Raw genomic sequence first — 71197 nt, forward strand, 5'->3', positions numbered from 1 at the left:
AAAAGAAAAAAGAAAAATTTGAGCTTAAATCGTTAGTCTCATATTTTGTATCAAAGCTCATATTCATTCTTTATTTCTTGTTGATGTAATTTTTTTAATTCAGCAACTGATTTTTTTTTGTTTGGTAACTTATCAACTTGACTCTCGATTGTAACAAACTCTTTTGACCGGTTCCACACCCTTAACCTAAGCCCCATTACAACTTTGTAAAGACCACTTGATTAGTATATCATCTCAATCTATAGTGGTGGAGATTTGATTTTCAAGCAAGCCTATGGTAATAACATTACTTTAACTTTAAACACCTTGATTACTTGAGTGAACCTTAGTGAAAGTGTTCATTCTTGTTGAGTTTGAATTTCAAGTAATGGTTGAGATAAGGGAGACACCTATGTTTTTATGCCTTAAAAGTTTCTGCTTGGATTGTTTGTGTTCTTTAGTGACATTTTAATTGAATTTCCAATGCATGATTATCTGTAGATTATCATGAGGCATTAACAGTGAAAACAATAAATTGAGGGAAGTTAACTTGAATGTGGGTTGAGAATTTTGCTTGAGGACAAGTAAATGCTTAAGTGTGGGGATATTTGATAAGTGTTAAAAGTAACATGTTTTAAGTTCATTCTTAATGCGTTTTTGGGTGATTTTTTTATGTTAATTGTGAATTTTATACTCCTGATATTTTAAATTCATATTTTAATGCTTAATAGAGCACTTGGGAGCAAAATAAGTAAAAATCGGAGCGTCGGAGCAAGCTATAAGAGCCACACAGGCTGAACCATTCCACACGGCCATGTAACCCACATGGGTGTGTGGTAGGTCATGTCGATTTCACGAGATTACATACAGAACAATGGAAAATCATGATTTTTAGGTTTTTCGGGTATTCTAATGTGTATATATAACAAAAATAAGAAGATGTGAGAGAGCCGTCAAAGAATACTCAAGAAAACAACTCAAAAAACACCAATGAAGCTGACTCTGAAACATATTTTCGTCAAGATTAAAGATTCCAAGTTGATTTCTTAGGAAGTTATCATGATTTTCTTTAATTCTTTCGGTTATATTGTATCTTGAATGTTTTTATTTTCAAATATGAACTAATTTTCTAAATACCTAGGGGAGATGAACTTATGATGGATTCTATTGTTTGATTTTTTATTTTACGCAATAAATACTTAGTTTCTTGTTCTCAATTATGTGTGTTTAATTCTTGGTTTAATATTTCTAGATTATTAATCCGTATTCAATGTGCTTAATTGGTGGTTGAATAGATCCTATTTAAGAGTAATTTTGCTTAATTGAGAGGAGTTGCATGAAATCTTATAAATAAGACAACATAAATATATCGAATTAGAGTCAAATCTAATAGGGGAATTTATAGCACGGGTTAATGCGATAATAGGGGTTTTAAGTAGGAAAAAGAAATTTCAATTAATCAACCTAGAGTCGATTGGTCTTATTCTCGAAAGAGATATTAGCATAATTTAGGGATTTCTAGTGATCAAGACACTAAGTAAAGAAATTGCATAATTTAGATTGATCGTGAGATGAAATCTGGACGAATTCTTTCCTGGATATTGTTTCGTTTCTTGGTTGTTACTCGATTATTTTCGTATTTTGTTTTTTGTCGTGTTTGTTAGTTAATTTTAGTTTTTAATCAATCACTCGAATTATTCGATTAAATAATAGAAAGATAGTAATTAATAGTACTTGTAATCCTCGTGGAAACGATATCTTTACTCACCGTAATTATACTATTAATTAATAAGTGTACTTATTTTAATTGAAATTTTAATTAATCGGTGACCCATCGTTAAACAATATTAGTTTAGTGATGCAAATTAGTAGAAGTAGATAGTAGTGAGAAGAGTTGAGAATTACAATTTGAGTATACAAAATGTAAATGAATTAGGATATGGGAAATCTGAGACTGTAGTACCAATAGGTTGGTAACTGAGGTTTTCAAATAATTGGGACCAATCTGACTCAAATTAAGAATTTTATATATATCTTGTGAAATCAAAATGTGGATAATTTTCTTGGAGGTTATAACATATTTAATCAATTAGTTTTTTCAATTACTTTACACATTATTAACAAAATTACCATTTTAGATCAACACCCAACTAGTTTTCCTCACAAAAACAATCTTAAAATTAGGGTAGACTATATTAATAGTCATCCAACTGCTTTTAGTCACCAATTGACTGATATAAAAATGCAAATATCCAAAAATTTAATACAGTCGAGTGTTGAATATTTTATAACTTTTTATAATTAAGTGACTAAAAATAAGTATTAACATTTTGTAAATTTTCATGGTTACCAAAATAATTTTTAATAATTAAGTGATTATTTTCCCAAAAAAATTAAAATAGGGGAGATGGGAGAGGTGTGAAAGCAGGATGTGGTGATAGTGTCATAAAAATCCCCAGAGCAGGCATGGTGCAACCCATCCCTCACGTGCAGTCAACCTGGTATAGCCGGTCACAGTCTCTACCTAAATAGCTACAACATTACTGTCTGTATTTATGAGATTCCTTTCTATTTTTTCCAAACCCCAAACGACCACTTCAGATATTTTTGGTCAAAACAAAACCCTTAATAAATATGTGATTGTGAACTACATTAAAATATTTATAAAAATTTCCTTTAGCCAATCCGTCAACAAAATTATTTAAAATCATTTTTAAAGAAAGTAATCATATTATTGTATTTTTTCATTATTTTTATATAAAATATTTAATTAAAATCCAAAACATAAAAAAACCCAAATGTTTAGGGATTAAATCTAAAATTGATTAAGATTTATTCATAACTAATTTTCCACTCCATTTATAATTTAATTATTAAATAAATCTATTGTAATTATATCTTTTAAAATAAATAACAGCGGTTAATTCAGTAGGGGAGCAACAAAAGCACTTGTATATTCAATTTTAACATGCATATAAAATTTTCTTTAAAAATCATACATATAAAATAGAAATAATATTTGCAACATTGTCAATGAAATTTTAGATTTTACAAGCAGAGTTAAAGGATTGACAAATGTTCTATAGAGATATAGTAAATATTAAAAATATATATGCTATTTACGAAATAAAAAAATACTTATTTTCAGTACCAAATACTAACCCTATAAAATATAGGGTACAAATGTTATTTAACATGAAACTTTAAATATCTATACTATTATTTATGTGATTGAGTTGGTGTCATAAATTAACTTAGCATCAACTCAATCAAGGAAAGTACTTAAAAATAACATTTTAAACCTAATAAATATTATTATAGAGTATTTTTGTATTTTCTTACGTATACATAAAATAGAAAAATATGTAAATAATAGAATTTAAACCCAATACATTAAAAATTTGAATTTAAAATTTTGTCTTTCCGTCCAAATCCTTATCATGATATTATATGAAGTTCTTACATTAAATTTTGTTTTTCATCTACTTTGTGTTCTATGTATCTATATTTTAGTGTTAATATATTTTTTGTCCCTTAACTTATCCATTTGTACTTAGTTAATACCTAATTTTTTTTGGACTTAATTGATAGTTGAACTTGTATTTTGTGGTTCTGTCACACAGTTATGGTACATTTGTACTTATATCATTAGTTTGTGTTAATGTAACATTCACAGCCAATTAAGCAATAAATAAAAAATTCCTTAAAATATATAAATTAGTAAAAATATCAATGGCGCTTGGCATGCTGAGAAGTTGTTAGATGTCATTGCTTGATTGGCTATTAATGCTATGTCAGCACAGACTAACGGTGTTAATGTCGAGGCATCAAATTGTGTGATGGAATACAAATTTAAATATCAAATAGGTTCAAAAAAAATTAGGTACCAATTAGGTACAAATGGACAAATTCAAGGGGGAAAAATATATATTAACTCATATTTTTATTATAAATCCCCTAACTGGACTAATATCACATGTTAACCAATATCAATTCAATTGAGAAAATACTAATATACTCTTTTTAATGATAATTAATATAATTGTGATGATGCTTTTATCTTTTTTCTACTTTTATATGATCTTTAAATTAGAGCTTAATATAACGGAAAACCTCTATTAAATGATTCAATAATCAATTGGGCTTTTGTTAAAAAAAATCAATTAAGCCCTTAATCGAATATAAACAATCAATAAGTCATTGAAAACCCAACTTCCATGTAAGCCTTTGATGGTCATTATGTTTGCCATGTGGCACGTCAAGATTGTGCCACATGGCAAAAGTTGGTAATTTTTTTTTAAAATTGTTCAAAATTTTAAAAATATAACAATTTTAAAAAAGTTGCAAAATTAAAATTTTTTGAAAATTTTAGAATTTTAAATTTTAAATTTTTAAAAATTATAAAAATTGCAAAAAGTTATTTTAAAAATAGGATAATATTAAATATTATATAAAATTATGAAAATATAACAAATTATTAAAAATTAAAAATGTTAAAAAATATTGAAATTACAAATTATTATAGAAATATAAAAATAAATTAAAATTATATGAAGAGAACATAAAACCCGAAATTTGTGCACATGAAAGCGATATTAAGATTTTGATTGAAGTAATGGGTGCAAAGTGATTGCTGGAAATGCAGTTTAGCCTTCTATTATGTTATCATTGCACCAAACGTTGCTAAGTGACAAGATGGAAGCTTCAAACTGGATTCACATTAAGGGTATTATTTGTTTTATAAATTTATACTTAATACTTTTTAAGTTTTAAAATATTCCTTTTATAATATGTTATATTTTTCATAATTTTATCTAACTTTGTCATTTTTAACCATTTTTATTTCTAAATATGTTTTTGTAATTTTATCATTTTTATGTTTTTAAATATTTTATTAAATTTACCACGTAACACAATCCTAACTTATCATATGGTGAACATAACGGTTGTCAGGAGTTAACATGAAAGTTGATTTTTTGATGACTTAATTGATTGCTTATATTCGATTAAGGGTTCAATTAATTATTGAATTATTTTACAAGATTTTTTTTGTTATATTAAGCCTTAAATGGTAACTGGGTAGTTGGTTTTACTAAAAATATTGGATCCTGTACTGTTATTAATGTTGCGTTTTGGAGTACACCCGAGGGTCTCCAAGTATCTTGGAATTTAGGCTTGAAACAGGTGGTTCTTGAGATGGATAATGTTGCAACCATCCAATTGATTCAAGCCATTTCAACTGAGCACCATCATTTAACAGTACTACGAGCTATCAAAATGTTACTTTAGCTATCTTGAACGGTTCAGATTATAAATGTTTTTAGTTGTGATTTTATCCTTCTTGTACCCAAAAAAAGTAAACATATCCAAGAATCAATCATGTGTTTAGTAATATTTATATAACAGGTTTTCTTTATCATTCCACCAATAATCATAATTGTATAAACTTTTTTTATAAAATATTTCTTTCGCCTAGGTGTGACATAATTTATTTTTATTGAATTATCTTTAAAATAAATTTAGAGTTATTTAATTTATTAAAACTAACCATGTAAATGTAATTTTTTTCACTTTTTTTATTTTCTATTTTGTATTTTCTTTATATTCGTTTTACTATTCATGTTCAGGGTTCATGGTTATTCCTCCTAATAATATCGTTTTTAAATTTGAACATACTTTCTCTCGTGTAGTTTTTAACTCTAAAAGTGAAATAAAAAACACCATACTTATTATTTATTGGAACATCAATATATCAAATAAATAATGTACTTAGAACAAGATTTTCATAATCTGACAGTAGCATATGTTTGTAAGAAAATGAAATCTTATCTTAGTGAGATTTTTCCAAAACTATGAAATGAGAAAAGATTAAATTACATCCTTCAATCAACTTAGACATTTAATATACTGTCGGTCTATAAATACAATACACCATAATAAATCACATATATTAAATTAAAATATATATGAGAAATTTAGTAGGGACCACTTAACAGTCAGTAGGCGGTCATAGTCATGCTGGTTTTAGCCGGTGACCATGTTAGTATAAAAAAAAAGGAGTACTTGGCTTTGTTGCTCATGCTTAGCTTATACCTTTCTCTTCTCTTTGGTTTTGTGGCAATGTATAAATATTTTACTTCTAAAAACCAAATTATATTTTTCTTGTTTCTCAGTGATTTCAAAGATTTTAACCTAAGAAACTTGAATAGATTCCCCTCATGTTTCTTTTCTATAAACCATAATATACATATAGATTGTGGAAAGAAAAAGACACTGCAGCTAAGTTCTTGTAGGTAGGTGAGTCACAATATGTACATGATTACAAGTATTAATATGCTAATATAATTATAGACATTGCATTATTTTATTTCTTTTATGAAAAAGGGTGGTTGAAACTCGAAAGTTTAGTTTCCATCAAGTTAGTTGAACTATATGTCTTATTTGCTTTCCTTCTTCATCTAATTTTATACATTTTCACCTTCTCTTGTTGTTTGAGAAGTATGTTTATATATATATATATATAAATATATATATTCAAGGATATGTGATTATGATTAATATAAATAGATCACTAATTTGCATGCATATAAATACAAATATGCACATGCATATTTTTAGGCATGTATATATATATGTGAAGATAACATGAATCTATATAGCTAATATTTGTTTGTTTGTTTTTTAAGAGTCTATATAGATAATGTTAGTAGTAATTATTTTCTTTTTCACTTGTTTTGATTAAGATTCTGATGATAAATATGCATGTGACAGTGTAGCAGATGATGAGGTGAAAGCATGCATGGTGGACATATATATATATATATGTTGACAGAAGAGAGAGAGCACAAGCCAGGATCTGCAAAAAGAGTGTTTGCTTTTGTTGGGAGTGTGCTTTCTCTTCTTCTGTCACCATTTCTCTAAGTACTCTATCATATTCCCTGCTATATCATCCCTTAATTTCACATCCAAATCACATGCTGTAATTTCTTCTTCACCCTTCTCTTTTATGTTGTTCCTTATCTCTGTGCAAACATACATACATACATACTTACGTACGTACATACATACATATGAGAATACATGACAGAAAGCATAATAACAAAAGAAACTGAAAAGTTTTAAGTCTAGAAAGATAGGGGAATGGAACAAGGCTTTTTGAGATGCTTTCTTGCATGATATAAACCGTTGGTTTATTTTGAAATGCCTCTCAAAATTCAATATATATATATATATTAGTTTCACTACCAATTTAGAATTAACATTTACCTTATCTCTGATCATTACATCATTTTCTGTCTGAATATGCATTAAGAACAAGAGTCCGTATATAGCTAATGAGTGCTCCACTAACATGACCCCATATGATATATAGTAAGGCTAAAATATTAATGTGAGAGGGTTTCTTTGTACCCTTGGTGAAGAATCTCAATTAGATTTATCTTTCTACTAAGAAACCCATTTGGCTATATATGGGCTTTAAGCAGCCCCCAAAAGCATGTTAGAACCTTGATAAAGCAATCCATGATTAATGAAAATCACCTTTTAGACTTAAAAAGGTCCTACATTTCTAGCATTACATGCTATGTTTGTTTGAATGCATCAGAAAATATTCATTGCACCACCTTTGATATTGATTCTTTATGCTATCAGTTCCAAGTACACGAAACTCGAAGATATTCTAAACACCCCTTTTTTTTAATCTTTGTTTCTGGTGATGGTTGGATGTGATGAGGGATTGGATGGAGGTGCACCAGCAAGGAAACATCATTCAAACCAGTTAGATGGAACATCAATACCCAAAATACTTTACTGTAACATGGATCCAATGGCCGAGCCTTGTCACATGGGCAGCTGAAATTGCCTTAACTCTACCACATAAACCTCTGCAAGGGAAAGAAGTTTGAAGGTTGACAATGATACTGAGAGTCAAGAGTAGTCCCTTAATTCCCTGTTTGTTTGTATATTGATATCTGCTTCTGCAGAAATTTGCTTTAGTTTGAATAAAGTTTGCTTCCACTTGTTTCATTATCATTTTGCTTTTAAATGAAACATTTAGGTTGCTTTCGTGGGTTTGCATAAACATTATAAATGAAGAGAGATCAGAACTGGAAAGTGACCTATAAATAGAAGTTTTAAGGAAAATGATGGGGTAACTTACTCTTGCCTGTTGATGATTTAATGTGCTACATATGATTGTTGCAGGTTGGATTCTTTATGGTACTAACATTGTATTAAATACTATATGACTATTCACCATTCCCCTTGAAAACTACTATATATAGTAACTTTAAATAGTGTTTTTAGGTTACTTTTATCGTATTTGCCAGCAACATATGAACAAATATGCGAGTCAGTCCTCAATTTGGAGACTTAAATGTAAAGTGAGCCCCATAACAGTGTGAGTGTGAATAGAGTCAAGTTTTATATCAGTAAAGATAGCTAACAATGGCGGATGACAGCAAGAGAACATGTCAGAACTTTGTAAATTTATCTTCAGATTACAGCAGAGACCACATAGTTCAATGCAGTACTTTTGAACTCACACTAATGAACTCCTAGTCTCAGATGAGCACTGAAATGAAGTAATATTATAATGATGGTATAAGCAAAAATGAAAGAATCAAACAATCAATGAATTTTGTATCCAACTCGTATCAGCTTTGAGTTGTTTTGCTTTCTTCATCATCTGAAACAATGTCCTCAACAGTTAAGCTACAAGAGAAAGTGAGACTCGGTTTCATCTTCGGCACGGCTATTGGATCCGCCTCATTGTTAAGGATCTGAAGGATTCTCCTGATTGAAGGCCTCTCAGCACTATCAGGGTGTGCACAGCTCAAACCTACAAGCAACAACTTCCTCATTTCTTCCTCATTGAAATCCCCTTTCAACCTTTTATCAGCTGCTTCAATGATTCTTCCCTCACCAAGCAAGCCCCACACCCAGTCAATCAAATTCACCATTTTCTGGCTGTTTACTTCCCTCTCTATCGGCCTTCTACCACAAGCTACTTCAAGAATAACGACACCGTAGCTGAAAACATCAGTTTTCTCGGTTGCTTTCCCGTACTGAAGATATTCAGGGGCAAGGTAGCCCATGGTGCCAGCAGTAAGTGTTGAAACAGGACTCTTGTCATGATCCATCAGCCTTGCCAATCCGAAATCACCAAGTCTTGGATTAAAGTTACCATCAAGCATTATATTACTTGTCTTTATGTCTCTGTGAATGACTTGTTGTTCACATTCTTGGTGCAGGTAAGCTAAGACAGAGGCCAATCGGACAGCAATATTTTGTCTATGGGACCATGTCAGCAATAAGCCATTCTCTGGGTGTTGATGAAGCAGAGTATCAAGGCTTCCATTAGGCATAAACTCATAAACAAGCAACAATTCACCTTTCTCAGCACACCAACCTTGTAGCTGAACCAGATTCTTGTGCCTCAAACCAGCTATGATAGACAATTCAGCAAGGAACTCGGTTTTACCTTCACGGGAGTGTTTTGATCTTTTCACCGCACTAACACACCCCGAAGAGGCGAAGATGGCCTTGTAAACATTCCCGAACGCACCCCGCCCTATGATTCTACTTGAGTGAAAGCCTCTTGTGGCTGCATACAGTTCTTTGTAACTAAACTCCCTAGGCCCTGCCAAAATCTCTGCTTTCAGATTCTTTTCTATTCTCATATCCTTCCATTTCTTCACTGATACATAACCGAAAACAGCAAGCACGACAAAAAAGAAGGCTGGACCGGCAATCCCAAGTCCTAAACCAAGCCTCTTGTGGTGTTTATTGGTAGAATTTGATGCAGGAACAGCTGATGGTACTGTGACTGAACTACCGGATACGTTGTGAGGATGTGATCTTGGTCTCACGGGAAGGAAACCAAAAGTCTTGAAACTCCAATTCTCAATCGAGTGAATGCCTGTACTCCCTTCTGTTGATGCTGAAAACCCAACAAACACGTACTCTTTAAGGTATCCAGACAAATCAATATCCACAGACAACAATGGTGTTGGAGGCTTTACAGTTGAATAACTCAAGAAAACATTCAAGACCCTCAAATCATTCTTGTAAACAATCCAAGCAGTGATCAAATTCCCACTCTTCAAATCGATATCTTGCAACAATGCATCAGTAGCCTTGATTGAATTGAGGGAGTTAACATCCAAACCGACATGATTGTCATTGGAATCATTGAACCGAGTATCAAGCTTGGTATCAAACTCAATGGCTAAAAACTTGTTCTTGGCCAAATCTGAAGAATTAGCAAGACCAAGATACCCACCTGAACTCCCAAGGGTTTGGTTATCAGGTGAAAGAAAGAAGGTTAAACCATCACCGAAAGAGGTGGGGTCGACACTGTCGATGGTAAAAGAGAATGTGGTGGAGAAAGAAGCAGTGATATTGGAATCTTGATCGAGAAAATGAATTGGGTGGTTGTAGATGAGGGTACCTGAGCTGGAAGAAGGAACAGCAGTCTCCCTGGTTAGGCCTATAACGCCATTTTTAAGATGAGAATCACCAAGGAGAGTGAGGTTCCTAACAGTGAAGAATGGGAAATTAAAGCTGGTACTTTCAGCTAAGATTATAAATGGGGAATCGAAGGTGAAGAGGAGGGGAAAGAGAAACAGCAAGAAAACAAGAAGGTTTCTTGGTGGCATTGTTTTGATATCACAGATTCTTGGTTTGGAAGAAATACAAATACCCAGACTCCCAAAGTGGAATGTAATTGTGAATTTGATGATGCTAAGTTATAAAAAAAGTTAAAGCTTTTGGCAAAGGGAATTTAATGAGAAATGGAGAAAAAGTGGGGAGAAATAGGCGCCTGTGGGCTTTTGAAACAATCATATCTTCTTCTTGTACTTTAATAATGGAAATATAACGGTTAGTTGGATTTGGCCATGGTTTTAGATGATTAAGGGCAATGAGGGACAGAAAGGTCTATTTCTTCTCTCACACCTTTTACTCTTTTAAATTTTGAAACTTAGTCCCTACGCTTTTCTTTAAACCTGCTATGACTACATGCAATACATCCACGTAACAACAATCAGAAGAATCAAGCAGTCTAATAATCGAAATATATCCCACATATTATGAAATTCAAATCTAAAAGGAAAACTCATACATGCATAAATTAAAATTCATCTATTTAAATTTGATAATAATAAAAAAGTACCAACATCACATAAGTAAACTGGACAGAAATGACACTGAGAGTTGGGTGTGTGTGTGTGTGTACTTTTCTTTATGGGGTTTCAAAAGTGACCCTTTTTAAGGTAGGTGATTAGATATTTCATGAAAAACTTTGTTTTAAATTGAACGATATTATCAACTCTTAAATTACTGCAGCATTTCTACTCAAATCTGTATAAATACAAAACATACACAAGAAATAGAGCTTGTCTGTAAAACTATGCTGAGACAGACCACGTGAATGATTCCCTTATTCTGACCCTACCATAAACAATTGATGGGATTTCCAATGCTGAATTTGATGCTTAAATGAACAAGTTTGCTATTGAACCATCATGTAAATTGTGAATGAATTTTAGACATGAATATATAAATATGTAAAGAATGGAGCAAAGTTTTTAGTATAGAAATTAATATCATGATTTAATCAAACAATTAAAAAACTAAATAAGTTTGTAATTGTTTTAAAATTGGATGAAAATTTTAAAATGATGCCTCTACTTACAGAGTCTCATAAAAGTTTTTAGGCGAAACAGTGTTTCCCCCAGTGGCACACTTTGAGGATGCATGGAACCATTTGGCTTGAGACCTGGTGAGGAGCTGCCATGCATGCGAGGTTGACATTTGCCTTACACGTGTTTCTTTCCTTGGCTCAAAATTAATAAAGAGACAAATCAGAATAATGCAACAAAATGTGTATTAGAAGTCTTAGGTTTTTTTACCTAAATAACATTAAATATATATATACTAAAATGTCATGTTCTAAAAATTATGTATTAAAATGGTATATTTAAAGGGGTAGAAAGTGGTGTATAGGCGGCACCACTCTGAATTATGACATAATGGGATATGGTGCCTATCTGATAGGCGACACTGGTGGTGCCTAGCTGATAGGCGGTACACCTAGCATTCCCCCTCCCCACTCTCTCATCCGGCTCAATTTTAAAGTATTGGTGCCACCTCTCTTCTTTTGCTATTTTTTTTTTAAACTGATACTTTAAATTGAACCGAATGGGGGAGTGGGGGGAGGAAATGCTAGGTGTGCTGCCTATCAGATAGGCACCACCAATGCCGCCTATCAGATAGGGGTCACTGGTTCCACCTATCACTTTGACACCACTACTAAAATATTATTTTTTAACTAAATTATGTCAGAATCTAAGGTGGTGCCGCCTATGCACCACCCTCAACCCCTTTGAATGTATGATTTTGATACATAATTTTTGAAACATGTCATTTCAGGAAGAGGATATAAAAACAAGTAATTTTAGTTTTTCACGTTTCGAGAGGGTTTTTTTCTTTTTTAAGATTCAATTACTTAGGGCTCTAGTTTGGCAATGCTTTTAAAAAGTGCTGTGGAAAAGTACTTTTGAGGAGAGCTTTTGAAAAAATTGAGTGTTTGGTATTGCTGTCAAAAAATACTTTTGAGAAATAAAATGTCCATTTTAGACATGATATTATAAAGTAACAAATATGTATTTAAATAATGTTCAAATTAGTTAATATTATGATATTTTAGAAAAAAATATAAAAAATAATTTATTATAACTTATTGTTAATATTTTAATATATAATATTAATTTTAAATAAGTCTAAGTAATTAATATTAATTATTTATTAAATTTAATTAGAATATATAAACTATACTTAAATATTTAAATATAATAATTAAATATTTGTAATTAGATATTAACACAATTGTATTATTTGGAAGAAGAAATAGTAAGATTAAATATTTAAATATTTAAATATAATAATTATTTATTAAAAAATTCTTCTAACGTCTATTTGGAAAAGAAATAGTAAGGTTAAAAAGTAAAATACCAGTCAAAAGCAATTTTGGGCTGAAAAAGCTAAAAATTCTGCTTTTTATATGTTAAAAAGCTTTAAAATAAGTTAAAAATTTTCTACACTGACTTCTTTTTCATTACTTAAAAAACATTTTTAATAAAAAATTCATCTGAGAAGTATTAGAGAACACAACCTAAAATTGATTTTGGAACTATAGTATTCAATCAGTGGCAAATGATTCAAAGGTACCTTGAAATTTGAAACTGATGTATAAGTTTTGTTTTTATTCATTTTTACAAAGGTTTAAGATATTGGTATTTTTGTTGTTGCTTTCTCAAATGTAGTTGAGGAAAGTAACCACTATCGATTTTGAAAGCCATTCCAAGGACTTAACTGCAAGCCTATATTTACTTTTCCAGAAAATAAATATATAGAGCCTAAATGATACTTGTTTTTGAGTCATCTTTTTCTCACACTTGATAAGAAAAGAAGGAAAGGAAGAGGTTAAGGTAATACCTAATTTAACTAAAGATTTAATTGTCCATTAAAGAAAATATCAAATTAGGGATTTGGAATCTAACTCAAACGGGCAGCATAGAAAGTGGGATGCTAACTCTGAAGAAAACAATGTGAATTCGGAGAAGTCAAATCAATAATATTGACAAAAGCAAGCCACCCATTTCATGTCAATGAGTTTCAATCAAATCCAAACCTTCACCCCACTAGCCCTGAATGGCCAAATCCAAATTCAAAGCTGCCCACGTCATATAGCCGTTACACAATTAGAAAAATTCTCCACCAACAATGCCCACTTCTTGGGTTTTTTACAAAAATATTATAAAAAAAATAAAAATTTACCAAAATATTACAACTTTTTTTTTATTTACCAAAATATTACAACTTTTTTTTATTTACCAAAATATTGCTTTTTTTTATTATTTACTAAAATATATCAAAAAAAAAACAAAAACTGACACAGCCTGATCACCCCAATGCCATTGGCGGCACCAAAGGTGCCAATGCCATTGGCGGCACCAATGTGCCAAAGGACTAAAATGTGACCACTTGTAGTTTCAAGGACCTGACATGCAAATTTACCATTTTAAATTTTGAAAGTGAATTGCTGTTGTTGTGCGCACTAAAAGTGAAATGTGGCTAATTGCCTTCTAAGCCCTCCTTATTTATTATTTTCTTTTGGATCCCCTTCAACTCACTTTTTTATTTAATAACTCTATTTTAATTTAATAAAATATTCTCATTTAATAACTCTATTTTAATTTAATAAACTATTCTCATTTAATAACTCTATTTTAATTTAATAAACTATTCTCATTTAATAACTCTATTTTAATTTAATAAACTATTCTCATTTAATAACTCTATTTTAATTTAATAAACTATTCTCATTTAATAACTCTATTTTAATTTAATAAACTATTCTCATTTAATAATTCTATTTTAATTTAATAAATTAAGTAAACTATTTTTCAATAAGGCATGTCGATATTTCTATTAATTTAAAATATAGTTATTAAATGAAAATAGTTTATTAAATTAAAATAGAGTTATTACTAATTAGAATTCTAAGTATCTTAATTATCACTTAACTATAAGTAATAATAAAACTGATCACCTATAAATGTAACCCAAATAGAAAAAATAAAGTATAATTATAAACTATTCTCATCAAATTTAGTAAATTTTTAAATAAACTATTCTCATCAAATTATAAAATAATACATAAAATGCTAATTAGTTTATACTTTTTAAATAGCTTTACTTTAGGTAAAATATATTTACTTTAATAATAAAATAAATGGCTTTTATGAGTAAAAATCATAGATTAAGAGCTTATTTAACTACAAAAATAGGTTGAGGGCTTGTTTATTAAATAAAAAAGTGAGTTGAAGGGAATAAAAAGTAAATAATAAATAAGGAGGGCTTAGAAGGCAATTAGTCACATTTCACTTTTAGTGCGCCCAACAACAACAATTCACTTTCAAAATTCAAAATGGTAAATTTGCATACCAGGTCCTTGAAACTACAAGTGGTCACATTTTAGTCCTTTGGCACATTGGTGCCGCCAATGGCATTGGCACCATTGGTGCCGCCAATGGCATTGGGGTGATCAGGCTGTGTCAGTTTTTGTTTTTTTTTTGTCTTTTGTTGTTTTTTTTATATATTTTGGTAAATAATAAAAAAAAGTAATATTTTCGTAAATAAAAAAAAGTTGTAATATTTTGGTAAATAAAAAAAAGTTGTAATATTTTGGTAAATTTTAATTTTTTTTATAATATTTTTGTAAAACACCCCCACTTCTTCTAGACCCAATTCAATATGAGGTTGAATTGGTCCAACGTGACACACTGTTCAGCTACTAACAACTTAATCAAGTTTTACGTTATTTCAACCCCCCCCCCCCCGCCTTTTTTTGTCTGCAAAACTTTTGACAAATTGTTAGCTTATATTAACAAGGAAATTCTTCTTAAATAAATATTACAAAACATGGGACCCAAAAAATAAATATTAAAAAGCAGGTACATAATAATGATCGGAAAATATCATATTTGAAAAATATTTAACAAGTATATCAAAGATCATCCTATAGTAAAGACAAATGGTTTCCTTATTTGGCGTTCCTTGTGCCACTTGAATGTTCCGACATTAGTATGTAAAGTCAACTTTTATTTATAAACAATTGAATATAAATAATTTTTTTATATTAACGCGTGATAAAAAGTAATTGAAGGTGAATCTCATATGATAACTTAATGGTTAAGGGTGTTCACAATTCTAGGTGTAGTCTGAATTTAAGTCGCGCTAATCGTGTTTGTTGTTCAAAACTTTATCCTGTTATTGTAATTCACTAATTAAAAAAAAACATCAAATGGGATAGAGGAAATCTGTTCGCAAAGCCCCCTAGAATATAAGTATATCAGTTATTACCTAAAATAATTATATTAATCAATCATAATTTAAAGTTATCTAATGATTCATCAAAATATCACATACAGCCCACTTTAGAATAATTGTAATACAATTAACCGATCCTGATTTAAAGTCATGTATGTAGAGTTTATCAAAATATGACGTGAAGCCCACACTTTAGTAGTGGATCCTACATATAACTTTTAAATATGCTTGGATAATTACAATATCATATTTAAAAAATTAATAGAAATTATCCCTTAAATTTTTAAGCGTGTTACCTGAGGATGAGGGAGTGAGAACTGGTACAAAATGTAATTTTGATCTACTTTGTCTGCAGCTTCAATGGCTGTGTTATTGACTTGATATTGATATTATATCATTAAACAATAAACAGTAAGAAAGATTAGACAGCATCCATTAACATTGACATTTTGGAAACTTTCAGTTCTAATCAGTAATCACCTGCTTCTTACTCTTCCGAGGTGTCTCTCGCTATTCACTCTGCCACATAAATAAAAACTAAGAATTCATTAGGTGGGAGAATTTCAGGGAAAAAAACCATATTTCAAGCTTTAAATTCTTAGCCTTATGGATATTAAGGTCCACGAACAAAACTGCGGTCACCAATTGATGAATGAAAAATATCCAGGGAGGATTGGTTTTTATAAATGAAATTTAGGCCTACAGAATTACCAATGCCAGTGAAAAAATGAAGAGATAGTATACCTTTACAATCATGCAAGAAATGTCACTTAGTTGGCAGAAGATGCTATGGTTTTCAAAACTGTACCATCCAATTTAACTTGCACGATGTTGCTGGAGTTTTCTTGGCAAGAGAACTATGTAGGATAATAACTGTTAGTCCGACAGGAAACAACATAGGACAAGGATTTACAGTTGGTATGAATAAGCACCTTGAGAAATGCTACAAAAGCTTTCTGGGGGAAATATTGCTTCTGGATCTACTTTTTGCTGGGAAATGATAGCCCAGGCCACGTGATTTTTACTGCAAAATTCCACAAGAGTCAAATACTAGTTTTCTGGAACAAAGAGCTGAAAACATCTTAAGATGGACTTCAATACTTGTTTCTAGAACGATGAAACTGTGTCACATACCTTGCCCATGGAGGAACAAATTTTCTGTTAGGTTCACTTTCACCGTCATCTTCTTCATCATCAGAACCTTTGTAAGGAGAAATATCATAAGATTGTTCAATGGTTATATCTGCATCATTATTATCACTCGCTTTTGCTCTATCCAAGGTGCTCATTGCCTGACAAAGATTCAATGTACACATGAGGCTCAACTAAAAATTCGACAACCATTCGTAGAAAAACATCCAAGAAATGGTTTCAGTTAAACTGGTAAAATATAGCAAAATACATAAGCCTCATATAAAGAACAGTAATCCTCTTTTAGTCTTTGATCTTTATGGATTTCACAAAGGCAGCAAAAAAGATGTCTAAGTGATACAAAACAATCCATTTTAAGGTCCTATTACAAATCCTGAATTTCCATTCCATCAGTTTGTTGCAGCAAAAGCTGAACTCAAACTTATCATAACAATTCTCCTTAAATTGCACTGACATGTGAAAATCTCATTGCAGTTGTTGCTTTCTTTTTACATATTATACCCTGTCAATGTAAACTGAGAGAACACTTAAGCACGTGATCATAAGCCTTAACATTGCCCCATCAAACAGCCTTTAAAGATGGTTAACAAAAAAGTGACATTGTTTTCAGTTTAATATAGCAGTAGTACTAAGAGGGGCCCTTAAAATTCATTTTATTTAAGCCAAAGAAGTATAATTGCTTAAGGGTAGACAAATTTCCAAAATTAAAGATCTGAACCTGCTAAATGAATTTTACCTTTGCATGAAAATCTTCATTGGCCGTGCTAGTTTTTATAGTATCAGTAGTTGAAGAAACAGTTGTGCTAATTTCCCTGGCTGACATTTTTCCTTCATTTGTGCCTACTCTTTGCATTTTCTCAAGCTTCAATGCTTCACCATTAGGAACCTTTATTGTTTGTGCTCTCTCATCCTACAGCAGAAGTTCGCAATTAATGCCATTTTGCAGAAAGAAAGTCCTTAAAAAAATACCTTCTATACAGCATAAGGAAGTTTACCCGGGCTTGGCACTTCTTTTCTTTGCCATCTTTCTTTGAACATAAATTTTCTTCAGAAGCACATCGCTGCCTCCGTGCTTCTTCAATACGCTTTCTTTTTCTCTCTTTCTCCAATCTTTCTTCTTCTTCCCTCTGTCGTTTCTTAGCAGCCATATCGGCCTCTTTTTTCTTTCGTTCTTCTTTCTTTTTCTTCTCAAGCTCCAACTGCCTCAAGTTTTCTTGCTCCAACCTCACTCGTTCAAGTTTCAGGGCCTCCTTTTTCATCTTGCGATCATTTTCTTTCTTTTCAGCAAGTTTCTTTGCAGCTTCAGCAGCCTCCAGAGCCTTCACTTTAACATCCCTCTTCCCTATAAGGAATTACATATAACTTAAAGCATCAGCATAATATATAGGTAAGATAGTAACATACATTTTCAAGAATGCTGGGGAATAATGACAAAAAAAGAATGGCTGCAGAAGAAATGAGTGAATGATTACCAGTAGCAATGGAAGCTGCTTGTTTTTGCTGAACAAGTGGAATAAATGAAGTTACATTTGAAACTATATTATTTAGCTTCAACTCCTTTTCTGAGAAACTTGGCCCACCTTTTCTTGGATTGGTTTTCTGAGATAATTTTGGTTTACTGAACTTATAACGAAGTGATTCACTTGTCCTTTTGGTAGTAGTCATCCCTGGTCCTATACTGCAGTTCTCTTTCGACTTATTTATATCTCTCCTCTTTGTGGCATTCTGTTTTTCAACTTTTTGCTTGATACAATTCTCAGTCCCAATGAAGCTGTAGGCTGTGTTCACAGAGTCCAGGCTATCTCTAACATTAAATATTTCAGCTCCAGAAACTGATGGAGCATTTGGGCATTCCATAATCTCAGCAAGTGGTACCCTTTTGGCAGAGCAAGTCAATCGTTTCGATGCAGTGGCTTCCTGAAAGTGAATTGCGTCAACCACCTCTTCCGTGTTCTCATTTTCTTCATTAATGCAGGGCAGCTCTAGCTTTAGGCTACCTCGCTTCTCTGAACTGTCAGAGTTTGATATGATTCTATCCCAGAACTTGCCAACTGGAGAAAGATAAGGATTCTTCACATTTCCGATAAGTTGAGAACTAGACAATGGCAAGCAATCAGAAAAGCATCCTCCAAGAAATGCACGGTTTGTTTCCTCACCAAAGCAACTACTGCTAATTTTAAGGTGACTACTATCACCATTTTCAGGAAAAGTACTTCTCAGATCCATGCATTCTAGAAGTCCATTAGGAAAAGATTGGCAAAGACTAGTCGCACAGTTTGTTTCCTCACCAAAGCAACTACTGCTAACTTTAAGGTGACTTTTTCTATCATCATTTTTAGGAAGAGTGCTCCTCAGATCCGTGCATTCTAGAAGTCCTTTAGGAACAGATTGGTAAAGACCAGTTGCTTGGTGCATTCTATATGTGGTTGGAAATTGGGGCAGTGGGGTACGGGTGCAAGCAGATTTACAAAGCTGCTCTATAAGGCTAGCCCGTTCTATTGTAGGATTTGAAAGGTGCAATTTTTCAAAGCCAATGCCTTCTCCACCATTACATATTTGTTTATCATCTGTCTGAATAATGAACCCCTCAAGTTCTGGTCTGCTTTGATCAGCACTGATAAAATCTGTAGGTGGTCGACAAGGAGAACTAATGAGAAAAGTTGAAAACTCACCATCTTCTCCTAGTTGACATTTGCTTTCTTTCTTGCTCCTTTCATCACAAGCCAAATGTTCAATATTCGCAAAGTCAGAGTTATCCCCAACATTCAATATAATTTGGTTCTCATCTGCAGTGCATTTCCTTGTTGAACCAAACATGATGCTGGATGGATATACTGTTCCTGGTGCATCCTCTGATTGATCAAAATTTTCAAGGTTCGCTAGGGGTGAACTTGAGACAGAAGCCACATCAAATTGTTTATGCATAAAATTGGAAGGGGTGTTTTCACTTCTGCCCCTCTCTTTTCGATTATATTTCCCCTGGCAACACAGCAATAAGACACTCACTAAGCTAAAGTGTTCAATTTCCAGTAGGAATGTAACCTGTGCAATTTATAAATACATGTTCCACATATTATGCTAATTATGAAATAAAGTAAAAAAAGGGCAACTGAGCAATATGCTACCTTCTGAATAACTGAATTCAAAATAATGTAAGCAAATTGCAAGACATGAGAAATTGAGATAAATTAGAAGAGAGATTGAGAAGAAAGCTAGAGAAATCAATCGCAGCCATCTATTGGGATTATATATAATTGCTAGTCAAAGCTTAACTACCGTCCTGATGGCTTGGAATTGCAAGTGAAATCCTTTGCCTCCTAAAGTTTTTTACACTCGGAATAACCACTTAAGATGCAGTATTACATTGAAATAAACAATTAAGTTTAGCTTAATCAATTGTTTTCTAGATAAAATTTAGTGAAAGTGTAAGCATTTTTTATGGTATGAAAAGAGGTATAAGACATCACTATCACATGGGAAGTAATAGATATTAATATGGAAATGAATTAAACTAGAGAAGATTTAGATCCACACGTTGTGTAGCATACCCCATTTTGTTCTTCATCAACTAGGAGCTTAGCGTTTAACTGCATAGCATCTTCCTCCTGGGACATAAAAGAAGTTTTGAGATTTAGATATGCTTAGGATTATATCATAGAAAATAAACCCAGTAAATCACCTAAAGTACTTTACCATCAAGTTTAATGACAAAGACAGGGAATTACTTTGTTGACCATCAACCTTCCTCCGTTTATGAGACCATGATCCCTCCACGTGGGATCTAGAGTGTTTACCTGGTCGTATGGACTGAACTGCAACCTTGTCACTTGATTTTGCATGTTTTTGATCTAGAACTGAACCTGTGTCACCAGCAATACATCTTCCCATTGCGACTTCATCTTGATTTTGAGGACTGGACTCCATTTTCTCTTTCAGAGACCGACCCTTTGTTTCTTCAAATAATGCAGCACAAGGATGTCCAAATGCATCAATGGTACTTGCATCTGCTACACTTAGCAGGGGAGGGCTACAAATAGGAGGACCACCACATAAATCAGTATTAAAATTAAGATGACTAATTTCTCGGACCATGATTACAGATTTTGCTTCTTCAACCTTCCCATTATCCTTCTCAAAGAGATAATCCATCCCTGACTCAACATCTATATTAGATCCTGCCCCATCTTGTAGTAAGTTTTTATGCAAAGCTTCATAACAAACTTTAGAGGTAGTTGGAAGATCTTCCATGAAAGTTTTCTGTTCAGAGATTTCAATGCTTTCAGGTACAGTACTTGTTACAACATCAGTACAAACCTCAGGTGTGCCTTTTACTGAGGACAAAACATTTAAATTGGAAATTCTACCACCAGATGTCTTGCTAAAAGCTGTTTCAGACAGTTTCTCTTCTTTGCTAAAATCTTCTTGCTCCTCTGGCAACTGCCTTTCATGGGTTGAGTTGTATGTTTCTTGGTAGTGAACAGAAGTTACTTCATCCAGATTATCTGCACAAGGAAGTGGTGTAAGAGAACTTTTATCCAATGAGTTGATCATGTTTTCACTCTTTAATAAAAGACTAGAAGCTTCCTTCACAGTGCAGTCTCCCAAATCATCAAAATCAAGTTGCTTGGGCAACACCTTAATAGCAGATGAAGACTGTTGACTTTTTCCTATGACTTCCAACTCAACTCTTTCATACCTATTCAATGACTTTATAAGAGAAGAATTGTTACCACCATCCAAGTTAGAGGCAGAACTAGCTGAAGCCTCAACTAACTCACCAGAATTTGCATCAGTTTCAGCAACAAATGCATCACATTGATTCAATTCAGCTAGATCACTACCATCAATACAAGGCAAAGAATCTACTTGAGTACCAGAAACCTCCCTAAGTTCAACCCCTTCAGACCTCTCCGATGACTTTGCATATAGGAACTGGTTGGAAGCTGTTGATTTGGATTGTCTAACTTTATTCTCCAGAGTATTAGAGGAATCGAGTTTAAACAACTTTGCACTATGATTAGATCTTGACCTGGTACTACCATCATTATATTGATCTACAACATCATTCTCCATTGTTTGGTATTGCCTAGAACTTCTGGATCTTGTTAATCTACCTTGATAAACATCGTTGCCCTTTTCCTTGCTTCGGTGGTCTCTTGCTTTCCTAGAACCACATGTTTCATCAGAAATAACAGTAGGCTTTACCAATGCCAACGACTTATCAACAACATCAGGCTGTGCCTTTGATCTGCTGATGCATTCTATAAGCATATTTTCGTCACATGTTGCACCTTCAGAAGTTTTGCCTACACAGGAAAGCCCATCTACAGACTTTGGAGATCGGACAGAACTTCTAGATCTTGTGACCCTACCAGAATAAATACTTCCACCCCTTTCCTTGCTTGGGTATTGATCTCTTTCTTGCTCCGCCACTACAAAAGTAACAACATTCTCAACTGGTTTGACAAATTGCAATAACTCATCAGCAGCTTCAGGCTGTAGTCTTGATTTGTTAATAGATTCTGTAAGCAAAATACCATCCTGCTTTGCAACACAAAAGTTCTTGCCTGCACTTGGAGGACAATTCACAGACATTGGAGGATGAACGGAACTTCTTGACCTTGTGATACCACCGGAGCAAATATCTTCACCCCTTTCCTGGCTCCAGCATGGACCTCTTGCTTCATTTTTTACTAGACGACTTTCAGTGTTATCAACAGGTTCAGCAACTTTTGGTTCCAATAACTCATGAGAAACATGATGTTGTCCTGATTTGCAGATGGATTTCATAGGTGCCACCTCATACTGCTCAGCAACACAAGTGTTACCTGCACCTGAAGGCCCACCCATGGACTTGGAAGGTTGGACAGAACTTGATCTTGTGACTCTGCCGGAGTAAAAATATTCACTTCTTTCCTTGCTCCGGCATTGCCCTCTTTCTTCCTTTTCCACCTCATAACTCACAACATTATCACCAGATCTGATCAATTCCAACTTATCCACAGGACCAGACATTAAAGATGCAATCTTGGACACTTTGTTTTGACTATTGCAAGCATCATCATTCTTGTCAAAGCTCTCAACGTTTTTGCACACTTTTGCACTGTTCCGATGCTCTAAAGCCCGTTGCCTAGACTTAGATCTCTGGATTCTTGCTAGTGATAAACAAGGGTCAGGACAAAGATCTGAGACCATCTCATCTCTACAATCTTGAGGAGATGTAACACTAGGATCCAGCTGATCCGTTTTACCAGAAAGGAACTTATCTAAGCCTTCATTCGAAGCATCAACTCCAACTCCAGAGCATAAAACATGGGGTAATTGTACATTATCGGTTGTAACAACTGGCTGTTGATACAGAGAACAGTAAGGAATGGAATGTTGTGAATGTGGAAGTAGGAGTCCTGAGATAAGATCATCCTTATTCAACTCTGCAATTAAAAAGAAGACACTTTTTTTTCATTTATAAATCCATTAAAAGGAACTGTTAACAGAATACTAAGAAAATTATTCTAAACCGATTGCTATTAAGTTCAAACATCATAATGCAATAAAGAATTCAAATGAAAAGAAGCCTTCGCAAGAAAGGAAATGAAAACAGACAATTTAAAATGGAAAGGACTTTTGTAGCTTTGAAGAAGCAAATTTTGAAAATTAAGATCTTGAAGTCAATGAAACATTCCTTCAACATTTTTAGTTTTAAAAGAACTAAGAATTAAACCAAAAGTATTGAATTAATTAAAAGGTAAAATAAAGACAGTACTGCTAAATCAATGCTTAATCGAATATTACAATTTGAAAAGCAAAAATAGAAAAGGAATAACTAAGAAGAATTCAAGACGCACTTGCTAAAGAACACTCCAAATCGATTGTGTACAATAAATCACTAAATCAAAATTATCGAATTAATTAAAAGGTAAATTCAAGACACAATTGCTAATTTAGTGCTTAATCGAATATTATAAAAAAGTTTAAAAAATCAGAAAAGCAATAAATAAGAAGAATGCAAGACGCCATTGCTAAAGAAGACTTCGAATTGGTTATGTACAAGAATAAGAAACAGAAGGGGAAAAAAACAAAATACAAGAAATTCACGGATTTCAATGAAGTGGAATAAAATAGAAGCATTAACAAAGAAACCAAAACCATATTATCTCTTAGATATAGTTGAAATGAATTCAAAATGAACTTCACAAAGCATCAAAATGATAGGGAAAAAGTGAGAAATGTAAAGCTGAAAGAGAAGATTACCGAAGGAAGAAGAGGAGAGGAGCCAAGGCGGAGGAACGAAGCCATCGATGAGACTCTTGGAAGCCAGTTGGTGATCGAAGAGAAGGATTTGCTGCTTTACGTTATCGATTATTCGATTCTTCCTCTCGAAGATCTGAATCAACACATTCTCTATCGTCGACATTGCTCTTCTTCTTCTTCTTCTTCTTCTTCCTCAATAGCCTAGATTTTCCATTAAAACGTTTTAACGCCAAAAGAAAATGGAATTTTTATTGATTTGACTTTGAGAGAGAGATAGCGGGGCTTTACTAGAATTTGAAATTCATGGGGGTGAATTTGATAAATTCTTGAATGTTCAGCGGCAAAGTAGGTATTTCAAACTGAAAGAAACGACGTCGAGTCAAGTCAATTTCACGTTAAGAATACGGCGTCGTTAGTGTCGCCATAATAATTTATTCTCCTCTCCTGTTTTTAATTTTGTTGAAGGGGAATCTTTCTTTATCTTTTTCTATACTAGTTGTCGAAACCGTTTTTTTTAAAGCAAAAATTTAGTTGTCGACTTTTAAAAACAAAAACTGGAGTCGCCACCAATCCTTTACTAAGGTGTGATCGGCTCACCTTAAAAATAATTGTGGTCTACGAAATTTGAGAAAATGAGTCCGGGAGTCAGTTACGCACGAGGAAGGATTAGCACCCTCGTAACGCCCAAAATTGGTACCAAATTGATTTTTTTAATGCCTTGGTGTCGAAAATTTGAAAGATTTTAAAAGGAAACTTTTTATTTCATGAATGAATCAAAATAATAAGACATTCTTATTTCAAAGAAATAAAACACCACACCCAGTGAGTTAGGGCACAATGTTTTTAAATCTTCAAAATACCCGAATATTGCCTTTTGCTTTTGAAAATTCTTATTTCGAGAAGTCAAAATATCAGGACCAGTAAGTTAGGACCCAACATTTTGAATCCTCGAGAATAAGCTTTATTTGAAATTTGTGAATTTATTGCAAAACAAATACTTGGCTTTCTAAATTCATCGAAAAATGATCACGATCCAGTCAGTTAGGACACGATCTTTCTCGAGAATCATGAATGCCAAATATTTTAGAAATTTGTAAAATATGATGATTTTAATAAACCAAAATATATTTCCCAAAAAGTATATTTTAAAAAAATGTACAATATGAAATAAACACTTTAATTTAAAATATGCATGTATATATGTATTGTCAAAATATAAGTATGAAACATAAATAAAATTTGAAAACATATATATGCATATATTAAAACAGGCATATACAAGTATACATATATGTAAACATGAAATACACCAGATAGAACAACAACAAAACCTTATAATAATTCTAAGAATATATATATATATATATATATATATATATATATATATATATTATAGAAAATGCAAGCATATGTGCGTGGACTGTGAAATATAAAAGATGTATGTATGCTATAAAATGCCAATGCATATATATATATACACATGTATATAAAAAGGTATGAAAAGAAAATGTAAAATATGTACATGAAAATAATGAATAATATTAATAATAATAATAATAGACAATAATAGTAATAATAACAAGTAATAGTACCATAAAATAATAACGTAAAAAAATTAAAATATTTTTAAAAAAATGGATTAAATTGAATAAAAGACGAAAAAGCAGGGGGCGAATTCAAAAATAAATAAAAAGGGACCAACTCGAACGCACGAGCAACAATGGGGGACTAAGAGGGAAATTAATCCCACCCTCCAAAACGCTGCGCATTGAGGGACCAAATCAAAACAAAAATAAAATACGCGGCCAATTTTAAAAACAAAACAGATCTAATTGAAGCGCATTGCAAAAAGGGATGACCGCACGCACAAATTCCCCAATTGGCCAGAACGCGCGGATCCTCCCCTCCGGGTCGGGTCACCGCGCGGGTTAAGGCTTGGGTAAAACGGCGCCGTTTTGTCTTCAATACAAAAACTAAAATTTCTTTCAAAAAAAAAACCCAATTCTATTTCATTTTTTCTTTCTTCAAATCAACAGAGGAAAAAGGGGGGAAAGGTGCTCTGCTAGGTTTTTCTTAACCTAGTTTCACGCACGCGCTACCTACACCACCACGCCCGATTTCACGGAGAAGACACCTACCGACTACTCCGGCGACCATGTAAGTCTCTTCCCCCTTTTCTTTATATTTTAAACGAAAAATAAATACAAATAAAAAGACAAATAAAAATAGACTCGATTCACCTTTAAAAACTTTGTAATCTCAGTATTTTCCTCTCTATTTCTCCTTTTTTACACTGAAATCCCCCCTTTTACACTATCATCATTCGGTTTTATAGCCGAATCTTAGAGAAATAATAATAAAACAAAATAAATCCCTTAATTCTTGCTATATTTTTTTGCTATCTATTGTTTGTGATATGTTGCAGATTCGTAGGAGACGTGTACGGCGTGTGCCACGTTTGCGGAGGTGAGCGAGGGAGAGCCAACGTGCAGAACGTTGCGTCGTTGGGGCGAGGCGGCTGCGACGCTAAGCCTACTGCTACTAGGGTTTCTGAAGGCTTGTTTTGGATTTTAGGCTAGGGTCTGTATTGGGCTAGGGTAATTAGGATTTTGGGTTGTTAATTGGGCCTATTTTGAGTGGGCCGGACAATTTGGGCTTTTTACACTAGTATTGAAGCATTAAGGGTAAGTTTAGTTCACTATGATAGAATAGAATTATAACGAGTTGTTAACTCATATTGTGGTGTTGACCTGTCATCTGGATATAAAAAAAATATTGATGGAAATTTAATTGATTTTTTTAATTGATAAAAATTATTAAAAATATAAAATTTATAAAAGGAGTAGTAATTTTTGGGCAAAACACTAAAAAAAAGCCCTTTTTTTAAATTTACTGAAATGGGCCGGTTTTTTAATTATTTACCGGAATGGGCCATTTTCCCCAAAATCGCTGCCAGCTAAGCGCTTATGTCGAGTCGTGATGATCGGTAGCGTCCACGCCAAGCAGTCGGCGACGTGGACGCTACCGATCTATCACGAAAGCGCTTCAGGACGCGATTTTGACGTTGATTTTACGTTGGGTTTTCTGGGTGTTAGGGTTTAGGGTGCAGGCTTTTTAGGGTTTAGGGGTCCCAAAAAAAATATTCCGAGTTAACGTTTCTGGTCAAATAGTATAAAATCGCTTCTACCAGGATGCTATCAGAGAAGAAATTGTGAAATTGTGAAATCGTGCCCTCGTTGACGCCATTTCGGCACAGTTGGTCATGTAAGAAATAATTTTTTTTGACGTTTTCTGAGCAAATAGTATAAAATCGCTGATATCAGGATGCTATATGAGAAGAAATTGTGAAATCGCGCCCTCGTGGACGCGATTTCGCTACAGTTGGTCATGTAGGAAATAATTATTTTTTGACGTTTCTAAGCAAATAGTGTCAAATCATGCCCTCGTGGACGCGATTTTGCTACAGTAGCAAGTTTGGGCTGAGGCTATAAATTAGGTAGAAAATGTTCTTAGAATGCATAAGTCATAGCAGAAACATTTTAGAGAGGCTAAGAAAGTTAGAGTTTCAAAATGAGTGAACGTATTAGTGCTATTATTTACTACGATGGTGAGGTTTACCATACCGAGAATGGTGTTTTTTTTTGTCAGAGAATACGGTGCGACTGTCATTTAGCCAAAACAGAGATTTGACAGAACTTCGTAAAAGAATTATGCGTAAAATCTTCGGAAGGACGCCAATGAAAGTTCTGTCAATCACGTATCGATTTTGTTCTTCTGTTGATCCGGTGACATATGACTCGCTCGACATAAAAGGTGCTCGTAGCTTGGAGGCAATGGTGCAGACTCATCTTGCTAGCGGAGCAACTTATATTGAGTTATATGTACAATTTACGTCGCCAACTGATGTACTTCCGTCTAGTGTTCGAGATGTATACACGACCCATGGCCGACACTCGGTTAGCGGGTTACAAAATACGGAACAGGCCATGTTCGGTAGCGGTGTCGAATGCACATCCCCACCAAGACACTCTGTCGGTGGATGGGACATGTACGTCGGTGGCTCGACGTTTGACGCTGGAAATACGAAATGGGGAACTGCATCAAGTTCTAGTGGATGGCAATCTACATCCAATTGGGGACGTTATCAAATGCCCAGAAGAAGGGATGACGTACTACCTACGACATCAACCGGTGAGGGGACGTCGTACGCTGCAGATGATTCTGGGTTAGAAGATGAGTCCGATGTGGATCCAACTCGAGAGCCCGAGCCGGATGGTGCAGAGGTGGGATTATTTTCTGAACCGGAGCCTATTCCAACAGAAGGTGAAGATAGTGATAGGAGTGCAGATGATGAAGAAAATCCACGATTCAGAGCATACTCACCTCCAGCCCACATGCATAATGTCGATCTGTCAGCAGATGATGCGTTAGAGTTTCCAGATCTACCACACCGGTTGCGCGATCGTACAAGTCCGGGGGTAGATCTCGGTGAACTTGAAGTTGGTAATCAGTTTACCAATAAGGATAGTTTTATTGGTGTTTTGAAACAGCATAACATCAAAAATGGCGTTAATTACCACGTCGTTAAATCAAAATCTGATAAGTTTGAGGCGAAGTGTGCGGTGCAAGACGGCACATGATCATGGAAAATTGTCGTCTCGTTAAGGAAGAGGATAGGGTTGTGGGAGATCAAAAAGTACAAAGGTCCACATACATATGCTGCAGGTACAGTATTAAATGTGTCTAAATAATATTTTTATTTTCCAATGTTGCATTATTTAATGTACTCCCTCCCTCTGTAGGTGTTTCAGAAGATCATCCGAAAATGGATTCAGCTATGTTGGCTAGCTTGATACTGCCCACGATAAAAGCAGATCCTAGAACTTTAGTGCCGATGATAATTGCCAATATCCGTAGCCAAATGGGGTACACGCCCTCTTACCGTAAAGCTTTGATAGCTAAGCAAAAGGCATTGGAGAAGATGCATAGTGGGTGGGACGCCTCATATAATGAAATATGGCAATGGTGTCAGGTGCTAGAGAGATACGTCCTAGGTGTCATCACAGACCTTGAAACGGAACATGCGTACTACAACGGCCGATTGCTACGTGGATGCCAAGTGTTCAAACGCCTATTTTGGACCTTTAAGCAATGCCAAGACGCATTTCCATACTGCAAGCCGTTGGTACAAATTGGCGGTACCTTCATGTTCGGTAGGTACACTCATCGGCTATTGGTTGCAGTGGCACAGGACGGCGGTGGGAGAATTCTTCCAATTGCATTTGTAATAACACCGGGGGAGTCGTCTGATGACTGGGATTTCTTTCTCTCTAGGTTAAGGAGGCATGTGTGTCCCCAACTTGATATCTGTGTTATTTCAGACCAGGGCACCGGTATACTAGCTGCATTTGATCGAGAGGGAAGCCTGTGGCAGCGTACACACCATAGATATTGCCTGAGACACGTTGCTTCGAACTACTACAAGCAATATCCATCTAAGATCGAACGACGACAAGTGACTAACATGGGTATTTACTATATAACTGTATTATTTCGTTTGTCATTTTGAATTAGTTTTATTGGTAGAAGTGGTATAAAATATTCGCTATGTTCTTATATTGGTTGGGTATGAAATGAATAAAGATCGTTTTCACGAGATGTTGACAATCTTACGATCCCAAAACGGAGAAGGAGCGGACTACCTTTGCAACATACGTTTCGAACAGTGGGCACAAGCATACGACAGAGGCCTACGATATAGCCATATGACGTCGAACCTGGCAGAATGCATAAATTCTGTTCTTAAAGGAACGCGCCATCTACCGATAACAGCGGTTGTGCGAGAGACATATTTTCGTTTGGCGGTGCTATTTCCAAAGCGAGCGTCAACTTATGCAGGCCAGATGCAGGGTGGGCATGTATGGTGAAGTAAGGTAGTTTAAGAAATTAACAAGGTGAACGCGAGGGCAAACACCATACACGCAGTGTGTCACGATCGAGACAATTTATGGTTTCGCGTGACGGAGTTTGACAGACTGCACCAAGGTGTTGTTGGCAGGCAATATCGTGTACACTTGCGAAACAAGACTTGTGACTGTGGGAAGTTCGACACACTTCGTTATCCATGCGCTCATGTTATTGCAGCCTGTCAGAAACTCCGTCTGGATCCGCTGAGTTATGTGGACGAAGTGTACAAATTAGAAAACATGTACCACGTATGGAGACACGTTTTCCCACCGGTCCCAGATGAACGTAAGTGGCCGCCCGTATCTCTTGCTCCTTTTAAGCTGTTACCGGATAGAGAATTGCGTCGCAAGCTGAAGGGTCGACCTTGCTCCACTAGAATACGGAACAATATGGATATCCGAGAAACATCCAGTCAACAGAAGTTGTGCGGATGGTGTAGGAACCCAGGCCATACAAGTCAATCATGCCCTAATTGCAATAGTTGAATGTAATAAGTGATGCAATTACATTTTATTCAATTATTAATTAATAATTGTATTAATTGTTAGTTAAATTATCAAATTACTACTATTTCTTAAATGTTAGTACCAGTCAAAACATTTTACGAAACCCAACATTATGTAAAACTGTGTAAAATTATTATGCCCAAAAACTTTTGTTAATGGTTAGTCAAATTATCAATTTATGTAAAATTATTAAGTCGGAAATAATATGGTACAAATTAGTAAGATTATCAAATTAGGTTAGGTTTTTAATTAAATTAAATTAGGTTATGGTTAGGGTTAGGGTTTTTAATTAAATTAGGTTAGGGTTAGGGTTTTTAATTAAATTAGGTTAGGTTAGGGTTTTTAATTAAATTAAATTAGGTTAGGTTTTTAATTAAATTAGGTTAGGTTAGGGTTTTAATTAAATTAGGTTAGGGTTTTAATTAAATTAGGTTAGGTTAGGGTTTTTAATTAAATTAGGTTAGGATTTTTAATTAAATTAAATTAGGTTAGGTTTTTAATTAAATTAGGTTAAGGTTAGGGTTTTTAATTAAATTAGGTTAGGGTTAGGTTTTTAATTAAATTAGGTTAGGGTTAGGGTTTTTAATTAAATTAAATTAGGTTAGGGTTTTTAATTAAATTAAATTAGGTTAGGGTTTAGGGTTTTTAATTAAATTAGGTTAGGGTTTAGGGTTTTTAATTAAATCAAATAATATCAAAATAACTTGGAAAATTTCTATGTGTATTACATCGTCATAAACTTCTATTTCATTACATCAAATGATAAATTTTAATACGGTAATCAATGTCTATGACCGGGGGATTCGGTTCCACATGGCGGCCGTCGACGGTTACGCGCTGGATTCCTCATTCCTCTAGCTTCCGGCGACAGTTGTTCTTTCTCCGGTGGTGATTGTTGTTCTTCCGGTTCGGCATCTGGTTGTCGGACTTGGGACGATGATCCACCTTCAAAGAATAGTGTATATGGAGGTGTTTGCATCATGAACGGCGACGGAGTTTGAAAGCCATGCATTGCTGGAGATTGGTAAAAATGAGAGCTCCCCGACGGCCCCCCTTGCGACCCCTTCTACACCGCTGGCCTAGTTATCGGTGGTCCGCTCGGCATTACAGGAAATGGAGCTGAACCGGGCATTTGGCTCCAACCTGCCATAGGATTCGGAAAAGGATACATGTACGGGTTAGGGTACATATAAGGGCTAGGAAACATACCTGGCATTATAGGGAAAGGCGAATGCGTGGGTATCATCTGTTGAATTGCTGCGTCAGGTGACTGCGTCGGTGCTCTCGTTAGGGACGGTGATTGCATGGCCGCTGATGATGAACCGGGTGAATGTCTGGGCCTCGTTGAGGGGGCTGCCCTCGTAGTCTTGTCCCCTTGGATTTAGAGGCCCGCGCCTTTCCCTTCTGACACGTATTTGCCGCTGCCTCTCCTCCAGCGTAAGTAAATACGGCTTCCCATGGATCCTAAAACATGACATGTATTTTGGAACGCACGCTAACTCGGGAACGATGATTTGTTCCCGAGTAGGTAGATACTTATGCCGATTTTTCCACATTTCTATGTACTCTGACCAGTATCTAGTCCAATCCGTACCTAATAGCTGAAGATCGATTTTGTGGTGCTCGTCAAACACCTCAGGGTCCGCAGGGATCGGTTGTCTACATCCAAGCTGTCGTAGGACTTTGTCTGTCTGGTGGGGCTCCACGGTTACATAGTTGATCAACACCACTTTCACGTGCCAAGCGTTCGGATTTTGTAAAAACTCTTCCGGGATTACTGCCCGGACTGCCGGATCCTCGTATGGTGTCCATTGAAACTACATGAACATGATAGAAATATTACATATATACATAATACTAAATACTAAATATCAATCCACTAGCGAATGTATGGAAATATCAATTTGCAATAATACTTACTTCTGCTTCCGACCGTTGCTCCAATAGAAGTCGTATATCTTCAAGTTCAGACGGTAATCCACGATAACTTGCCGGATGGTTTCACCTAATTAAATAAATTTTAGCATACTTGTATTCTTACAAAATCTACATAACAATTTCAAAATGTAATATAAAATTTACCTCGTTACGAGTGGAAATGTATATGGTTGGTTCACTCGAGGACGTAGAAATGGAAAGCGAAACCGTGCCCATGATTGCAGTAGTGACAGGCAACCTCCGATTTTTGCTCTCCTCGGTTTGGTCGCCCCGCACATCTCCCGATATAATGTTGCCAAGACGGCAGACCCCCAACTAAATTCACTGGCTGCTCTAAAATCAACGAGTTTTAGCAGCCACCTTAGATGTACACGGCTCCGTGACGTGTCGGCCATCAGATAGCCTCCAATTATTTGAAGAATGTATGATCGGGCATATCGAATTCTTTCAATTTCGGTTGAATTTGCATTCAGATTGGGGAATGTGGCACGTAACCAGCCCATCTCCACCTTACCTCCATCCATTTTATCCGGAACAGCGCCCAAAAGCTCGTAGCACACCGCCTCCCAATTGCTAGATTGGGCAGACTCGGTGACAGGGTGCCCGTCCACCGGCAATCCCAAATGCAGATGGACATCTTCTAGAGTGATAGTGCACTCTCCATATGGAAGATGAAATGTGTGCGTCTCGGGTCTCCACCTCTCGATGAGCGCACTGATCAGTTTCGGCTCCAACTTGCATCCCCGGCCTACCGTCGCCACGTGCCAAAATCCCGCTTCCCGCAGGTAGTTCTCTACTAACGGTGATAGAGGACCATGCATATTCCGAATATTGCATTCCAATACCCGATCTTCAGACTTTTATAACAAAAAATAAATTAATATTTATCTAAAAATACATAAATAAAAATATCTTAAATAAAATTTAAAATTTAAATTTAATACTTACCATTTTCATTTGCTCCACCGATATGTGATTCCTATCAAGACGAATCAATGATTCGCCATTGTTGAAAATATTAAAATTTTAATTATTTTAAAAAATAAAATATTTAAAATTTTCTTTAAAAATGAAATTGAATGGAAAAGAAATTTAATATGGAGTTGAGAGATTTTTGAAGGAAATTGAGAGGATTTTGGAAGGAATTTGAGAGTTTAAGAGAATTTTGGAAGGAAATTGAGAGAATTTTTTAAGGAATTTGAGAGAATCTTTGAATGAAATTGAGATAGGATTTGTTTGTGAAAAAATAAGGGGTAGGGGGTTTTATAGTAAAAAAAATTGTGACCGTTGGGGGGGCAACGGTCAAATTTTTGACCGTTGGGGAATTGTTCACGCTGCAGCGTGTCAGTAGCATCCACGTCGGCGCGACCACCGACGTGGACGTCTTGATCTCATCACGCACTCTCGACATCGCTTAGTGGCAAGTGATTTTTGAACGGCCCATTACGGTAAATAATTAAAAAACCGGCCCATTTCAGTAAATTTAAAAAAAAAGGGCTTTTTTTAGTGTTTTGCCCGTAATTTTTAATAACTTCCTATTTTTTATATTTGTTTTATAATTTCAAATTTTAAAAATATTTTTAATAAAAAATCACTATTCATTTTTGTTTTCCTTTTTATGTTGTCCGAGATCATAGATCAATATATCATTATCAACTTTCCTGATATCACATCTCATTAGCCAAATTTATTATTCATCATTCACATTAAGACACTAAACTCATTATCTCTCAGGCCTCTTACTTCACACTCTATACAAGTCAGATCATCATCACACTTCAAGCTTCCCATTAAAATCAATTTCAAACCTTCAAAAAAAAAAAGATATCTATAATTTTCTTAAATATTTATAATTTTATAAATTTTATAACTTCTAAAATATATTTTAATTTTTCCATTTTAACTTTTATATAATTTTCTATAACTTATTCATTATTTTTATATTTAAAAATCTATAATCTCTAATATTTTATAACTTTTTCATATTTTTCATAACATAATAATATTTTATAATTTTTAATATTTTATAATTTTATAGTTTTCTATAATTTTATAATATTTTAATAATTTTAAGCTAAAATAATTAAAACCAATTAAACCCGTTTAAAATAATTAAAAACAATTAATTCCTCATGTCAACATTCTTCCACATTTAATGACACGTCAACCGCCACATCATTATTTTTCATTATTAGTCACTACATCAGCACTTAATGGTCTATCAAGGGTTTTGATGGAAATCTATATTGTAGGGACACAATTGATTGTTAACTTTCGATTAAGAACTCAATTAATTGCACTTTTTAATCATGGGCATAATTGTTTTTTTAATTATTTTACAAGAACTTTTTTAGTCCTTAAACTCTCTTGCCAAAGTGCGATGCGTCGTCATACTATTAGCCAACATGACACATCATCAAAAAATTAACGCAGTTAAAGTTAGATACCATATTGAAAAACAAAAATAAATCTTAGGTACTAAATAGGGTAACCCATGAAAACAGTTACCCTATACAATTAGCACAGTTCTATTTTAGTCGTTTAAAATTTTTTATTTGTCATTAATATTATCGAATTTTAATATATTAGTCACTTAAATCACTAGTGTAGCCTTTTTATTGTTATAATAACAAAATTATCTCTCTAATATCTTTACAAATTATGTCAATTTAATCATAATTCTAAGAAAATTCACAAATTTAACCCCAACTTTACACATTCAATCAATTTAATTTTATTTCTTAAAATTTCAAAAAACTTTAAAATAAAAATTACTTAAAATTTTATTTTTCAATTTAAAATTGCAAACCATAACCTTATTAATAAATTTATTTACAATTTTATTATATATTATTAATAATTATTATTTTATAAAATAAATACTTGAATAAATTTTAATATCATTTTTATTTCGGAGTGCATCATCTAATAATACATAAAATTAAAAGAAAAACAAATATTAATGGGTAAAACAATAATTTTTTTAATAAAGGAAGAAAATAAGCACTTATCAAAACGCTCCGTTTTACCGTTGGTCTTTACTTTAAAGGAGAAAAAACCTGCATCTCACTGAAAGTGAATACGATGATGATAAAAAAGACAGTTAAAGAAAAAGCAATAGCTCAACCAAAGTTTCTGTTAAACCATACCAATGAATGCACCCAAGTTTGAGTACATTAAATTAAAGCAACAAGAAAATATCACCCCAAATGCCACACCAATGCTTTTGTCAAGTTTATATGTTTATTCATATTTTGCTTGCTCTTTTATTCGTCATTTGAACTGACCAAATGGATCAAAGTGATTAGCCAAAGAAGCTTGTGACGATGGTCCACCACCACCACCACTCGAACCATCCCTCATGTACCCTCCCATGGCCGTCGCCCCATCGAAAATCCCCTGCTGATGTCCCACATGGAATCCAGCTCCATAAGGTGCCATCATCATAGACGGTCCATAGTCTATCCCACGCTTCAACATCGGTTCGCTGCGCAGCGAAGTCCTTTCGTTCTCATTTTCCCGGTACCGGTTCAAGAATACGGTGAGGGGCTCAACGTAGTCGTCGAAACCCAGCTTTCCCATGGCCCAAAGCACGTCCTCCGCAGTGATGGTCTTGCGTTGCTCGCGTTGGCACCGTTCGTTGGCTTCCCCAGTGATGAAGCTTATGTACTCCGAGACGCATTCCTGGATGGTTTCCTTTGCGTCGTCGGAGATTTTGGCATGCGTCGGAAGGATGCGACGCATGATGCGGATCACGTTGGCTATCGGCATGTATTGATCTTGCTCACGTACCATACACGGCGGAGGCATGGTGTTTGAGTTGGCGGCGTTGTTATTGATGATGGTGTTGGTGTTGGAGTTTGAAGAATCGCCATGCATGATGCTCAGCCCTGGGTATTAATTAATTAAGAGCACGCAAAACATCAACGACATTAATTTAAAATAGCTCGCAACAAAGATATTAATTCTAATAATAATTTGAAAACAACCTCTATCCGTAATATAGATTATAATTAAATCACTTAATTAATCACACACCCGTCTAATTAGTGAAAAAATATTTTTTATTTAAAGTAAAAATCTATAAAAATATAATTTAAATCCAAAATAACTTAAGAGACATAAATACATCATTTCAACCAAAAATTAATTAAAATTTTACATTAATTATTTATAAATATATTTTTACATACATCTTTTACCTCATTAAAATTCCATAAAGTCAAAGCAACAATAAATGACAAATTTAAACAAAAATAAAAATAGAAGCCTGAAGTTTGGAAAGCGTGAAGCATTGTTCACTAAATAATAATAAATGCAATACTTAATAATAATAATAAATATTTAAAATAATTAGTTTTTATTAATTAGAAAATAAATTTTAATTTTATAAAAAATATTGGTTAAATGTTAACCAAGGTACAAAGATAATTAAAACAATAGAATCCCAATAATTAGAAGTAAAAGTCTAAAATTGAATGACGGACTAAAAACTAAAACATATTTAAACCAAAACTATAATCAATCAGGATAGAAGAATCTAATCAAGCTCCAACTTAAAAATTATATCTTCAATTTTCATTTATGAACGAAAGAAGAAAAACTGCCACCGTAGTGGGGTGTACGTCACACGTGCCAAATCGAAAGTGAGGTAAGTGCCTCATTCCAGGCACGGACGATTAATTGGGCCCCACCATTTGGGATGGGCCCAAAATAGTTTCTTAAAATACGGGCCCCACCTATCACTGTTTAGATTCTTTGTTGGGAGTCTCAGCCCAAAGTCAATGCCTTTTCCCCCTTTCTCCAGATTTTGAGATTTCCTCTTTCCCAATAAATTATTTAAAATTTTTTTAAAAAAAAGAGAGGATATTTTCATATTTATTACAATAAATACTGAATAGAATGAAAAATAAAGAGCTTGTCAAGCTTGCAAGAATTAGTATGAATTGAAATGATGTGAAAGAAATTAAAGCAAGACGCAAACAAAGGAGTTATTAACCTTTGTTTTATTTATGATAATGGGAATAAATATGTGTTGAGGAGAGCGTTGAAAAGGTTGCATGCAAGCTATTCCTGAAATTCTAATTAAAATTAAAAATGATTTATTTGGTTATCCCACATTTTATATTTTTAGTTAAAAGGAAAAGTGAGTCGAGATATAGCCAGCGTTACATATCAAGTCAAAAAGGTGACTAACCTCACAAACAATGGTGGAAATACTATGTTTGCAGCGTTGCATGCAAAGAAATGTACATCATAAATCCAACTATTTTCTTTACAGAAACAATATATATTCATGCATGCAGTAGATTATTACTTAATAAAATAAAAGATTTTGAAGGCTTTGGGGTGGTGCACCTGAACTTGATTTTGCATGCTTGTAAAAACGATTGAACCCATCACCACGTTCCATGAGTTTGCCTCTATGAAAACAAGAAATGGAGAAGAAGAAAGGGGTAGTGTTGGTGTTCTTTCAATGGGGTAGGGGGAATTTATAGTGCGAAACAAACACACTCCACATGTCGAACAGGCGTTTCTAACGAGGAACTCAGCATTGCCGGTCACACCACCCTCTCTCATTGGCCCCTGCCCTTCCCCTAACCGGAATTACCAGGTGGCCACTCATAAAGAAGAAGTTATTTTTTAATAATATTTATATGATAAATCAAATTTATACTCGGTATTTTTATATTATTTTTTTAAAACCGCTTTGCACCCACCTTTATTGATAAATTTAGAATAATTATAGCAAAGAAATAAATTTCTCCATTGAAACACCAACTCTCAATTGCCTTTGTGTAATGACTTCTTACCTTGGAAACTGCTTATTTTTGGTATATCAAACTTGTTATATAAGTATTCCTAATCATTATTTTTAAAATTTTTAATTATTTGTATTTTGTTTGGGTATTTTCTTGTACACTATCATATCAGTCTATGTTAACTGTAAAATTTTAAAATATGCATTACAAAATATTTCATGTTTATTTATAAGTTTATTCTACATAAAACCTCATATGACACTATAAAAAATAAAATTGAGCGCATAAAATGATATATTTACAACACATGTATATATCTAAATTTAATATAAATAAATAATGAATTATAATATTTGAAATTGATAATAATAACGCGTACAATATATATGAAATTACAATAAAAATTTTAGTTTAAATTACGACATTATTAGTATATACCAACAATGTGGGCGAAACCATTTGTATAATAGCATTGCAATGTATAAAAATATCAAAATAAAACTTTAGTTAAAATGATAAATAAAAAATTTATTGGTTTTTTAAAACTAAGAAAAAGACAAAAGTACATTCCTAATATATAATTTATTTGAAACATATAAGATTATTTTAGTAATTTCTTTAATTGAATTAGTATCGAGTTGACTCATAACATGAACTCATTCAAACATTATAAATTTTTAATATCAATATCATTCTACTATTAAAAAATAAGAAGATTAACACGAATTGATTTAACGTCAAACTGTTAATCCCGATTTATAAAATTACAAGTTTAACAATGAAATTGACACACACATAGGTCTTAATTGATAAAATTAAAATTAGCGTAATTTATTTCACTTTCCAATTTTATATATAAAAATATTTTAGCCCTCCATTTATTCTTTTACCTTTTTAACTCTTAAACTTGTATTGTTTGTCAAACCACCCAATGATAGATAGAAAATTTAATATTTTTAACTTTGTTGATATGACATACATATGGATTGCCACGTGGCACATTAACAATTAGTTAGTTTTTAAAATTAGAATATTAAAATACCTTTTTATAATTTTATACGGTTTAAGTAATTTTATTTTTAAAAAATTAGTTAATTATTGATGTGACAACGGCAATTCACGTGTATGCCACGCTAGCAAAAGTTTAAAAATGTTAACTATTACATCTAATTTAGAGTGATTTGACAACTAACGCAAGTTTAAGGAATAAAAGAAATGAAAATTTAAATGAAAGGTTAAAATATTTTTTTTTGTAAAGTCAAGGGTCAAATAAGTTACTACACTTTAAAAATTCACCAACATCACAAAATTTGTGTAAAACTTGGATGAGGTTCTTTTTCTTCTTTACAAGGACAACCCAAAATTTATTTAATAATGAAAAGGGTAATCCACATAAATAGTCACCTGATTATTAGAAACTTTTTTATTAGGTCACCCAATTTTAAAAAGTTACAAAATGATCACCTGACTTACTATTTTATGTTTTTAAATCCAAAACCGTGAAATACTTAACAGCTGACATGGCTGTGAAGTTAATGAATTGTTTGTTTTTTTTAAATTTATTTTTAGGGAAAGGTTTGTATGAAACAGAGACGACACATCATCATGTACCTCTTACCAATTATTTAATGTGACGCCTTTGTTTCATACAAACATTTGTCTAAAAATAAATGTTAAAAAAAACAATTCATTAACTTAACAGCCACATCAGCCAACGATTAAGTATTTAACAGTTTTGGACTAAAAATAAAAATAAAAAAATTAGTCAAATGCCTTTTTAAAATCGAATGACATAACAAGAAAGTTTCTAATAATCAGTGATCGTTTATGGAATTTACCTAATAAAAATATTTATATTTAATCATAAAAACATATGAATATAAAATGAAAATGAGCAGAATATTGTACAATTTCTACTTTCAAATCTCAATCCTTATAAATACTTTATTATCAAAATTAAATCTATAGGCACAATTAAAATGTGAGTTTTAGAGTCCTATAAATTGTTATCATATGAGATATAATGACATAAAACTTTAATATCATAGCCTAAAATTTAAATTTTAAAACAGTTAAAAAAACCATATAAAATCTATAAAAAATCTAAAATTCAAATATATATAAGTTTTAAATTTAAAAATTTATTAGAAACATAAAAATATATATATATATAAAAGGGTAAAAGATTATATATGGACCAAATAAAGTATATCCACTTACTTAAATTTCTTATTAATAAAATTTGAAACATTGAACTCATCCTCTTCTTCAGCATCAAAACTGCACCAATTATAACAATAATCCAAATTGATTTCAAATTTTTTGGTATTTAAACCATTCCATCTTACTAAACCTGATTTCACCACGAATTCATCAAACTCTTTATTTCGTCTAGGGCAAATTATAGGTTTATTTTTCGTCCTTTTTCTCTTCAATTCTGAGGAGGAATCTCATATTTTTTTTCTTCAATTTTATTATGAGGAAAATTTAATAAAAAAATTTGACGAATTTTATTAGATTTGGAAAATGGTGCTTTAAACAATTAAATGATAGAGTCGAAAGGTATAGTAAAATATTAACCTAGTAAGATTAAAGAAGAAAAAAATGTGAAATTGTTTTCTGGTAAAATCTAAATAGAATTGAAGAAGAAATAAAAGGGAAATGTTACAGGCTAAATTAACCAAAATGGTAAAGATTGAGGGCTCTATCTATGGTTATACAATAATATAGGGATTGTGCTTAAAATTTACGCCATAAGTTAATGTGGGAAATACATTGAGTACGTTTGAGATAATATCCAAAATCTTGTCCCTGTAAAACTGGGTGATGATGTTACACTAACCATGCCGGCTTTTAGAGACCCGAGTGCTAATACCTATCAAAATTCACTCAGTCCCATATACATATATATAACACACTCCATCTAATCCAATTTTACCTCATATACCAACACTTTAGTCTCTCTAGTCTCTACAGTCTCGTTTTTCGCTTGCGCCCTTTGGATCGCTGCTTCCGAGTTGTTTTCAAACCATTCAAACCTTCTTTTATTGGCTTCATATCACCATTGCTTAATTGGTAGTCAAATGTTTTAACATTTGTAACAATTGCATGAACTGTGGCCTCACTTTTCGGGACTAATACGGTTTTCCTCTCCACCACTGCATTCTGCCCGCATTTCGAATCTTCAATTGCTGCATCTCTCATCTTTTCCAATGTGGCATTCTTGTCAAGTTTAAAACCTTCGATTGAATCCTGCACAGTACAAAGTTACAAATCCGTCAGAATCCAGAGTTGAAATTATTAGCATAAATAAGCAATAAAAATAGCTGCGCACCTGAAAATTAAAAGGAATTTCAATTCGAGTGTTAAGGCAACCGCATCCATCACTAAACTTGAGGTTCAAGAATATCTCAAATGTTTCAGTTAGAACAGTTCTCCTAAAACACATTAACGAACATGTCATGACAAAGAATCAAAGAGATATGTTTGTATATTACACAGCCCAGAACATATAACCGCTGCATCGATAACATAAGACTATGTTAAATACTTGATGTTCATTTTATGGATCCCATGTTAGAACGAATTAAACGAGTACGAGCTAATTTGATGAATTCAAGCATTGTTGTAAAGAGCAAAAGATCATAAACACAAATCTGACTTGATGTATAAGAGTTCTTAAAAAAGCTTCAAGTAGATAAGATTAGACAACATAATGGAAAGTTTACTAGCAAAAACTAAGTTGCTCTTGGACTTATCATTTTTCTTGAATTACCCATACATTCGACATATATTTGGACATGAGCATGGGGATATGGCCATCCAAAGCCCCTCCAAATATATGGAAAAAGTTAAGGAAAATAGGTTAGCCTCGAACACAGCTGTATCCAACACTGGCAATTGAGTCCATATAACATACAAGTACAAATGCTTTCTCACGGCAATACTTGATATGGTTACCTTTTCAGTAGAAATGGCTGTGTATCTAGAGTAGCTTCTTTGTAATTTTGATTGTTCGAGAAAGAAACCTGGAGAACAGGCATTGCAAAAGAATAGGGCAAGAAAAAAAAAATTAGCCAATAATATCTCATGGAAAAAGACTTGTAATTGTCTAATCCCGGCTACTTCCCACCTCATGTTGACTGTATGATTAACAAGACTTGACCTTGCTTTTATTATGTAGGTTTTCCCTTAACGACTTAGAGAGCAGAAAATCAAAGTATTATGAGAGTCCATGGTACACTAGTTTGCTAGCAGATGATAGAAAGCCTATGAATACAGATGCTGCCAAAGAATACAAACATGAGAAGGCTGATGCAAAAATCTAACTTCACCTCAACGGACTTAATGAATGGCAATGGAGCACTTAGTCCATGAACACTTGCTATGCGGATGGTCCAGTTGACAAATTTTTTATCTGCAATGTCAATGAACAAACCATGTCACGGAGCGACAAAAAGAATGCCTCAAACAAGTAATATTACAAGATAAGTACTTGGCAATATTCTTATGATACAAGCATAGGTGGCCTACTTCGTCTTGGCCACAGACGATGCATAACAAGTTATTAGTTTAGAGTATATGCTTACCGTCACATTATATACAATGGTTAGAAGGCATTCATCCTAAAAGAATAAACACATTTCTATAGAGAAGAATTTAACCAAAGTACCAAACTGTTTTAAAGATTGAAAACTAAAAAGCAGACTAATCAAAGCCATACAGCTCTATGAAAAGGGATTTCCGGCAGGGAAGAGTACCAAACCCCAAGCTTTATCTATTGCACCATATGTATTTTCATATTAAGTCAGTGACCTAAAAGACGCATCGTTTCTTGTTGAAGGGATGATTATGGCATAAACACATAGCAACACAAATTCTCCCTGTAATTTGTATAAATAACTGAATTTAGGACACTTTATCGAGAATGTTACCAGAACTTAGGGATTGTGATAGAATAGTCTGGAAGAGATCAATTCGGATATATGGAGGAATCTTCATATTAAGAAGTTCCATGACTCCTGCAATGACCTGTTCTTTTTCGAGTTAAAACATAGACAATAGTAAACTAGCAAGCTTAATAAGCACCCAAACTTAGCTAAAAAATTGGGACATGATAAATAAACAGTACATTAAGGATCTTATGATACCTTATCTACAAAACCATGGATCACCAAACTTGCTTTCTTGTCCTTTGGAGTTTTCTGCAAAGGTTAATAAGAGACATTATCAAAAACTTGATAGCAACCTTTGCCCATATCAAACCAACAGCAAAGTGAACGGTAAAGAAAGTTATCTATTCACGCCTACTTTTCATGCTTCATCCTCATGACATTTTCTTTCCCTTCAATCAATACTTATTAGAAGTTTACAAATTGCAGTAGGATTTTCGCATGAGGCCTTAGAAATATCAATGTTAAAAAAAGGCTACAACCATAAGATCTTTTATCACAAAGCTCACTAAGAAGCTTTCATGCAAAATAGAACTCTGTATTGATAATTTGCAAGCCTTTGGGAGCCCGTTTCACCATTACACTTAGTATATAAAGCTTCATGGTTAAGGGAACTTCACATCTCAAACATCAGGGATCATGATGTTTACAAATTGCAGTAGGATTTTCGCATAAGGCCTTAGAAATATCAATTTTAAAAAAAGGCTACAACTGTAAGATCTTCTATCACAGAGCTCACTAAGAAGCTTTCATGCAAAATAGAACTCTGTATTGATAATTTGCAAGCCTTTAGGACCCCGTTTCACCATTACACTTAGTATACAAAGCTTCATGGTTAAGGGAACTTCACATCTCAAACATCAGGGATCATGATGCATCTGATAAAGCATATTCCTCATGCATCAGCCATACAGTTTCAGTTCAGTTTCAGTTTCTACCTTGATTTGAGTAAGAGAAAAAAGATATAAATTCAAACTTTTTAAAGATTTCTGCAAATACTCAGAGAAAAGACAGAATACCTGAAGGTTCACAATAACAATCTTCCCCCCACCACGAAGAGATTTCAAAGGCAGATTGCATGCAGGAGTGATCTGCAAACTGTATGGAATAGTTATTATGCCCATGACCAAGAACCAAAACAAAACAAAACAAAACAAAACAAAACAAAGGATATATTAAACTATACATAAAATTCCCTGGTTGACAAAGAGCTATGCTGCACAGCGGAAATATCTTCTATGTTCAGGAATTGGGATCCACAAACTTGATACTCGACATGTAACATAGACACCACAAACTTGACACTTGACACTTGACACTTGACATGTAACATAGGACTAGTCATTTTCCAACTTCCCTATCCTTCATCTGACAGTAAACTCATTGAAGACTGCATGTCTGTTGAGGCTCCCTATCCAAGTAATACAACTTGGATCTAAACTTCATTGAGATTATCTACATGAATTTCTAATTACTAGAAAAGTATATTTTGTAATTCCGAAGACACTTGAAATGATTTATTCAAGATTAACAAATTCATTCATATGGATAAATTGATTTCAGAAAATACAAATATGCAATTTTATTCCTGCAAAGGACCCTTTTCAGAACATTAACACTTCTGTAAACTTTATTCCTGCATATGCAATTTTATGTAGCAAAACCTTCCAAGATGAAACTATCTGAAGCTCAATCTGAGTTATCCAAACAAACTTCAAATTATGAAAGGTTGTCTGCTAACGGTGCTTACAAAAACGTATTGTTAGAATCTTGTAAATGCCCATCAAGGAACTAAGTTCCTCAAATACAACCAATGAGAATGGTTGATGTCAAGGCATAACAGCATATTTCCATAGAACCCATATATAATTCAAGAACAAAAAGGATCATAGCAAATACCTTGTCCCCAAACAAAGCACCAAATCACCCATTCTACAGTGCTTCTCCGCTAGATTCATCTCCTTTGGCGGCAGTGCATCCTGCAGATTGGGGGAAGGAGTATCAAACAAAGTAAAAATTCTCAGCAACATATTTAAACAAAAGGAAATCATAAAACAAACGTATCCAACAATGAATCTGGTTTCTTGGCCAGCATATTATATCACTGATCAGATTAAACAATTTCTATCTTTTGTATATATCAATCCACCCTTTTAGATGAGTATATTACCATAAGCCATCCTCTAGAATGGAGGAACAACTGCTACACTGTTTTTGACAAGCATATAAACTATACTAACCAATGCCATGCTCCAAATTATTCTAATATGTTGACTATAAAATGTATCCGAATATGTAAGACATTGAACATATGATTGGAGAATAATGTAAAGAACCAAGGAAGGACACTAGATTTGTCAGTATACTTCAGGGGTCACAGATGGAACTACAAAATTGAAAGATGTCAGAAAGTTTGGCACTTATTCCATTTTCTTTTCATTATTCTGAAACATAAATCATAGTTTAGAGAGCAAAATGAAATAAGTAGGTCTAATTTTGCTTATAGAATATGCTTTCTTCTTACCTTCCAATTCTAATAGAAGGAAAGCAAGGGCACTAGTTTGGAATGCTAAGATGCCAAAAATATCATATAATGCCTAATTTCAAGTGCATCAAGGAAAAAGTAGGCATACCTCCCAGTCAAGAACTGTATCCCTAAGTTTTGCTCCACATTTCTCATCAGAACAACGTCGTGATGTCTCCTTCAATCCAATAGTTTCCAACTCAAAATCTCGGTAATACCTACAAAGGTTTTATGACAACATAAGATTCTATAAATGGAAGACAAACTTTCAAATAAAAGAAAAAGGCAACTAGGGGAGATGGGACTGCTTTTATGGGTAAAACAAACTCACAAACATAAGTAAAATAAAATCTGTAAAGTATAATGAAGAATTGTCAGAGAAAAAGGCCTACAAGTTGCATTCTTGGTTTCTGATAAAAAAATATATATGTTTCTTACTCAGCACCACATGAGGGACAAGTTTCCATAAACGAGTTCCCATGCAGTTCGGCAAGCTTCTCCCTTGGTATTCCAGATCGAAGATGGAGACCATCAACATTCTAGTAAAAAGTAGAGGGGACAAGAAGTAAAAGATCAAGTCAACAAGACTGTTACAGGGATAAATGATAGGCATGATAGCACATTTGAGGATCAAAAGGCAGTCTAGAAACCCAGAATTAAGCATATTGTGGACAACAGCTTTGAGTTATTAGACAGAGCCAAAAAGTACACAAAGAATCAGGATTTGGGTTATTACAGTCACAGCTGACAACAAGAAAATTAACTTTAATTCTCAACTTTGTCATTAGGTGCAAGCTCAAGATAAAAAAAACTAACTAGCCCCAAAATTTTGAAATGGATTTTAAGAGTGTAACTAAGAAACTAGAATAGCCCTATTTAACCATATTCAAACAAAAGTTCTACAACAAATGTATCTTACATGCACTAAAGTAATAACATAACCAAGCCGTACCTGACTAATAACAAACTTCAAAATACCAGCCTTCTCCAATCCAACCAGAGCCATATGGGTCATGCTTGGCATTGCACGGTGAAAAGGTAGGGATGCTTCAGGCAAGGGCTTACCTTCACGCTGCAGTAGATAAATGATAATAGAAGATATCATCAAGAAGGTAGATCACAAGTGCATGCTTTAAATTTGATAGTTTTTCAAGTGAATACTTGTTTCTTGTCAAACACCGTAACATGTCAACAGTTCAGGAAGGTTAAACAACCAGCTAAATGGAACTTTATCTACACATTAAATCTGTTTATTTTCATAATCTTTTGCCATTAACACAAGAAATCCGTTTCAGTAGAATATATTTTTCTTCAAAATCAGAGGGGATTTCTTCAGAAAACCAACATAACTCAAGGGAACTGTTTCAAATCCCTGGAACAGAGCTCCAGGGGCAGAAGTTGAGAGTGTGCTAAAAGTATTCTTTAACAAGAACAAGAAATTCAACAAACGCCTAGTTGTCTACCAAGAATAAATCTCATGTCTTCACCTGCAATGTCCATATTCCTTTGGGGCCTCGAAAATCAGGTATGCCACAAGAAGTTGATATTCCTGCACCTGTAAACACCACTAGATGTCTACTCTGCAAGTAAAAACAAAAGTTTGAAGAGGCTGATTGGCATAAACCAATCCCATAAATTTATATGCAGCAGTAATAAGAGTTAGTTGGCATAGGTTCAAACCTTTTCTATCAATTTTGCAAGTTGTTCAATCTGCCATTGCAAAAGTTAAAACTCATATTAGCAAAGGAGGTAAATACATTAAGAAATCTTATCAATTAGCTTGCAGCACAATGCCTGCTGACGAATTCCATAATCTATACTGCATGATAATGAAATGACATTGCCATTAAACTAAATAACAATCAAAACTTTGCATGCATGTCTAAAGCATTTATCAAACTGAACACTAATTGAGCCTTTAAGCGCCTTCCATTGGTCCAGTAGTTTCCACTTAAATGTGTTCTAATTCACGCATAACAAGTAGTGCAAGGTAACAAGTTTGAGATCAAACCCAATAAACCCCTAGTCTTGCCACCCTAAATGCCAAAAACCTTGATATCAGGATCATTCAAAAACACAACCTTCGCAACATTACACCAACCAAAATAAAAACCTAAGTGCCATTAATGGGTATTATGATAAAAGCAGACATAAAAATCATAGGTAGCAATAAGAAACAAGTTAAAAAGGGAAGAAAAACCCTTACTTTATCTTGTAAAACATGAGCAGAGTCAAAGAACTCAGTCATTCCAACTTGACCCACATCTTCTATGAATGAGAGCTTCTCTGCATAGCCAAGAGACATGGTGGCAACTCTTTCTCTCTCTCTCTGAAAGAAGAAAACAACAGTTTCCTTGTGTATGGAAAGTGTTTCTTGGGATCAAAAAGAAGGGAAAAGAGAGAGAAAAGAGGGACTCTCTCTCTCTCTATAACTCTACTTTTTCTTCTCTAAATTTGCATAAGGGGGAGTTTAATTTCTTTTGCTTCTTTTAAGGAAACCCCAACTCAAAAGCCAAATTTGGAACTTGCTTCACCTGCATACAGGAGAAAGAAAGAATCCCATTAAAAGTTGAAATAACACTTATGCCCCTATTCTTTTTCATTCCTTTCATTTTTATTACTTTATTTTCTTTTTAAAAAAAAAATCTTTTGATAGCAATTATTGATATTACCAGATAATTTTATGTATAAAAATATTTCGTTTAATTGATGAAAAAATTTTCCTTTTCATTGAAAAATAAACATATTCCAATTACGTAGACACTTTTGTTCTTTTCTTAGTTCTGTATAAATTCTTTGTTATGTTAGAAAGTAGCTATTATAATAAGCGTATTTGAGGAATACAACATTTCTTTCAATAAATTCCAATTAACCCTTGTTTGTAAACTTATTATTTTTAATTATTAATTTAACCTCTTTATTTTTGGTAAAGGGAGGTTAAGTATAATAATATTCATTCAAAATATATATATATTAATTTTCAATTTCAAAAGTAATCATTATGAGTATAATATAGACCAATGAAATTTAAGTCAAAATAAATATGAATAAATAAAATCGAATAATGCAAAACTTTGAATTTATTAGCATATTTTATATTAAATTTTAAAATATAATTATGTTAATCAATTAAAATCAACATAAATGTTATTCACGATAAAAACATTTAATTAGATCTCGTTATTTCAAAATTTTAAAAAAAAAACTAATAATTTTTGTGGTAAATGGGAAACAGTTGTATGTGACTTTCAGGCCCTATTTTTGGGCCTTTCTATTTCCAATAATTAGATAAAAGGGTCCAAATAATTTTGGAACATTCTTCCATTTTTTTCAACAATGCCTATAATTTGGATGATAGCTACTCATTTATAAATGCCCATTAGCTGGCATTTCTTCTTTTGGATGTTATCCAAATTTAACTTCCCCATTTTTTAAACCTCTCAAGTTTTTTCAACAATACTTTTATTTTGGAATAATTTAAATTTTTTAAGTTATTTTAGTATATCCATTTTCACATTTGAATTTGACAATTACGTCTATTTTGGTCCTTAAACTTGAAAAATATAAAAGTTTGATAACGTGGAACTATGAGATTGTGTCACATCATCATCTAAAAATTTATATATATTTTAATAACCAGACCGATAGTTGAATAGGTCAAATCATCAATGCCAGCTCAAGCTGTTCGACCGTCGAACTAATAATAATTAATTAAAAATCTAAAACAAGTACTTCTTTTATTAAACCCATTCAACTTTGTTCAACCTCTTTGTCTGAATTGTTATATTAATCAGCTCTCAGCCCATCTGATCCGATCCTATTCTAATAACACTAATCTATCCTCAGATCTTGACAAAATCCAAGTTTATGGACCAATGTGGACAAGAAGAAAGGTACCAAAATAGATCTAGTTATCAAGTTTAGGGGCTAAAAATTATATTATCCCTTTATTTTTTAAAAAGTTTGAAGAATATCCACGTTGATAAGAAAACTAGTAATTACATCCTTATTAATTATTAATCATTTTAGTGATAAAATTGAGTGTAATAGTAAAGTATATTATAGTCCTAAAAAGAGGTACAAATTGAAATAATTACATAATGATAAAGTTTTAGAGGAATTTGAGTATCTTCCCATCTCTTGAGTCCATTAGATAATTAAATTAATTATAAATTTTAATGTAATTAGAATAACAACAATTCATGAATTTCTACAACAGAGTTTTAGATTGGTACATTTTTAGAAAATGATTTGTTCTTCTTCTGGTTTTTCTTTCAATTACTTTTACATTTCACATGAAATTATGAAGCATTTTAAACCCTAATTTTAAAATTAAAGATTGTTAATGCTATGGTTGTATTCACATGATAAGGTAAGCAAATCATGGTTTTTCAAAGATGTTGAAAAGAAGCAAAGAATACACTCCAACATGGGAAGTTAACTTCTCAGGCTTCAATTTTTCAAATTAAAATGGTCCACAAAGAGCAATGATATCATGAATTTTAGCTTCCAATACTCCATTAATTTGAGCTCAATTCATTTTGGCCAATTAATTGGTCCAGAAAAAAGAAATATGCAAAATCAATTATTGGTTATTAGTTCATCTGAATTTGGATTAAATCAATAAAAAAAAGTTAATCATAACAATTTGATTTTTATGTAAATCTTTAATAAATATATTATTTAAAAATAAATATTAGGAGATAGGTGGGAATTATGTGTAATATAATAAAGTAAAGAATGTTGACATTCTGCTACAAAAGTAGAAAATTGCAGTGAAAGGGTTAAGAGAGCACCCTCTACTCTACGCAACCAGCGACGACTTTAGGTATATACAAGTAGCAACGTCAATTGAATGATGACCACATTGCTTTAACACATCCTTTGCTTTGTCATCACTGCAAAGCCATGCCCACCGTTCCCTTTCTATTTTGCTGCAAATTTTCAAACCATGCTTCACTTTCGATCTTCAAACCAAACATCAAGTTTACAAAAGAAAACAAAACTGACCTTGTATCCAATACGACAACTGAACGAAGCTCACAATTGTCAAAACTGAAATCAAACATCAGGTTAACTCAATTATGATGAAGCAAAGCTAGATATAAAAATAACAATAGTAATAAAAGATTTAGTGAAACTAAGCAAGGGGGCCTCACCGTTTGCACAACGCTGGTGTTAGAGTTGGATTAAAGTCGGAATTTGCAAGTAAATTTATGAGTATATGTTGAAGAACTAATCCATGGCTTACTACTACAATCTCCTTCTCTGGCCTTTTCCATACCCTATCAATTAATATAACATAAATTCGAGATTTAATTCAGTTGGTTCATATAATCATTTTTAAAAATTTCCGACTTACCAATTCAACAACTTGATTACTCTTTTAGCAAGTTCTTCCTCAGACTCCCGAAGCTCTGGATTCCAAAGATTATCGTCTTCAACATCCATCTGACCAAATTAAAGCAAATGAAATGAGAATGTGATGCATTAATTAAGCATAATTGTTAAAAGTAAGTATGTATACTTGCCATTGAAAAATCGATCCAAGGGAAACGCGAGCGACAATCGCTCATCTTTCTCCTCATGTCACATGGACGAACTCCCTGCATCAGTCTCAATTAGCATTCACTTTCAAATCCTATAAAAAACAAAATAATTTAAATAAATAATACAAAAAATTCAACTTACTAAGCGATCTCGACAAAGCTCAACTGCCATGATTTTAGGAGTTGAGGAGGACACTGCATTCTCTCCCTCCCTTCCAAAACATCCGCTAGCAGTCTCCATCGCTCTGCATTCTCACAGTATCCTTGTTTCATGGTCACAATTCTAGCTCTTGCCATGAAATTTGGATATTATGGTTTAGTAGAAATGAAAAAGTACCTTGATAAAGGGGAAGTGACAACTAACTCAATCCTATTAAACAGGCCACTGGCATGAACCTCATTTCGCAGTTTAGCAACCTGTTAAAAGAAACAAAGCCATTAAGTTATTATGATTTTTATTTATTTATGTTTGAGGCATTTTTTATTATAATGAAACCTGTTTCAATCCTAATGGGGTGAGTTGTGCATCAAATAGATTGGGAGACAACAAAGCTTCTGGATTCTTATCTCCTTCGACATTGTGCAAAGCCTGTCCATGCCTCACCTGCCAATTCTGTGACCAATTTAGCATAAAAATTCAATACTTGAAAACTTTAATTAAAAATAGACTAACCAAGTGAAGAATTTTGCAATGTTGGTGCCATGGATATGGAAACTGGCCTTCTATGCTCTCCATTTCTGATTTTTGCTAATTATGATGGCTTTTTATGGCCTGTATTTTTTGTCACTAACTAATGTATGCACGTAACTGTGATTTATTAATTATTATGAACATTCCTAATTAGTTACATATATAGAATAATATTTGACCATGCACACATACAGTAACAAATTTGATACGATCACCCACTAATTTTTTTTTTTTAATTCCAGAGCTATACATGAATAGACCAAAATAAACTTTTATTAAACGAATAAAAAAAATATTTTCATCTATATAATAAATGCACAAAATTCTAGTACCACGTAACATCGCGTGATTGCCGACTTTCTAAAAGTTGCTGACATGTTGGTCACAATAATCCGTAGTCTACTAATCTACGTCTTGAATGAGGTAATTCACTGCGAAAATAGACGGCTTTCTCCATACAATATCACATTTTCTTGACTTTGAATTTCAATCTGTAGTTTATTCTTTTTTTCATACACCACTTCTATGGTTTTTTAAGAAATATACAACTTAAGTGTTAAGAAATTTTCTTTAAAAATATTTAAAATTCATCATTCCCAATTGGGTCACCAATTGATTAAAAATTACAGAAATATTTTTTTGTAATTAAAATAAGACAATTATTTGAGAGAATTTTAATCTTTTCATTTTAACAAAAACTAATTAAAATATGTATATAATGAGATTTGAACTCATAGCAATTAAATTAATAATATATTAATGTATTTTATACATTTTATTTTAATATGCACAAGTTATTATCTCTATTAGTTGTATATATTATCAATTGAGTTAATATCACAAGTCAATTAGATACTAAATCTCAATTATTGAGAAAATCATGGTAAATAATTGTAGTGCATTTAGTATTGTTTATCTTATGTATTATGTGTTTAAATTATGTTTTACTCACAATTTATTTTTTATTTTAATATCGTATATATTTCATATATTATTATGATTAATTAGTTTCAAGTCATACATTTCATTATTTAATGTACGCTAGTTTTAAACACACATTTGCATTCTAAATCTGTGATTTTCACATGCATACGCGTGTGTGATAGGATTTCTAGTATCAATAAGCCTTTAATAGAAAGTTAACAATCAATATAGCCTTAAAAATATAGTTTTCGTAGAAACTCGTGAGGAGTTATTAAATGATGTGGTGGTTGACGTGACAATTAATGTAAAAAAAATGATGATGTGGTGATTGTTGTAGTATTTGACATGAAAAAATATTAACATGAAAGACTTAATTAATCTTTTAATTTTTTATTATTTGAACTTAAAATTATTAAAATATTCTAACAAATTAAAAACATAAAAATATAAAATACTATTAATATATATTAATAAATATGAAAAGTGAAAATATGATAATTTTTTATAAATTATAGAAACTTTTAAAAATAAAAACTACGAAAAAATTATAAAAAAGTTATTAAAATGATAAAAGATATTATAAATTATTAAAAATTATAAAAATTAAGAAGTATAAAATATATAGTTTTTTTTGTTATTTTAAAGATTTGGAGCCTTTGGTTTCAATGATAAAAAATAGGGGCAGCTTGAAGTGCAATGATGATCGGACTTGTATGTGATGTCAAGTAAGAGGCTAGAGAGAATGAATTTGCAACGCGTTTGGTTGGGGGGAATGCATGCGTATTCCCCCCCTATGCAGCGTGCCCACTACTATTACACCGTTTGGTTCGCTGTAATCCCAATCCGCGTGTAATCCAATACCCCCTATGCAGTTATTGCGCGTAATAACTATTACGCTCCCTCATCCCCGATTCCCTAATCTGTGTTTTCCCCTTCTCCTTTTCCGTTTTTTGCCCTCGTCCTCAGCCTTCAGATTCTCCGACGCCTCCTTGCAAAGGTAAGTTCTTTTCCCTTCCACTCAGTCCGTCATTGATTTGAGTTTGTTTCTTTGATTTTCTTCATTTTATCAAGAAGGAGGAACCGATTTGCTGTTTTATTTTAACTGTTCACTAACCCAAATCGATTTCCCTTTTCTTATTTCAGACACCTTCTTCATCGCAATCTTGCCCGATTTTGCATTCACCCGGTTAGTTTTCCAGAGGTTTTTCCAAAGATTGTTTTGCATGTTCGATTGGAAGACATAATTTTAGGGCTAAATAGTTTGTTTCGATTCTTGCCTGTATTGCATTATTTGCTTCGGTTCTTTGTTTCGGTTCTTGCCTGTATTGCATTATTTGTGGGAGTTAATCGATTTCCCTTTCTCATTACAGGTTGTTGTTCATCGAACTCTTCCCCGATTTCCCTGGTTACAGGTTAGTTTTCCTCCCCAAGTAAAACTCCTTTGCGATTTGTGAAGAGAAACTTGAGGGGACGAATCTGCTCTCCCTTGCTATTCCTACTTAACTGCTTTCGATCTGTTGTTTTTGTTCTTTGGCATGCTAATGAGCTTTATGATTGTTTAGTTGTTGTTTGGCATACTTAATCTGCTCAAATTCCAAACAATGGAGATTTTGCGTAATTTTAGTTGTTGTTGCGTCTTGGTTTGTTTGGTCTGTTTGGTTTGTTTATATTTTGTTGTTAGTAATGCTCTGCTCTTTTGGCTAGATTTTGTTCCAGTTTGCTTAGCTTAAGTGGAATGGTGTTGGGTTTAGGGTTGTATCTTACATCTGATACATGGAAGATTGTTGTCTCTTTTCCTTTGTTTTGTAATCCAAAGACTTTTAAGGCATGCAAGTATGTTAATTGAAGTTGTTTAAGCTATGTTTATTATTTCATAGGTAGTAGTACAGAACCATTAGGTTCATTTTGGTTGCAATCAAAGTTAATAAGCTTAAATGCAGACTTGAGGCAGTGAGCAATTACGGCTACATTTTCTAAGTTAGCTTAATGACTGATCCAGACTTGTGAATTGCCATTTAAATTCGGCAGCTTTGTGATACTCTGATTGTTGTTTGAAGGAGTTTACAGTGGAAAATGTTGTTAGTGCTGTTTTTTCAATTCAGAAATTGTTTAGTTGTTGTTAGTGAGTAGAAGATGAAAGGGGAAATTGTTGCGTCTGTTTTGATATTATTTTATAGGTTCTGGTTCCTGCTTGTTTTGGCCATTATTAATTGCAGTTTTGCAAGTTTTGATATTATTTTATAGGGTTAATTATGTTGTTATTATTAAAGAGTCAAATAATTATTGAATTAATTTACAAGGCTTTTTTTATATAATAAGCTCTCTATTTTTAATTATTGAATTAATTATTAAAGACTCAAACAATCAATCAAGTTCCAATTTCGATTCTTATATAATGTCCAAATTTAAGATTAAATCTTCATATTTTAATTAAAATATAATTCGTACATCAACCGATTAAAATGCTAACATAAATTTTTATAATGTACAATAATATTCAAATTTCTTATTTAATTGAATTGATTATAATATTATTTTCAAATAAATTATCAAATTATAAAATGACACTCAATTGACATAATTATTCATAAAGAGTTCGTTCCTTTTCAAATGCGTATAATGTTAATTACTCATGTTTTTGTTACAAGAAAGGAGAAAATGTTCTCAAAATTAAAATTGATAAAATCTTCTTCAAGATTAACAATATCTCAACAAAAATTGAATGAATTAGCTATTTTATTAATTGAAAAGATATCTTATACGAGATTTATTTTAATAATTTGTTTCTCTAAAGTCTAAAATTAAATTTTAAATAAACATTTATAATGTTGATTTAATAGTTAGTTAACTAATTTGAAGGTCTATTTTACAGTTTCTCTTTTTAAGTTTTTAGAAATGTTGAGACACATTAGCTAAATATATTAACAATTTTATTACCTTTAGGTGCAATTTACCTTAAATTTAATGATTAGTAATAAATTTGGTAAAAAATTTGATTAATAATTATTAAGCCTAGTATAGTATTACTTCATAAATGGCTTCTCAAAAGTGTTAGAGCCGTATGTAATACCAAACAAACAACTTTCTAAATCGTAATTATTTTTGAAAATTATTTTTGAACTCAAAAGCAAAAGCTACAAATTTGAACATGCTTTATACTTTATTAAATCATAATGAGTTTAGTTATAATCTAACAAATACCAACAATTAATTTTAGTTCAATTATACATATACCTACAAATTTTAATTACGAAGACGAAAAATTTAATAATTTATAAATATATTGATAATGTGTAATTGCAACTTCGGGGATTGATCTGAGTTCTAATTTTAATATGTTGCAAGAATGACTAAATGCGCCTTTAATTGCACAAAGTGTGAGGCGAAAAGAATTGGTCTGCATTGACAATATGGTTGGAAATCTGTAGAATTGCGATTTGGTTCTTATTTAGAATGGGTGCCAGCCTTAGCCTACATACTTATAGACCAATGATTAGGTCCTACACCTTAGATTTTTATGCAAAATGGGATTATGTGAAAAGGCTTGTATATGCTAGTGACGAGACCTGTATTGAACAGGTTAGGATGAATAGAACTGCCTTTTTTAAACTATGTGAGATGTTAGAATCGTTAGGGGGATTGAAGTCGTCCAGAAACATGCTTGTTGATGAGCAAGTGGCAATGTTTTTACATGTCATCTCCCATCACCTTTTGATTCATGATATTAAAAAAGTAAATAATGTTAATTTGTTTTTTTTTTCTTAAGATAATAATGTCAGGTGTTCCACAATCACATGCTTCTTCTCAAGCTTCTCGAGGAAGCAAAAAAAAATGGATTCCAGAAGAAGATGCAGCCTTGGTTTCTTGCATGGTGGATTTGCACAATGTAGGAACATTTAATGCTGATACCGGGTTCAAGGCCGATTATTTGAACGAGCTAGAAAAAATGCTAGAAAAGGCTTTACCAAGAGCAATGTTGAAGGCGAAGCCAAATATTGAATCTCGGATTAGGTGCCTAAAAAGGGAATAGTCAGTCGTTTACGACATGCTTAATGGCCAAAACAACAGCGGTTTTGGTTGGGACGAGCATAGGTAGCTCGTTGTTGCTGAAGATGCAGTTTGGGAATCCTATCTAAAGGTAAAATGTATTTCAAGTATTTATTTGTTTTTTTACAAAATTTATAACTAATATGATTTCCTTATTTTTTTTAGAGTCACAAAGAAGCCTATCAGTTCAGACATCGTTCTTTCCCTTACTACAACCAAATTTTATCGCCATATACGCAAGAGATCAGGATGGGAAAGACGCTCAAGCAATTCTTGATGTTCTTGAAGAAATACATCTGAGGATGAACGTACTACGATATGAATGAAGAGAGAAACACATTCTATGATCAAGGTCGACGTCTCTTTAAACGACATGGATGTTTCTGGTACAGATCCGCGAGGAGATAGAGACCAAGGGGTTCCTCATCTTCAAACAAGAGAAAGAAGAAATCGATGCTCGTGATAATGTGTATTCTTCATTTGATGAGGTCGCCACTTTGTTGGGGAAAAATCCAGCCGTTGGCGATCAAATCGAGGAGTATTGCCTCCAGGTGGTAGTTCAACAGGTTAGAAGAACATCAAAAGATGGAAGAGAAAGCTTCAAATTTATATTCACCTTATGGTCAATTGAAGGTTTAACCGACGATCGCAGTATGATGCTTTGAGTAAAATTCGATCATCCAACTCAAATGATCGTTTTCTTTAGTTTACCTTCATGTCTGGATTGGAATGGGTCAAGATTTCTTTCTCACCATTAAATATCAATGTTCAAACTTTTTGATGTTGTAAAACTATATAACATATGGATTATGATGTACAATTTCATTTTCATCTAACCTTTTCTTAATATAAGTTAATTATGTTTATTCGAATATAATTCTCAAGTTATATATTGATTTTAGTAAATTCATATAAGAACATTTTATTATTAAGAATTTTATGAAATTATATATCACTATTAAATTATATTTAATATTAATTATTTTAAATTGTATAAATTCATATAAGAAAATTTATTATCAAGAATTTTATGAAATTTAATATTAATTATTAAATTATATGTAATAATAAATATTTTAAATTATACAAATTCATAAAATATAATTTATTAGTTATAATTATTTTAAATTTTATTAAATCATATATTTTAATTAAAATATATTTAATATTAATTATTTCAAATTTTCATTTATAGTATCATATATTATGATTTGAGTAAATTCATATAAGAATATTAATTATTAAGAATTTTATTAAATTATATATTTTAATTATAATATATTTAATAATAATTATGTTAATTTATATTTTACAAGATCATATATTATGATTTGAGTAAATTCATATAAGAATATTAATTATTAAGAATTTTATTAAATTATATATTTTAATTATAATATATTTAATAATAATTATGTTTAAATATGATTAAATTATTTATTATTGATATTAATAATCTTATTAAAATTTAAATAACAATAACAATAATAATTTACCAAAACAAATTTCGCTAATTATTAAGAAATTTATTAAATTATATATTTTAATTAAAATATATTTAATAATAATTATGTTTAAATATGATTAAAATATTTATTATTGATAATAATAATCTTATTAAAATTTAAATAACAATAACAATAATCATTTACCAAAACAAATTTATGCTAAGGGTATTCTAGTCATTTTAGTTTTTTTTTTTCCACTATGCTATTACATCTCTATTCCATTCAACCAAACACAAGATTACTATTACGCCTCTATTCCATTACATTCAACCAAACAGTTGATTTGCTATTACACCTCTAATCCAATACAGCGAACCAAACGCACCCTTAGTATTTGATGGCTTAATGTGAGTGATAAGCAATAGTTTTGGTTAGAAGAGATGATGTGAAGGAAGTTAATAAGAATAGTAGTAATTTTTATTAAAAAGTTATTGATTTTCTTTTAGAAATTATTGAAATATTATAAAATTTTTAATATATATATATATATAAAAGATAAAAAGTTACTAAACATTATAAAAAATTTAAAAAAAAACACTACTCCTTTTATAAAGTTTATATAAATTTTAAATAAAATTTAGATAATTTTAATAATTTCTAAAATTAATTAAATAATCATAAAAAATTAGAAAAATCAGTTAAATCCTCCACATCTAATGACACATCATCATTGTTTTCACTTAGCTGCCACATCACATGATATGTGATTGATTTATGGTGGATTAGAAATTTCAATTGATTACTAAATTGAGTTTTAATTGTTTTAGAGATGAGATTATTTGCATTTGGGTATGAATAATTTGCGAAATTTTAAATATTGTATTTACATATTATCTTTAGTTGTATTGACATCCAAATTCATATTTTAGAAATAAAAAAAAAATGGAATATCATCATTCAATTTGCAATTTTGTTGAAATCTTCTAGAGAGGAGGGGTAGTGCAACCAACAATTTTATAATTATTCCCAAATTGCTTTGGTCAACTCTTTTTCAAAGTCATTTCACAGCCCCATAATGATTCAAACGAGTTTAAGATTCCTATTCAGATTTAAGTTGAATGTGTTTTTAGTTTTGGTTTAACATCCATTTTCATCTATTTTACTTGTACCCACAAATTTCTTTTCTTCTCTTACTTCAAAATACACCAGTTTATTTCTATCTATCAATTAAAATGTATTATAATTATAAAATAATTTTGTTGTTGATATTATAAATAAAATTAAATCACTTTAAATTATCTTTTATATATTTTTAATTAAATATGATATTTAATAAAACTTAAATTATTTTATTTCCTAGATAAAATATAGATGAAAAACGTTTTTGGAATCCATTATTTTGTTATTTATAAAATATATTTATAATAAATGTTTTAAAAAGTTTTTCAAAAAGGTTTTAAATTTTTTCCAAAATCTCATTCCTATAAATAATCCTTAAAATCTTGATAAAAAAATCTAATTAGCATAAATTATAACATAATAGCATTATTATTTTTAATTTGTTTCACAATTTAACTTATAAAATATAAGAATTTTATATTAGTAAAAGAAATCATATAATGGAATGCAATTAAAATAAAAATTCATTCAAGATGACATATAATGAAACCAACTTTTTATTTAATTGTTACTTTTTGTTATTTTAATTTATTAATTTATTATTTTTCAATGCATTTTAATCTTTTGTATATTTTCCTTACCATGTATTTTTAAATAATAAATTTTTTATTTTGTGAAAATTGTATTTTATTAAAATATTCTAAAATGGGTGATGAAATTTTATTTTAAAATATGTAACCAATATATATATATATATATATATATTTAAAATTTAAATTAATTTATTTTCATTTAAAATGAGTATTTTTCTCTTTAAAATAAAAAAAAGTGTACTTCTTTTGAAAAGGAGAGTACAAAGTTTCAAACAAATAATAGAAAAAATAATAAAGTGTTGTTTAGATTATTCCCAACTGGAAAAAAAAAAAAACTAAAGAAGAAATTATCATCAAATCTACTTTTAAAAGCTTAAAAATCTTAGACTATATGGAGTCTGACCGATTAGAGCATTTAATTTATCCACCTCTACTTGTTGAAAAAGACTTCTGAACTCAGATTTGTTCAGCACTTGCAAAAAACTCATACTGAAAAACTGAAAGTTTCGCCTAACAACAAATATGGTGGAAGAGACACAATGAAAGTTATTTATAAGACTTTGATACTTTATGTCATACTTAAAATTGTAATTTTGGTTGCAAAGTATGTGAGCTACTTATAAGTGTGTTTAAGTTGCTACCACAGAAATTCTAAATTTTTAAATTATAATTTTAATAAATTTATGATTATTGAAAGTTAAAATAATTATTGTTAAAATATAAAGGAGATAATTTTAAAGGTAACATAATTTTATTTAATTAAGTACTTATCTAAATTTTAAACTATTGATTATCTAATTAAAATTAAACTTAATAATTATCATCATAAAATAAATTTAGAATAATTGATGAGAAAATCTTAAATTTATTCAAAATTCAAAAAATATATAAATGCTTCATATTTTCATTAGATGTCAACACAAAATATTAAACTGATATAATGGGACACACAATTAAATCTTAAAAAGTTAATTAACAAAATATTTTTGTATATTAATTAAAATTAAATGAATATATTCTAATAGATTATTCAATAAATACAATTAATCAAGCCGTGAACTTAAATTTGTTTGAAATTTAAAAATAATGTTATAAAATTTAAAGTTAAACTAAAATCATGAGTAAATACGTTTAACTAAATTTTTTGAATATTTATTTATAAAATAAATAATAATTTTTAATTATTATGTATTATAAGAAAATGTTTTATATGTTTTATATTAAAATTAATTTAATTTTATTGTTAATCATATTTATTAACACTTTTTTATTAAGTTTGACCATTAGAATTAATCGATTTAACTAATCATATAAAAAATCGTAAAAATTATAAATATAAATATAAAAATAACAAATTATTTTAAAAGTTTTAAAATAGTAAAAGAATCTTAAAATTTTTCAAAAATATATATTATTACAAACTTTTATATAAACATATTAAAATATAAAATAAAAACCATTGGTACCTCAAAATTTTGTTGGTGTCTATTGAACATGTAAAATGCTAGCATTTTGGTTTGGTTAATTTCTCATAAAGTTGCCAACCCAAATAGGAAAATAATCTAATAATATTCCCACATAAATCATATATAAGTTGCCTTCACATTTATTTTAGCTTCAATCCAATCATATATAATTACCTTTAAAATTGTTCTGATTTGACTCTAAATATATTTCAAATGTTCGTTGGATTATAATTTATAATAGTTAATTTTAATTATTATTAATTCTAGGATGAAGTTAGAACAATTTTTATGGGGTTGAATAAAATTTTAATTTTTATAGTTTATATATTTACAATTTTTAAAAGATTAAATTAAATTTTTATAATTTTAGAGGGCCAAAGTATAATTTTACATTTACTAATTTAAAATTTTAAAAAAAATTATATATTACTTGTAATTCAACATGTACTTGTAAGCTTTTGAAAAAAAATGTAGTTACATAGAGCCTTTTAGAAATTAAGTTGCGTCTCGTAGCTCCCACTAGTCCCTCTCCGTACCTAACGAATGAATACTCTGGGGGCCCACACAACTTATAGAAAAGTTTTTATTGGCTGAAAGGTCGAGTGGATATCCGCCGGCATCCACTTCACGGCACCAGAAAGTGAATAAAAATAGTTCCCAAGCCCAAAGCCCAACTACTACATATATATCTATATATATAGCAACGCGCTAAAGCCTTTCTTCAAACGTCTCCCTCGGCTTCGATTCTGTTCCATTCATTTCCTCTCCATTTTCTATATACAAATAAAATCAAAATCAGTAGTTGAATCTTATTTTTTTTAAAAATTATTATTTATTTAATCACTGCTTAGCAGTTACCACAGTGGCTATTAGCTTCAAAACTCTACGATTTTTGGGCTTTGATTGTTTGTTGTTTAGCAGGTGATAAAGCTTACATTGATTTTGAATTTTTGGGGATAGCTTTTTGGTGTTTATGTTTATGCATTTCCGTGTTCATTACGGTCTAGTTTTGGATGATTTTTGAATTTGAGGACTAATTTTGTTGCTTAATGCTTGAATATTACAAGTTTTCTTTCATTTTCTGGTTTTCCGAACCGTTAATTTAATTTTCTTATACTTAGAAAAGTATGCTTATATTCTTTCCTTTTTCTGTTCTTTTCTTTTCCTGAATTATAAATTTATGAAATTATGGAGCCAAGCCAAACAGGGTTTTCGCATTACCCTTTCTTTTCTTCTTCAGGATTGGTTTAAACGTCTATTAACTTAGGTTCTGCAGATTTGGATTTGAATCCCAGCAGTGAAACTACTACTCCTATACAGCCTTTTTTGTTTTTGTTTTTTTTCCTAAAAACTACTATCTTATTGGTTAGCCAAAAATAGTCTTTATTCTAGCTCAGTAATTTAATTCCATTTGTTATGCGAAAATTGCTTCTTAGAAATTATATATATATTGACATATTTCAAAAACTAAGTTCCTTTTTTGTTGTTTGTGTTACTCGAAAAAGAAAAAATCGTTTGATTTTTAATATTGATTTTAAAAATAATTTTTCTGACAATTTAAAAATCTGAAGTTGTCTTTTAGTTTTTGGTTTGGATGAGATGGAAAGTGATTTACGTTGTTTTATTTTATTTTTTCCAAAAAAATAAGATCACATAACTATAAATTATAAATTTTATTGAGATAATACTATTTCAGGATGAGTGAAGATAAATTGGCACTCAACTGTACTGTTGTTGTTACAACAACTCAAAGTCGTGGATTCGAGCGTGTATCTTGAAATTTAATTAGTTTGTGGTTTGGGAGGATTTATGGGTTATTTAGGAAATGTATTAAAAAAGAAAAGATTTGAAATCTTAGGTGGGACTCAGTTAGACCTGTCCATGGGCCAAGTGGTCCGGCCCGGCCCGAAATATGGGAGGGTTCGGGTAAAAATATAGGCCTGAAATATGGGTTTGGGCAAAAAAAGAGTCCCGTTTAAAAAACGGGCCGGGCCTCGGGCACCACTTTTTTGGCCTGGGCTCGGCCCAGCCCGGCCCGAATATAATAAATATATATTTTTTATTTTTATTTTTTAATTTTAAAATACTTTTAAAATATTTTTATTTTTATTTTTTATTTTTAAAATAATTTTTTAATGGTTATTAAAAAATGGGCCGGACCGGGCCGGGCTCGGGCTTATGATATTTTTCCCAGGTCGGGTCTGGGTAAAATTTCAGGCCCATATTTTGGGCTGGGCCGGGCCCGGGCCTAGGAGGCGGGCCGAAAATTTTTTCCGGGCCCGGCCCGAACACGGCCCATGGACAGGTCTAGACTCAGTCAAGCTAAGATCAGTCGCCCATGGAAAGCTCTTTTTGATAATGTACCAGGAAAAATTAATTTAGAAAAACAAATGTTTCATTTGACCCAACTCTTTTCTTTCTAACAAATATCTGGTAATGTAGAAATAGAAAAGTCAATTTCTAAGTAACAAGTTGAATATTATATAAGCAAATAAGGTTTTTACTTGTGCAAGTACATACGTATGTCTACTTGTAAATTCTTTACCTTTTTTTTCCCTTTATTTTGGTACCACTAAAATTGGCTCTGAGAATTTGATATTTATTGATGGCAGAAACAGATGCCGATCTCAGCGGATCTATCGGAGGTAGTTGGAAGACCGGTGTGCAGAAATGGAGTTTGGCATGATGAATTGCTTCCTGTTATCAATGATGACCATGGAGGTGTCATTATAGAAATGAAGGAGCATATGGACACTGAAACCTTTCTTGCCATGCTCAGAGCTTCCATGTTGCAGTGGAAGCAACAGGTTAAATTTGAGATGGATATTTTCTTATTGGATTTGCTTAGTGTCCCTTGGAAGTTTGTTCAGATGATTGCTTGAATCGAAAAATGGAATTGATATGTGTAACAGTGCAAGTTCTCCTTATTTATTACATTTTGTAAAATGGAAATGAATAGGAGATAAGTCTTGTCTTGAGGTGATTAAGCTGACTTCTAATGATGAGTGTTCAACCAGGGCCAAAGTCTTATTCTGTATGTGGGGGGATCTTTGTGAAATAACAAGGAGGAAATTTGATTTATGCTAAATCAGTCATCTAAGTGATCAATTGGTGTTTTTTGGTGATTGTGATGTGAATAAAATGACCAAATCTTTACTTTAATTGTTAGGATTCTTAGTTGCATAATCAAGTTATTCATCATCTTCTTGAAAATTGATTTAAGGGCTGTAACTTTCATGTTTTACCATTTTGGTTTATATTCATTACATTTGGAGTTTACTGTGCAGGGTAAAAAGGGAGTTTGGATTAAATTGCCTATTGGACTCATACATCTAGTCGAAACTGCAGTGAAGGTAGTCCATGCTAATAATATTCCATTGCCTAGTCCTAAATTGTAGAGCAAAACTTTGAATATATGTTTTATCTTCATTTTGATAGTGAAGTTTGATATTGTTGATAATATTATGTAACCCTTTGTATATCTTCTTGTTGATAATTATAGTATTTTGACAGTCGAGTTGTTTTGAAACACATTAAATTGATTATAGGAGGGGTTCAGATACCACCATGCTGAGCCAAGTTACCTCATGCTCGTGTTCTGGATTCCTAAGACCCCTAGCACTATCCCTGGAAATGCAACACACCGAGTAGGTGTTGGTGCAATTATCTTGAATGATAAAAGAGAGGTACTCCCTTAACTTCATTATGTTTCAGCTTTTATGCAAATGATTAATTGATTATTTATTCTGCTAATATAGAGCTTGTTAATTGGTTTGTTCCCTTTGGTCAGTCCTGCTTTTTTTTTTCTTTTTCTTTTTTGTTATAATAAGTTTCACCTGGTCTATTGGAATCTGTTGTGTGGTTAGACTGCTGACTGATGTATTCTAGAGGACATTTTCTAATACATTATATTTATCCATTACAAGCAATGGATTGGAACCTTGTTTTTGCATTCCAACAGTTCCATAGATCCAAAAGCTTACCTCTTTGAATATTCAAACTCTTAAGGCATCAATTTTTACTATGATACCAAATAGACAGATGCAATTTTCAACCCAATAAATTACTATGGACCTGATGCAGTGGGTTCGTGCTCACTTCTACGTGGAGTTTCTATCTCCAGATTCACATGTTAATTCTGCAGTTTTTCTTATCTATATGAGTGTAACCACACAATCTAGCCTTCTTCTCAAGTGTACTCTTGTTATAAGTGGTGATATCTATAGGTTTCACGTTTGTTTTTGGATTAATCAAACAACTCTCTTTCGTAGTTGCTTCTTAATATGCATCTTCTTGGCTGATAGGTGCTCGTAGTTCAGGAAAAGAGTGGTCTTCTTCAAGGAACAGGCATATGGAAAATTCCTACTGGGGTTGTTGAAGAGGTATGTTCCAGTGTTCTGTCATGTTTCACATTATATAAAAATTAACGTTTCTGTCAAATATTCAATGAACTTTGTGCAAACAGGGCGAGGAAATTTTTGTGGCAGCAATGAGAGAAGTAAAAGAAGAGACAGGAGTAAGTGATGAGTATGCATAAATGTTTATTCTTACATCAAATATTAAACAAGAGTTCTAATGGCCTTATGAAAACCACTGATTTTTCCATTTTCAGATTGACACAGAGTTCGTGGAGGTCCTAGGATTCAGGTATGATGTTTGCATGAGTCTTTTGCTTTTAAGCCACTCAATTATATCTCAATAATTTCAGTTTTATATCCATAGCTTACATCAAATATGTTAGTAATCATGCCATGCTTCCTCAAAGCTCCATACCTGTTCGAAACAGTTCGACATCCTAGTGGTTGATAAAACCAAAAAGGCGCAGGTCTTTTTATTAATGTAATTGCTTGAAAAAGTGAAGAAAAAGTTTCCACTCTTTCATATATGGGTTTCATTGATCCCTAACCTGTGATTAGTTGAAAGGCATATAAAAATCTAACAATAAAATGCACCCTTGATATTGTTACTGTTTTTTGAGTTAGTCCTGTTAGAATTGGCCAATGGTTTATGAACATGGTTGTAAATCTAAAAGGACAATTATAAATTTTTTTGGATGAGATAACAGTTACAGATATACCAGGTTGTGTAAAATTGGATGGATTTTCAGAAGTGTATAAGGAGTATATGTAGGTATTTTGATGAGCATATGTTATGGTCACTGACTTTTGTGAAAATATCACTTAAACTCAAGAAGACAAGAATGCCTCCCATGTTATGGACAATCGATAATCATGTCTTTAAGATTTTCAATTGTGCTTCACACTTTGTTAACATTGATTTTCCCATATTTATATCAGCTTATGTACCCTACCAAACCCCAAGCTTTAGTGAATTATTTGTTTTGACATCCTTTTCTTGAATTCAGGCAAACACACAAGTCTTTTTTCGAGAAGTCAGATCTATTTTTCATATGCATGTTGCATCCACTATCCTTTGACATACAGAAGCAAGAGCTGGAAATTGAGGCAGCCCAGGTACGACTCATATTGTTGCATGTTATTTATTCCATTGAGTAATTTGTCCTGAATTAAGAGCATGTACAAGCATCTTAGAATCCCATCGCGTTTCACTGACCTGATATACATTTGGCCTACCACTAATTTTCTACAATGTTTAGTGGTACAAGATTAAGCCAAACTGCAATTAAGTCTCTTCCTTAATATTTTACGTGCCAAAAATATTAGCTTTAGATGAGATAAGTCTCTACCGGTGCAAACATTTCCTTTTCGACGTAAACTTTGTGACCTAGCGTTGGCCGCCCAACCCCTCCTGACTAAAAAGAAAAGATACTATACTCCTGTACACAACATGCCTCCTCTTATTTACTATTTTAGTCGTTGCTGCTATCTTAATGTGAATTTTCATGAACTTTGCATAACAACGAAGAAGGAAGGATTTTCATGCTTGCATTTGCTAGTCTTTCTTTTGATATGTTTGCCCCTTTTATTTTTTTCACAGTGGATGCCATTTGAAGAATATGCAGCTCAGCCTTTTGCCCAGAAGCATGAGCTTTTCCGATACGTTAATGAATTATGCTTAGCAAAGGTAGACAGAGGCTATACTGGGTTTTCTCCTCGGCCTACTGTATCAATTTTCAGCGATCATTCATCTTTCCTTTATTTGAACAATCAGGACCTGGACAAGTCAAGGTCTGTGAAAAACCCTGAAGAGCAAAACTAGGTCGATTATATACGATTGAGTTTACTAGGAAACTCTATTAGTTTTTTTACCTATTTATTGACCCCTTTTTCTCCATCCTCTCTTTATCTCTTTCTGGTAATAAAAAAAAAGCAGTGGTGGCAAAAAGTTCTTGGTCTTATTTATTCTATAATTTGATTTACTCAATACGTATTTTCGAAATCCTTTTTTTGACATTGAAATTTTTATTTTAAAATGAAAATGGAGTTGCCACCAATTCTTTTTAATTAGATGTTATTGAATCACCTCAAAAATTTATCATTTTAATAAAATGTTAGATTTACTAAAATTATTTTCGGTCTTACAAAATTCAGGAAATAGGTTTGGGAGTCGGTTACGTATGAGGAAGGATTAGCAATCTCATAACGCCCAAAATTGGTACCTAATTGATTACTTGATATCTTAGATCCCTCTTTGCATAATGTTATTTGATTAAGATAATACTTAACTGAATTAAATTTAATGGAAAAGGCCTTATTTCGAGTTAATCGAGAAGAAAGACCATGTCCCGTGAGTTAGGACATGATGTCTTGAATTCTCGAAAACCAGAATAATCGTCATTTGATTGTTACCTAAATCTTGCTTTTCGTTATTTTAAATAGGATATTCGATTACTTCAGTTTTAGGAAGATGCCATACTCCGTAAGTTAGGAGCACAACTCCTCGAATTTCCAAAATAATGAACATTGTCTCGGTTTTAAGTATTTTCTATATGTTAGATAAACCAAAGGTAACTTTTAAAATGATATACATTTAATTTGTTTAGGCATAGTGTAAAAAATGAATAAATATATTTTAACATGATGGTATGGTAATTATCAAAATAAAGCAAAATAGTGATGGGTAAAATAAAATGATATTAGAATAGTAAATAAATAAATGAATAAATAGAAAAACAAATAAAAATGCTATGCTAGCGAATAATAATGCAACTATAATGATAATAAAAATACATCAATTTATAGTAATAATAGTGATAATCGTGTCATGATCATTATAATAATAATGATAAAATAAAAGTACATAAAAAAGAATATAAATAACATAAATTTTAAATGTTAAAATAAAAGATATAGTAAATGAAAAGACAAAATTAAATAAATGAGGGCTCAAATTGGAAATTAAATGAAATTTAAAGCATGAATTGCTAAATAAACAAAGAAAGGGGAAGCGAAGGATTAAATTGAAAACATAACAAAATTTAAAGTCTAAATTACAAGAAAATAGAACATAGAGGACTAAATTAAAGAAAATGGAAAATACATGGACTCAGAGGACAATTATCCCAACCTTATTTTCACGTGTCATTCCTAGAGGGATCATCAATGGGTTAGGGGGACCAACTTGCACAAGAGTAAAATAAAAGGGCGAAAATAGAAGTAAAAATAATAAGCTGTAGGATGAAATTGAAAAATAGCAAAAAAGCGGAAGGGCCAAAGCAGCAATTAGACCCTCCCTTTTAAAAACACGAAGATCTTAAGGGAATCCGGGTCGAGTCATCGGGTCAACCCCAAAACGACACCGTTTAGGGTGTTTAGGGCCACGACGAAACAACATCGTTTAGGTAACCCTATTTAAGTCAAAAATATTTTTTAAAAAATCATTTTTATGCAGTTTTAAAAAAAATTTCCTTTCTCTTTTTTCTCTAAAGTTCTCCCTGTGTCCGGTCACAGGGTCGTTGGCGCTTCGCCATGGCCACTGGTCACCGGCGACAGCGGCTGTCGCCTCTGGTGGCCGGAGTTGTAAAAAAAAGGTTTTTTTATCTTCGTTTCACAGGGAACTCAAATTTAGGGCCGAAATCCCTAAAATTTGGTGAAAATTTGAAAATTCAAAAAGGACCTTTCGGTTCCTGGTCCTCTTCCGAAGCGGCCTTTCGGTAAATCCCCAAGGATTTGACGACCTTTTAAGCCAGAGGGGACATCAGCGGCGGCAAAGGTAAAAAAATGACTCGTATTTTATTTATTATTTATTATATGTATATGATATAAATTTTTTTTTTTAAGAACTGAAAATTTTTATATCTTTTTGCTCTTCTTCCTCCTTTATTACAATCTGTTTATTTGGCTTTTTATAGTTGATTGATTACAAATATTTGTATTTGTTTTTTGTTTTTCTGCTTTAGTTTTTGTCTTTTTCTTTCTTCTTTGCAGGTCGCGATGGTAGTCAACGACAATGGAAGTTGCACCCTTGCCATTTCGGTGAAACGATGGCCAGGAGCAGCGACGCATAGGGAATCTAGGAATTTTTTTATTTTCTGAAAAAGTTTAGGTTGTGGGCTTGGGCTTGTGTAACATTGGGTTTGGGTTTATAATTTTGGTTAAGGTAAATTGGGTTTTATTTATTTTGTTTTTGTTTTTGTCTTTGTTTGGGTTTATTTATCTGTATTGGGCCGGGAAAAATTGGGCTATTACAGCTGCCCCTATTTGCTCATTGTTGTGTAACGGGAATGGAGCAAATACTTTAAGAAGGGCCAATTTTGTTTGGTCCTGTTGAATCTCAACTTTTTTGGTGCTACTTTTTTTCAAGTAGCTCATTCTTTCTATCCATTGGTTACTATACTTTACTGCATCTGCTTCGTTATAACTTCAGGAAGGCAATATTTAGTATCATGGCTTTATCTTGCTCTATTGCAACTTCAAGGAGATAAGATTTATCGTTGTTGCGTCATTCTAACCCACTATAACCTCAGTGGTATAGAAATTTTAGTTTCAATCTGATCCACTGTAACTTCAGGGATATAAGAGTTGTAGCTTCATCTTGTTCCACTACAAATTTAGGGAGGCAAGATTCACTATAATAAATTCAATCCAACCTACTACAACTTCAAAGGTATAGGATCTGTAGTTGTAGCTTCATCTTACTCCATTATAACTTCGGGGAAATAAGACTCGCTATTGTAGATTTAATCTGACCGACTACAACTTCAGAGGTATAGGATTTGTCGCTTCAATCTGCTCCAGTACAACTTCAGGGAGATAAGATTTGTAGTTTCAATCTGCTCTACTGCAACTTCAAGGAGATAAGATTTGTAGCTTTCATTTGCTCCACTGCAACTTTAAGGAGATAAAATTTGTTATGGTGACTTCAATCCAACCCACTGCAACTTTAGAGGTATAGGATTTGTCGCTTCAATATGCTCCACTGCAACTTCAGGGAGATAAGATTTGCAGCTTCAATCTGCTCCACTGAAACTTCTGGGAGATTTGATTTGTAGCTTTCATCTGCTCTACTGCAACT

General features: G+C 32.3%; 7 protein-coding genes across 11 annotated transcripts; 2 read left to right on the plus strand and 5 right to left on the minus strand.

Annotated features, from left to right (window-relative positions):
• Positions 1-8378: 8378 nt before the first annotated feature.
• LOC105783537 (probable L-type lectin-domain containing receptor kinase S.7) lies at positions 8379-10796 on the minus strand. Its single transcript, XM_012609058.2, has one exon. It carries the CDS (start codon positions 10635-10637, stop codon positions 8634-8636), a length of 2004 nt encoding a protein of 667 aa, XP_012464512.1. The 5' UTR covers positions 10638-10796; the 3' UTR covers positions 8379-8633.
• A 5181-nt stretch (positions 10797-15977) lies between these two features.
• Positions 15978-24563, minus strand: LOC105783536 (uncharacterized). Of its 4 annotated transcripts, none has more exons than XM_012609056.2 (11): positions 24277-24563; positions 20719-23456; positions 20574-20630; positions 18498-20004; positions 18021-18367; positions 17762-17935; positions 17008-17165; positions 16806-16897; positions 16618-16730; positions 16354-16392; positions 15978-16249 (listed from the first exon to the last, which is right to left on the minus strand). In XM_012609056.2, the coding sequence occupies exons 1-9, from the start codon at positions 24437-24439 to the stop codon at positions 16690-16692; spliced, it is 5277 nt and encodes a 1758-aa protein (XP_012464510.2). In that variant the 5' UTR covers positions 24440-24563; the 3' UTR covers positions 15978-16249; positions 16354-16392; positions 16618-16689. The 4 variants fall into 4 exon arrangements, with proteins under 4 accessions (XP_012464510.2, XP_052481960.1, XP_012464509.2 ...); XM_052626000.1 differs by having other exon boundaries at positions 16354-16410; XM_012609055.2 differs by having other exon boundaries at positions 16243-16392.
• Positions 24564-35694: 11131 nt separating this feature from the next.
• LOC105784571 (nuclear transcription factor Y subunit B-9) lies at positions 35695-38135 on the minus strand. The gene is made up of 2 exons (XM_012610474.2): positions 38046-38135; positions 35695-36577 (listed from the first exon to the last, which is right to left on the minus strand). The coding sequence occupies exons 1-2, from the start codon at positions 38098-38100 to the stop codon at positions 35961-35963; spliced, it is 672 nt and encodes a 223-aa protein (XP_012465928.1). The 5' UTR covers positions 38101-38135; the 3' UTR covers positions 35695-35960.
• A 3028-nt stretch (positions 38136-41163) lies between these two features.
• LOC105783377 (NAD-dependent protein deacetylase SRT1) lies at positions 41164-48501 on the minus strand. 2 transcript variants are annotated; one of them, XM_012608791.2, is made up of 14 exons: positions 48132-48501; positions 47606-47635; positions 47413-47505; positions 46878-46997; positions 46364-46464; positions 46035-46143; positions 45301-45380; positions 44421-44499; positions 43600-43653; positions 43384-43480; positions 42784-42866; positions 42410-42477; positions 41784-41886; positions 41164-41701 (listed from the first exon to the last, which is right to left on the minus strand). In XM_012608791.2, exons 1-14 carry the CDS (start codon positions 48228-48230, stop codon positions 41420-41422), a joined length of 1398 nt encoding a protein of 465 aa, XP_012464245.1. In that variant the 5' UTR covers positions 48231-48501; the 3' UTR covers positions 41164-41419. The 2 variants fall into 2 exon arrangements, with proteins under 2 accessions (XP_012464245.1, XP_012464246.1); XM_012608792.2 differs by having other exon boundaries at positions 47413-47500; positions 48132-48243.
• A 2127-nt stretch (positions 48502-50628) lies between these two features.
• Positions 50629-52249, minus strand: LOC105781869 (phosphoglycerate mutase-like protein 1). The gene is made up of 9 exons (XM_012606395.2): positions 52148-52249; positions 51971-52078; positions 51812-51891; positions 51617-51719; positions 51457-51531; positions 51288-51376; positions 51085-51210; positions 50936-50980; positions 50629-50859 (listed from the first exon to the last, which is right to left on the minus strand). The coding sequence occupies exons 1-9, from the start codon at positions 52208-52210 to the stop codon at positions 50730-50732; spliced, it is 819 nt and encodes a 272-aa protein (XP_012461849.1). The 5' UTR covers positions 52211-52249; the 3' UTR covers positions 50629-50729.
• A 1633-nt stretch (positions 52250-53882) lies between these two features.
• Positions 53883-57354, plus strand: LOC105784453 (uncharacterized). Its single transcript, XM_052627061.1, has 5 exons — positions 53883-54086; positions 54233-54275; positions 54460-54501; positions 56856-57227; positions 57302-57354. Exons 1-4 carry the CDS (start codon positions 53956-53958, stop codon positions 57117-57119), a joined length of 480 nt encoding a protein of 159 aa, XP_052483021.1. The 5' UTR covers positions 53883-53955; the 3' UTR covers positions 57120-57227; positions 57302-57354.
• A 5135-nt stretch (positions 57355-62489) lies between these two features.
• On the plus strand, positions 62490-68079 carry LOC105784030 (nudix hydrolase 10). Its single transcript, XM_012609785.2, has 9 exons — positions 62490-62683; positions 64375-64569; positions 65050-65115; positions 65311-65448; positions 66067-66144; positions 66228-66278; positions 66375-66409; positions 67128-67236; positions 67721-68079. Exons 2-9 carry the CDS (start codon positions 64381-64383, stop codon positions 67940-67942), a joined length of 888 nt encoding a protein of 295 aa, XP_012465239.2. The 5' UTR covers positions 62490-62683; positions 64375-64380; the 3' UTR covers positions 67943-68079.
• The last annotated feature ends 3118 nt before the right edge of the window (positions 68080-71197 follow it).

Source organism: Gossypium raimondii, chromosome 13, assembly GCF_025698545.1.
Source record: "Gossypium raimondii isolate GPD5lz chromosome 13, ASM2569854v1, whole genome shotgun sequence".
Classification (NCBI taxonomy): Eukaryota; Viridiplantae; Streptophyta; class Magnoliopsida; order Malvales; family Malvaceae; genus Gossypium; species Gossypium raimondii.

Coding starts and splice junctions, on each gene's coding strand:
- LOC105783537 (XM_012609058.2), bottom strand. CDS start 10,637: ATGCCACCAAGAAACCTTCTTGTTTTCTTGCTGTTTCTCTTTCCCCTC.
- LOC105783536 (XM_012609056.2), bottom strand. CDS start 24,439: ATGTCGACGATAGAGAATGTGTTGATTCAGATCTTCGAGAGGAAGAAT. Junction 18,368..18,497: donor AGCAGCTTCCATTGCTACTG/GTAATCATTCAC, acceptor AATTCCTTATAG/GGAAGAGGGATGTTAAAGTG. Junction 16,898..17,007: donor TTTGTTCCTCCATGGGCAAG/GTATGTGACACA, acceptor GGAATTTTGCAG/TAAAAATCACGTGGCCTGGG.
- LOC105784571 (XM_012610474.2), bottom strand. CDS start 38,100: ATGGAACGTGGTGATGGGTTCAATCGTTTTTACAAGCATGCAAAATCA. Junction 36,578..38,045: donor GCATGCAAAATCAAGTTCAG/GTGCACCACCCC, acceptor ATTAATACCCAG/GGCTGAGCATCATGCATGGC.
- LOC105783377 (XM_012608791.2), bottom strand. CDS start 48,230: ATGTCTCTTGGCTATGCAGAGAAGCTCTCATTCATAGAAGATGTGGGT. Junction 44,500..45,300: donor GTGCTTTGTTTGGGGACAAG/GTATTTGCTATG, acceptor TATTCCATACAG/TTTGCAGATCACTCCTGCAT. Junction 42,478..42,783: donor CATTCATTAAGTCCGTTGAG/GTGAAGTTAGAT, acceptor CCTGTTCTCCAG/GTTTCTTTCTCGAACAATCA.
- LOC105781869 (XM_012606395.2), bottom strand. CDS start 52,210: ATGGAGAGCATAGAAGGCCAGTTTCCATATCCATGGCACCAACATTGC. Junction 51,892..51,970: donor CCCCATTAGGATTGAAACAG/GTTTCATTATAA, acceptor TTCTTTTAACAG/GTTGCTAAACTGCGAAATGA. Junction 50,981..51,084: donor ACACCAGCGTTGTGCAAACG/GTGAGGCCCCCT, acceptor GTTTGATTTCAG/TTTTGACAATTGTGAGCTTC.
- LOC105784453 (XM_052627061.1), top strand. CDS start 53,956: ATGCAGTTATTGCGCGTAATAACTATTACGCTCCCTCATCCCCGATTC. Junction 54,087..54,232: donor TCCGACGCCTCCTTGCAAAG/GTAAGTTCTTTT, acceptor TTCTTATTTCAG/ACACCTTCTTCATCGCAATC. Junction 54,276..54,459: donor CCCGATTTTGCATTCACCCG/GTTAGTTTTCCA, acceptor TTCTCATTACAG/GTTGTTGTTCATCGAACTCT.
- LOC105784030 (XM_012609785.2), top strand. CDS start 64,381: ATGCCGATCTCAGCGGATCTATCGGAGGTAGTTGGAAGACCGGTGTGC. Junction 66,279..66,374: donor AAGTAAAAGAAGAGACAGGA/GTAAGTGATGAG, acceptor TTCCATTTTCAG/ATTGACACAGAGTTCGTGGA. Junction 67,237..67,720: donor TGGAAATTGAGGCAGCCCAG/GTACGACTCATA, acceptor TTTTTTTCACAG/TGGATGCCATTTGAAGAATA.